Source organism: Onychostruthus taczanowskii, unplaced genomic scaffold, assembly GCF_017590055.1.
Source record: "Onychostruthus taczanowskii isolate IOZ18803 unplaced genomic scaffold, ASM1759005v1 scaffold50, whole genome shotgun sequence".
Taxonomy (NCBI): Eukaryota; Metazoa; Chordata; class Aves; order Passeriformes; family Passeridae; genus Onychostruthus; species Onychostruthus taczanowskii.
In genome coordinates, this window is record NW_024502569.1 from 1239556 (window position 1) to 1311644 (window position 72089).

At 40.0% G+C, this 72089-nt stretch overlaps 2 protein-coding genes across 4 annotated transcripts in view; one reads left to right on the top strand and one right to left on the bottom strand.

Moving 5' to 3' along the window:
• Nucleotides 1–14225: 14225 nt before the first annotated feature.
• On the bottom strand, nucleotides 14226–22411 carry RFC3 (replication factor C subunit 3). 2 transcript variants are annotated; one of them, XM_041416095.1, is made up of 10 exons: nucleotides 22287–22409; nucleotides 20981–21118; nucleotides 20376–20443; nucleotides 18631–18728; nucleotides 18188–18369; nucleotides 17789–17925; nucleotides 17563–17661; nucleotides 16465–16534; nucleotides 16023–16089; nucleotides 15156–15217 (listed from the first exon to the last, which is right to left on the bottom strand). In XM_041416095.1, exons 1-9 carry the CDS (start codon nucleotides 22371–22373, stop codon nucleotides 16069–16071), a joined length of 900 nt encoding a protein of 299 aa, XP_041272029.1. In that variant the 5' UTR covers nucleotides 22374–22409; the 3' UTR covers nucleotides 15156–15217; nucleotides 16023–16068. The 2 variants fall into 2 exon arrangements, with proteins under 2 accessions (XP_041272028.1, XP_041272029.1); XM_041416094.1 differs by lacking the exon at nucleotides 16023–16089 and having other exon boundaries at nucleotides 14226–15217; nucleotides 22287–22411.
• Nucleotides 22412–59778: 37367 nt separating this feature from the next.
• Nucleotides 59779–72089, top strand: part of STARD13 (StAR related lipid transfer domain containing 13) — a 286278-nt gene continuing 273967 nt past the window's right edge. Inside the window, exon 1 of one of the 2 annotated variants that reach the window (XM_041416096.1) lies at nucleotides 59779–60160. The gene's annotated coding sequence lies outside the window, so the exon portion shown is untranslated. The remainder of the gene's footprint in view (nucleotides 60161–72089) is intronic. The other variant, XM_041416099.1, reaches the window with a different exon arrangement.

Genomic DNA, 72089 nt, shown 5'->3' on the forward strand with positions numbered 1-72089 from the left:
ACAAATTTTCCATCCTAAATAATTGAGTTCTGTTTTCAAAAGGAAAAAGTTTTTCATGGAAACACTGTTTGAAGTTTATTCAATAATGCTTTTAAATAATTCCTTGGTATATTTGCATTTTTCCTCCCTTTTTTATTTTTGATATCACCATAATGGAGGGACTAAAATAACATTTAGCTTAGAACCATGTCTTTTTATATGTTCCAATTGTTCCCATTATTACAGCTGACAGAGATAAAGTGGCATCTGAAGGGTATATATAGTATATACAAAAGAGTCTCTGAGATAAATGTTCTGTGATCCTTAAATACTTTTCAAATGTCTCCAAAGGGATTTAACTTCAATAGAGAAATTTAACAGAGAAAAGCAATTTCTGATTACACAGATCTCCTTTTTTTTGCCATTTAACAGGGTTTAAATTGAATCACTGACCAAAAATATTAATTTTGAAAGTGACTTGTAAAAAAATTCAGAAAAGTTGTTTATGCTTTCAGTTTTGTTCTGTGAAGACAGCTGAATGGCACAAAAATGTATCTAGCATTGCCTGCTTGTTCTAAATAATCTCTTTTAGTAGGATTAGTCACAGTATTCAATTAAGAGAAGGAGCAATTAATTATATCTTTGTGAAATGAAGAAGAGAAGAATCTTTGAAATGTTCTTTCCTCCTCACCTTCTCCATTTAAAATATAAAATGGCATTATGTATTTTTCAGCTATGGAAAAACTTTCAGTCTTCGCTTTGAACAAAAGCAGTAGGAATGAGCAGTATATGACACAAAATTAATTTGGATTGATTTTTTAGTAGGGTAGAAGAATGCCAAAATTAAAAGGATGCTTGATTTAAAACAACCAATAATCCATGAAGGAAGGCTTTGCTGCTACAGAGCTGTCAGCAGTTTTGGTAAAGCATTTGTGGTCAACCCAAGCAAAAAAAATTTTTAATGGTTTGTTTGGATGTTTGAAACATTGATAGTGGCCCTCCTTGTCCTCATCACCCTGGCATGATTTTGCTTAGTATGATAATGAAATAATGTTTGTTAAAGTCTCTAAGGGGTTTTTCTACCTTTTGTTAGGTTTGCATAACAGCTAAAAAAAATACAAGATCTAAATATTTGTCCGTGGAAAAAATAGCAGGAGGATAAATTTCTGGAAGAAAGAATAAGGAGGTAGAAAGCTACAAAGGAGAGCAGTGTAATAATAAGGATGCATTGCCAACTCCTTGATAAACTTAGAGAAAATGACCAGAGATTATTGAAAAAGACTACAGGGCCAGTGGGGGCAGAAAACACAATATTGAGAAACCACAATTTTCCATATGTAGGTTGTGTAAATGGTACAACAGGGGCACAAAGACTCTTGAAAAGATAAATCTGAGAACCCCCAAAAGGGGAAAAAAAGACTCATATTAGTCTGGAACTGTGCATCAGGCCCACATCAATAAGTAATTGTGCAAGAACCACATCCTCTCACTAAATTTAATGGGACTGTAATCAAACTACCTGCTAGAAAATGCTTTAAAATGTTCACTGCATAAAAGTTTACTACCAGAAAAGAAGAAAGTCTAAGGAAGGGTAAAATGCTGGTAGAGAAGTGTGAAAGTGGTGAATGCTCAGAATATGTGTACAGCTCCTATATAGATGCTGCTCTTCAAAAGATATCAATTTATAGGCCAGTGATAAAGCTTGCTGGTGACACAGGGTTATTCAGGATTACCAGCTGCAAGGATTTGCAAGAAAAATTCTCACATGAAACAAATGACTGGGTGCAAAGTCTCAGAAAAGTTTTTGTGGATAACTACAAGGTTATGTGCATTTAAAAAAATAAATAAGGGTACAGGCACAGAGGTACCCTCTGTTCTTGTTCAGGAAAGCTATTGAAATCATCATAAGACACATTTTCTTTACCTTGAAAAGTATCAGATGAGTGTTCAAACCCGGTCAAAACAGTAGTCAAATATTAAGAACAAAAAATAAAATGCAGAAGAATGGTAGAAGATAAATACTTGATGCACCCATATCTTGAATACGTCATGAAATTCAGGTTTTCTCCATCTCTGGAAGGATATGGGTGAACAAGTAAAGGTCTTTATAATGATCAAAGGTGCAAACTGATTATGTATGAGGACATAATACAGCTCTTCACCTAATTAAATAGAGTGTCATCACAAAAGTGTCTAAAAGGAAGTGTGTAATTCATACTGCTTCTGAGGGAGATACCATCCTGGAATTCACAAACTATATTATATTAGTGAATAAGGAGAAAATTTCTGTGCTTTATTGCAACAGGAGAACCACGGGGAAAGATTTAAAACAGAAAAAAAAAATATATTTAATTAAATTGCAGATTAGTTTGACATGTGAGCTGGTGTAATCAGAAGTACAAGTGAGTCCAAGAAAGTATCCATGGAGGGCAGATCCATCCCTGGCTATCAGATACAGCTTTTACGCTGCAGAACACAGGAGGAAAGGGGACAGAACATCACTTTTCTTCCCTTCTTTTTCTCTTGTACCTCTGGTGCTAGCTGCTGCCACAGCTTCATGCTGGAGTGACATTTTCTCTGACCCAGAGTAAGTCTCCTCTGTCCTGATATTGTTTTCACCACCTGCAAGTTTCTGTATTTATTGCAATCTAGGACAAAACTACTTTTGATTTAAAGTACCATTCACTATAATAAATGCACCCTTGTTTTATAGTGCTTGGACGGTGGAAAATCACCTTAAAATATGCTGAACTGATGGTGAGAGATTGCTAGGGGTAGCACTGAAGGACCAGAAAGACTTTATTGTAGTCTTTCAACAATTAATGGGGGCTTGCTAGAAAGATGGAGAGGAACTTTCTAAATTTATTTATATTAGATAAGAGGAACTGTCATTGCAGGCCTTAAGCTGGGTAATAATTAGCATTGACTGCATGATTCCAGAAGGCTGATCAATCACTTTATTATACTACACTTGTTAAGAAACACATCACCCTTAATGACAGTCACGATCCAGGTGGACCCAATTGGTCCTTCAATATAAACACCATCATAATAGGCCAATTAAGAAACCACCCTTTGGTAAACAAATCTCCACACACATTCCACATGTTCACAACAACAGGCGCAGCAAGTGAAGATAAGAATTGTTTATCATTCTTTTCTCTGATCTCCTCACAACCTTCCCCAGGACAATACCTGGGAAAGTTGTGCGTTGCTCTCTGTGGCCGGGGAGCTGCTGCCACAAGGAACAAATGTTTTATGATGAGGGTGGTGATCATATGTCATAAAACATATGTTTTTTATCATAAAACAAATGTTTTATGATGATGAGACACTGGAACAGGTTGTCCAGAAAAGGTCTGGATGTCCTCTCCTTGGAAGTGTTCAAGGCCAGGTCACCCGGGGCTCTGAGCAAACTGGTCTAGTGGAAGGTGTCCCTGTCCACGGTGTGGGAATTGGAAGCAGGTGATCTTCAGGTTCCTTCCAACCCAAACTATCCTATGATTCTAGGAAATATTCTCTCCAATGTCATTGACTCATCAGTATGGAAGGAGTTGCAGGAGAGGCAGATCTGAACTGATTCCACTGGAGGGGAGGGAAGCAGGCTCATGTCACTGCTGGGCTGCAGTCAGGCCTTGGTGTTTGTGCCTCGCTGCCAGCTCAGCTCCAGCTCTGAAGCAGCACCTATACTGCACAGTGCAACTTGTTCAGTTTAAGCAATTTCTATAGACAATGACTTTGATGTCAAGGAAAAGAAAAATAAAATTTGACCTGCTTTCTTTAAGGGAATGTGATTCCATGGTGGTCTTGGAGTATCACAGGCTTGGCTATGATTAAAAATAGTCATGTGCATTATGATGATGATGATAATCTGTGATTTCTGGATAGTGTGATGTTGTCCCATGCAAATGGAGCAACAAAAAAACCTTAGATTTAGGCATTTTTTTAAAATGAAATACATCACCCACAGCTTTTAAAGTTATCTGACATATTTATCTTGACAACACTAAAATTTTGTTCAGTGTGAGATTGTATTAATAAGCTGTAATTTCCTTAATGATACTTGATACATTTTTAATTACAAAGGCCATAATATTTCAGTATCAACATCTCAACTACTGCTAGAAGACCTAAGCCTTTGGAATTGATTTCTGTAGATCTCAGAAAAGGGAAACCTACAGGCAGAGCAGTCAAATAACTGAATGTTAAAATACCTTATTTTTTCAAAGCTTGCCTTTTGATCCTCACATTGCCACTGAGACTCTGAATGCATCATTTATTGCAGTGTTTTCCTATGACAGCTGGTCTGCATGCTGTTATTCTTTTAATTGTAAAGTGTCTCTTTTTCTGAGGCAAAATGGATCTGATGGTGAATGGCTACGCTGACAGGCACTTAGAGGCTACACATACAGAGCTTCAGCTAGCATTTTCTGTACTTATGTTTCTAAAAAGAATCAATCCTTTATTTATTTTTCCTTGAAAGACACACTGTTTCTCTGTGGAAGCTATAATTTCTGCTCAATCTAGCACAGGGCATTTTCTTTGAGGGAAATATAAGGTTGGATAATTGTCATTAATTCTATTGCTTTTTGTTTTCTGTGTCTTTAATATGTGCCCTTTTCCTTGCAGCACTATTACAGGATTAAACATTCCCTTGATATAGCAGAACCTTTGCCAGAATCCCTGCTGTGCACCAAGACCTAATCAACCTCGATGTTTGTTGTGAATTGCTCCGAAGCTGCTCAGCCTGAGAGCAGTACCTAACCTTCAGCACTGTCATTCTGCAAACTCCTGACAAAGTCTGAGACCGATTGCCCTTTCTGATGCAAAATTTTTTATTGAAATGAGAGTGAAATTTAAACTGGGTTCTGGCTCAAGAGAAAGTTCATTGCTTGAGTTTCACCATCCTGCTGATGAGGTGTTCACATCTTGCCTATTTGTCTGCTGGGAGGTGGGTATCACACAGGAGTGAGATCGTTTTAATTGTATGAATTTGTTACTGGGAAGAAGTAGACAAATGCTAGTTGACCAAGTGTCTTTCACCAGCATTTTGATTCAACATTCCAGGTTGCTTTGCAACTGGCCAAATAGCCATTCACTGAGAAAATATCATTTTGTTGATTATTGCCAGTCTGACAGATGTCAGTTGTTTCAACATTTCTAAATTCTGCCGTGTTTTTAAAATACAACAGTGTGGTAGGGACTCTTTAAAGTTAAAGTTAGCAGCATGTCAGAGATGATAAAGGTACTACAACCACACGTAGCACAACAGAAGATAATTGATGTATTCCTGCGGTGCAAACCATCAGCTTCCAGTGTGTCAGAGCCAGTCCCTGTCCCTACACTCTGTATTCATTAGCGCCTCAAGGGATACTTATTCACCTTATCTGTTCTCTTCTAGTGATACACCATTTTTCAACTGGAAGAGAGGCACATGCAAGTGATAAAAGAGATGGCTCACATCTTGAGAGTAGGAGGCCAGATAATGATATATGTGTGGGCAATGGAGCAAAAATGGGGAAGATTTGAAAAGCAAGACTACTTTGTTCCTTAGAAACCTTCACCTCCTTCCTGCCCCTCAGGTGAGCCTTGCTCACATGGAGTACAAAAATCAATTCTTCACAGGGACAAAGAACTGGCTTTGAAACAGCCCTGTCATAAGCTGGATGGGACTTCAGAGCTTTGCAGGACAGCACAGAGCTCATCCTGCAGAGGGGAGAAAAAAGCACTGTGCACAGTGTCAGAGAAATCTCTGAGATCGTCTCTGTTCTCAAGATCACTTGACTCAGTATTAGATTTGGGCGATCAATGGCACCAAGAAGGGCTCGTTAGTTATGGCAATTACAGTGTTGAGATGAATGAATGAAAAAGGGGAGAAAAAGTTGAAAAAAACCCAAAGCGCATGGCTTTCCGAAATGTACTTCTCACTTTTTCTACGTTGCAAACTGAGTTTTTAAAATACAACAACTTTTGAAGCGACTGTTAAACTTCTGCTGCCCATGTTACCATGCTGCCCAAAGGCTTTCAGAAGCTGCTATGGAGAATTAGGACAAGCAACTGTACAGCTCCCTAATGGCAGCAGGTAGTCATCGTGGCTGCAGCAGAGTGTATTTACCTGACCTGATGTCACGTCAGAATGAATTAGCTGTCAGACAACAATTTAAAATAGACCATCACCTGTTGGGACCCAGGACATTCCTCTGTCTGTCCTGGGTGATTCAAGACCCTGGCAAGGGCCTCACAGACCTTGGTATGGAGTCAAAAACACCTGTGCCTTTGATTTTAGTCCATGGAAAAAATTATCAACTTTTTGTGAAGATTTACAAGCCACAAGAGTTTGAGTAGAATGATAGTTAATCTGTCACAGGGTGAAAAAGTAGAATTTTAGGGTTTTAGAATGGGGGTTCAAGAGGCAAGATAGAGGAATCTGGACATGTCCTGTCATTCTTCTCCTTCTTCTTGTCCTCCATCTTCTGCTGTGATGGTGACACTTCTTGATTGGTTTAGAGTAGACATAGACTGTCTAACATAAGTGCTATATATTGGAAAATTATTGTAAATAAATTACATGTAGTTCTTAGTATAAAAAGTTAACACCACCCAAGGGCAGGCACTGTGCCACAACCTGATCTGCTGGACAGATCTCAGCAGGTCAGGGAAAGAATGTAATAGATAAGAAAAAATAACCTTGAAAAGCAGAACCGAAGAATCTCAACTTCTTCTTCGGTCGCAGGGCTGGGGAAAAAAAAATAAAAAAGACTTTCTAATACCTCGGGCATCATCTCAACCACAGAAACCCGAGAATCACCCAAAACAAGGAGCTTTCTTGCTATCCTCAGAGCAGAAGCAGAGTAGGTGCTTCTATGCAGAAAAAAGTCAGTGAGTGCCCTGACTAAGCACAGCTGACAGCAGACAGGTCCTGTTGGGGCCTGACTGAGGTACTGCTACTTTTTTAATGACAAGAAACTGGCCAAGCTGACAGAGCACCATATTCCTGAGCTATGCATTACTCATTTGTACTTTGACCACACCAACTGGTGCATGATCACAGAAAACACTAAAGTGTGTAAGTTCTAGGGAAAATTCCCTTATTGAAGTGCGCAGGGAATACTTAGAGGTTTTCTTTCTTTTGAAAGCTCAGCACCTTTGAAAACAGTTCCTGAAATTTTTATAGCCTTGGGTTTGTTTTGGTGAGAAGGGCATGTATAAGGAAGAAGCTGCTTTTAAACTCTCAGGTTCTGTGACTGTGTTTTCTTTGATTTTGTTCTTAAAACACATCGTTATTGAAATTTTTTCCTAGAGTTATTATTTCAGGCTGAGCACATTTTAGCACACTGATCCCTTTTCATAAACAGCTGCCAGCTGTGTTTTGTCGCTTGAAAATAGATAAAAAACAGTTGGAAGGTGATTGCTGGATTATTTTTATGTGTGCATTGAAAGTCTTTGTTGTTCATTTATTACTACATAATCATTCATGTCAACTTTTTATTTTAAAATTTATTGTACTCTGCCACTTGATGTAACATAACATGGAAAGTAAGTGAAAGATACACCATTTTATTACAGTTCCACTTTGTCAGCCCATATGATATTTCCAGTCATATGAGACAGACTGGCTTTTATGAGAATTACTGGGTGTACAGAGCCCTCATGGCAGAGGCAGTAATTCATGACACTGTCACATTCCAGAGATATTTTCACAGCCTTGGAGCAGCCACAGCCAAGGAAGCAACGAGATACTTGCCTTCCTGTATGCCACTACATGACTCCTCAAAAACACAGTTTTAAAAGGGGGTTCATGTTTTAAGGATTGCTCTTGCCCTGCCAATAAAATTAGAAGTCAGAAGGATTCAGTAACTCTTTTAAATCTCTACAGTGAATGAGCACAGCAGAGAAAACTGTTCCAGTGATTGCTAGTCAACTGAGAAAATATTTATTAACATAATGTTTTTATCTGCAGATTCACCTTTTGCACAGAAAGTCAGATTCATTACCTGATTTTTATAGATAAAGAAACTGTAACAATTTACTGTTAGACTTTGCAATGTAAAGTAAATATTTGGAAACAACACAGCTACTTTGCTGATATTTATTTATTAATGTCTGTCCATAATTTTGCTTCCTGCTTTTGTTTCCATGGATTTGTGAAGCAGCAAGTCAGAGATCAAACAGATCAAACTTGTTTTCTGAGAAATAAGCCCCTGCATGTTCTTTACATGCCTGTCAGTAGCAGATGTATATCATGTTCTCAGACCTAGCATGAAAAAGTGCAGCAGTCTCTGGTTTTTAATGCAGCTTTAATTCAATTTGGATATAATATCTCTAATAACATTTCCTTTACTTCCTTCCATGGTACCGTCATTGTACATCTTGTATTCTCAGGTAGAAGAGCTAGATAGGCTAATCAGTGTCCTCCATCTGTAATGATTGCCTCTGCAGTGCTTCTTTTTTCCCCCTAAATGTTAGCATCATTGTGCAAATGGAGAAAATAACTTTCAGCCACAAAATGTTGCTGCCATTCAGCATTGTTGACACCATTCCCTTTATTTCATACAAGGATAACCCAGTCCAGCTCTTAAATTAGTGGCCTATACGGGGATGGAACAAGCTCAGCATTATTTACACGGTTCTCTAACAGCACCTCTGCATTTTTTAGTGCATCTTCAGGTTGCCCAAAGCACCTCTGAGCCCCTCCATCATATTTGCTCCCCTGGTTCAACAGGCTGTTTACCCACACAGTACGCAAGAAAAATGCCTCTGATGGTAGCTACCAGTCCTTGCCCTCAAGCACACCTGATACTCAGCTTTTTCCTGGAAAAACACAGGTATTTTAACTGAACCTGACTATTCCTGTTGGAAGGATTTAGCCTGTTCCAGCATTCCCTTAGAGCTCATCTCCATTTCCTCCCTCAAGTGCAATGAGTCACCACTCGATTTCTCCTAATGCTGATATCCCTGTCTACCTGACCCACGCCAGCTGTTTCAAACAAGATCCATGTCACAGGGACTATACTAGCTTAGCTGGAAGGATTTTTAATCTCTGGACCACGGTTAGCATCTCTAAAAGCAACTCTCACCTCAACCAGGAGTTAATGTCTTTGTTTTGAATGAAATGAACAGCAAAAGGCCACTTCTTCTGCAGGGAAGTTCTGCCTGAGGGATGGGTCAGACCTGCTTCCACTTGGGATGCCTTGCATTCACAAGGGATCAGACTTAATTCAGACTCTTGCAAGAGAAATTGCTCTCAGACACAGCCTTCAAAATGGAAAGAAAGTAAAAATACATCTTTGTTTGAAATGATAATGTATTAATAAATCCTCACATTTATGCATGTCAGAAATGTAATAAAGCCATAAGCTCTATTCTAAATTCTTGATTTGATTAGGATGCTAGTAGCAAAACCAGGACTGAGTGCATTCCTTAATTTCTTCAACACAGTCTGTATGTAAGTCTAGTTTTGTACTTCTTTATTGCCTATGGAGTTAATGGCAGGAATAGTTCCTTTAGGGGATAAACAACAGAATACACCTTGAAGACTTGTTTGGACTAGTTCAGCACCTGCTCACATCTTTCCATTGCTTGTGGAAGGAGAATGGAGAGGAGCTCAGCCTTAAACACTCAGACAGATTCATCATCCCCTCCACCTTTTCACCAGGCAGTGCTGATGACACATCCCTGTTTTCTAGAAAGGTTGCTGCTTTTTGTCTTATCTCTGCTTTACTTTAAAGCATCCACTACTCTGAATTTATGGGCATTTGAGGCCTCACCTGTCCAAGGGACACTTTCACAAAAGTTTCCAGTGTCTGACACTACCTCTGATCTATCAATGATAATCTCCTTTACACTATACAATAATGTATTTTAATATAAATAAAACTAATGTCTTCTCATTTTTTCTGACTTGCAGGTCCCAAAAATTTCCCCAGTGTTGGAGATTTCTGTTTTCTCTACAGATGGTTGCTGTGCTGTTCCTAATTTCTTTTGTGGAGCTCTGGGAAATTGTCCTCAGCTACCCCAGGACCAGAAGTGCAGGGCGGGGTCCTCTGTTTTGTGCTTGCCACATGAAGCACTGTCACACTGAGTCCCACCCAGCCCATGCAAAGGTGGCACAGGAGCAGCAGCCAGTGCTGCTCACATCACTGAGACCCTGTGAGCACAGCAATGTTTATCCTCCTTCAGCATAAACAGGTTTGATGAGGGTGAGTCTATCATAAAAGATGTTTGCCCGCTGGGTAAATGTCTTTCTTCTAATTGTTTGCTAATTAGCAAGCAGCTAACCCCACTTGTTATCAAAATTCTTTCTCTGGAAAAATGCTGCCAAGTTTCATAAATCCTTTTCCCTCATCCTTTTTAATTTTAAAAATTGTTCCAAGTATCATTTGGTAGCTATCACCTAAGAGGCCTTCCGTTTGAGTTAATCAGCTCCTGCAAGGTTATCTGTGATCTATCTGAAAGTGCTTTAGCCAGCATTGCTTTCTGTCTTAATTAGCAATTACTGGCCTAAAATTGTCACTTCCATAGGCATTTGTACTGACCTCTCAAATTAAGATCATCCACAAAATTAAAACTGGAAGAAGCCTATTTGGTCACTTACTCTATCTTCAAAAGTGCATTTATTATTCATGGTGTGTGACAGGGAATATAAGTGTTGGGTATGATTGAGAACACCGCAGGTGACTAGTCTTTGAAATGTAAATACAATTAATGAGTGTACCTGTCTTCCCTCAGGATCTGTCCTTGCCTGCTTTGTCATTCTGATTATTTTTCTTCTCTTTGAAGGGGCTCCTGATTTTCTTTCCTTCCTTCTCACTCAAGACTGAAATAACATTTTGCAGAAGGATTCTGAGGGGTAGAAAGCACAGGAAATATTCCATGGATTTCTCAAAACACGTGCTTTACTAGCATGCCTTTCATATCTCATTGTGACCAGGAGTGAGCTAAGTGTTGCCTTTATACTTTGGCACAAAAATCATTTGACATGAACATACTATCACAAGTTTAAAAAAAGAACACCAGCTTGCTTGCAGTGAAAGCCCACACTGGCAACACTGAGCTATAGTGAAATTGTGCCATTCACTAGCTGTCACAGACTGCCAACTAGAAGCATCACATTTCATACAGCAAAGTAGGTTGTCCCAGGGAAAACCAAGAAAAATTATTTGGGAACACATGAGGTCTGCCAAGAGAGAGAGCAGCACAGTAGGTCCCCAGCGCTGTCTTCAACTTTCCCATGCCCAAACTTTATTTTCTATAATTGTATACAGTGGCTTGCAAAGAGGTTAAAACATGTAAGAAAGACCAACACCTACTCCTTGTCTTGGGATAGAACAGGAGATAGCTCTAAGAAGGTGCCAGGACAGAGGTGGTGCCTGCTAGGAGAAACACAGATGGACCAGTGGTGTCAGTGGTGAAACTACGTGCTTGTAATAGCTAATGCCTCACTCTTATTTAGGAGGTGCCAAACCCACCTCTACTGAAATATCACCTAAGGCTCAAATCATTGGGACACAATTCACTAATGCCAGGATTGCTGAAACAGAGCATTCCATTTCTTCCAGAAATTCAGCAACAGTACGCAACTGTAGAAGACAGACAACTTGTTAAAGGAATGTTTGACTGTTACTGGGGTCAACTCACAAACAAGCAAAGCATCCACGGCTTTAAAAAGGAAAAAAAAAAAAAAACCAAAAAACCAAAAAAAACCACTGGAGTAGGAGCCAGGGGTCCTGGTTAATTTGGACAGAAAATAATTTCAATTTTGATGACAGAGAGAATTCTGAGTCAATTTCTCAAAGTGTTGAAGTTAATGATGAATTATTTTAATCTTAGTCATTTTGTGAAAGGTAACTAATTCCTGACATGCACCTTGACTAACGTACTATTGATTAGCCTTCAGGGTACATTTAACAATAGAGGTCAAATTCTTTAAATAACATTCCTCACAGGAGTTAGCACTTGGGCTTCAGAGATGGGGAATAAAATATGAATGTACCATTCACCCTTTCAACAGCTGATCTCTGCAGAGCACAGAAAGTTTCAACAGAAGTACTTGCTGCCTGTAGTTTCTTGATCCTTTTTTTCAAACCAGTTTCACCTCTGGCTTTCTGTGCTACCATGAAGCTGACTCCTCTGCAACCCCTCAGACACCTTCAGTGCTTAAGTCCCACGTGGGAGGGAGCAGCTTGGAGTTTTCATTTCCAGCTAGCAGGAGGTGTCGCTGGATAAAAGTGAGGCTAATCCTCTCAGCATGCAATTCAACAGCAATTCTAAGCAGGTCTCAAAAGATGAAATCAGCTGAAGAAATGAATCATCTAGAGGTTGTCCCTGTGCGAGTCAGTGTTCAGGAGTCTATCTGCAGTGCCTCTTCCACTTAATCTGCAAGGCAGGTGCCCAGTGAAGGTTCAGCACAGCACTGTTGCTGGGCCAAAATATGTGTGCAGGCTCAGCTGGACTCGATCTCAGAGGTCTTTTCCAGCCTAAATGATTCTGTGATTCTATTCCAGGCTGGAGAGGCAGCGGTGCCCACCCAGAAGACACTCCTTGCCAGGGTAACATTCTGTATTTTCAGTAAAAGGATTTGCACGGGAGCCCCATGAAAGGAAAAAAAAAGGCAAAAAACTCCTTTTTATTTCTGACAGCCACCCGCATGAGCTCAAGGGTCCCTGCTCCCTGCAGCAGAGCCCAGCACCTCAGTTCTGCACCACACTGCCGTTAAGCAAGAGCTGCAACTACCCCTAAGGGAGGGGAAGCAGCATGAAAGGTAGTGAACCTCTAAGCACAACACTTACTGATGATCATCACACCATCTCTCAAGGTGGAAGTCACTCCACCTTGATCATCAAGTCCAACTCTGCTCCTCACAGGACGAACTAAAACTAAACCACATGACAGAGCAACATCCAGAACATCCTTGAACTCTGACAGGCTTGGTGGGATGACCACTTGCTCTGAAGCCTCTTCAGGGCATACTAAGTCAAAATTTTCCTGAAAAATTACTAGCAAGGAAAGACATGTGCAGAGACTTATAAGATACTTGTGCCCAAGTGTGTTTAAATTTGTGTTCTAGACTGTGGAAGACAAGTCAGGATCAGCAGGGGGAAATGCTGGCTCTCAGGATGAATGATAGCCATTTTCTCTCACAGAAATCCTGTCACTGTACCATTTTTCCATCCTTGGCTACTCTTGATTAATCCCAGGTAATAAAGGATAAAAATGAAACTTCAACAACACAGAGATTCATACTGGTGTTTCTGACTCCTAGACAAAGCGGCTGAGGCCTTTTGAAAGAGCAAGTTGCTCCTCTGCCCTAACAAATCTCCAATACAGCTCCTGCCTCTCCACCCTCCATAGCAACACTGCCCCTATGCATTTCACAACCTCCTACATGCATTCCTCTTCTCCCACATTAGCTTTTCGGGCTGTTTTTTTTGGGAGGGGGAAGTGTTTTGTCATCCTTTGAACTCACTTTTACATTATCACACACTATACTTTAGTAGTAGGGAAATCATAAAAACTGTTCAGCTTTTAAAAATAAGTAGATAAGGCTTGGGACAGAGCAGGGCAGTTTTTATGTGCAGTGATTCTGCCCCCTCTATTACAAAGTTGTGCCCTATTTGTAATGAATTTAAGTACTCCTTTCCACTATCACTAACTAATGTAATGTTTCTCCAGGATCTTTTGACAGTGAAGACATTCACAATATGACAAGTTACCAGTGCTGTGGATTTGGGTGACAAGCATATGGAAGGAAAAAAACTCTCATCATCTATTTCTTCAGGAGCCCCGTTGAGCAGGAAACAGGGCAGCACCATCTTACTGAGAATGAATCTGAATGCAAGCTGTGCATTAACACCCCACATGGAACCCTTAAGTCCTTGAGAACAGCAGCACTATTTAATTAACTTAAGCTTTAAATACTGTCTAGTAATAGCCTAAATTAGCATGGTGAAGTAATAAAGAGCATGAATTCAGTAATTTTTGTAGTACCATGGCACCTAGACACAACACATAAAAGACTTGCAGCACAGATATTGTTGGTTTTCTATTATCATTATTCTTATATTGGGAGGTTGTTTTTTCACTTTTTCTTATTACTTGCATTTATTTGGATTTTTTTAAGCTTCAGTGGCTCCCTTCAGTCTTACAGCACATGTGGGATATCCCACTTTCCGAAAAATGGCTACATCAAAGCAGATTAATGCACCTAGGCTATCAGTGTAAAAAAACCAATTCAGCATTTTTATTCGTATTTGCTACAATTTATTTTGCTATTTTAAAAATATCACATATCAGTTTAAGAGGCAAAAGATACTTGTTGAAAGCTGAAACTTTTCCTTTTATTAAAAAAATAGTCCAAGTAATATCCTTTACTTAAACAGCATTATGTAGGCTGAGGCAAACCCAAGAGTGTCAGACAGCAAGTGAACTTGCTTTATGAAGGTATAATCCTTCTAAACAAGGTGTTACATGTGATTTACAAGCAACACCAAATTATTGCTCGTCCTCGCTTTCTTTTTTCTTTGTAAGCAGTTGCACTGAAAGAAAATATTTGGTGTAAGCACACCACAGCTAAAAAACACTCAAGCTAAAAAAAAGAAGCCAGACAAACACTAAGATGTATAGATCAGAAGGCAGAACATATATGTTCAAGGTGGAACTTGGCAGAACATGGAAAAAACATCTTTTTCCTTCAGCCTTGCCCATCTGTGATTAACAAACAAATACCAAGCATGCAGCACCTGTGTTCTCTCTTCTTAATATTAGCTTACAAATACTGCAAAGCAGCTCTGGTCTTACACATCTTCCAAGGCAACGTGTTGTCTTCCTGAAAGGCCAATGTATTTTGTATGGATCTAAAGATGGATTTGTGGCTGTCAAAGAATCCATCTGGTTTCTAAAGCTGAACAAACATTGCTTTATTAAATAGCAAAACAAAAATATTTGACTTAGAAGTAGACCCACATGTAATCAAGCACTGACAACTAGACATTTGCAACACCGTTGGTATCTCAGCACAACATTCTGTGTATGACTTTGGGCATCAGAGTTAGAACATTATGTCATCCAGCCCATCCTCCATGAACTTCTTGTAAATTGCCATAAACTTTGCAACAAATGCTTCCAGATGATAAATGGCTTTGCTGCCCAGTTGCAAGCGGTGTTCATAGAAGGCTGCCATCTGTGCGACTTCTCCTTTCAGTTGTCCATCACAATTATTTAGAAGTTCTGACAGGAGACCCTAAAATGGGAAAAAACAGGGCATTATTTGAAAAATTTGGTCTTTTTTGTTAAGAGGATAACCTTCGTTCTCCAAAAATAGCCAAGCATTAACCAATAGTTCACTCATTAATCCAACAGAAAATATATTCATTTACTGGGATAATTTATGCCTTGATAAAAAAAAATTAATCAACCTCATCTCCAAATACTATAACCTCTACTGCAAGTAGGAACATGACCTGAGGAGAATTCCTACCAAGACAGCAAGTGTATTAAAACCACTTAATTCTATCTTGACAGCATCAAGCACAAAGAGAAACAACATTAATAAAAACCAATGAAAGGTTATTTAGAATTTAAGTGTCTCTGTCTGTATTTATGAATGTATTTATGTGCAGACATACAAGACAACCTGACTTCAATACTTTAGTCATTACAAAACCCCAAAATGCATTATTTTAGAGACAGCAATAAAATCATCGCAAATCCATCTCAATTAAAACAGCCAGGATTAAGTGAGAAGTATCTCTAGACCATTTCAAGCTTATGAAGAGGGAGTGAGTAGAGAACATGCACCTTTTTCCTCTCAAAGACAGCAATGAAGGATCTAAAACCTACTGTAAGAAAGGAAAGTTAAAGAAGCATCTAAGTACCAAAACCATAAGAAAGCAGAAATTTGTTAATGTGAAAAGAAATTACGTTTGACAGCAAAGCAAATAGTACTAGGTTAAGATGCAGACATTATTTTTGATTTTCGTTCTACTGTAGGTGTCTTCAGCATCCTTTCATCCTCCTTGAAATAAAAACATGCACATCCCACTTGCTTTTTATCTCCCAAGGTGACATCTGTCTTTGAATAGTCCTGCTGGTCTAGAATCCTTCAGCACACCTCTCCACAAAGATACAGCAAATAATTAACTTATAACAAGAAAACTTTTATAAAGGAAAACCAATCATATCAAGATTAGCCCACAGAATTACATAAATCATTAAGGTTGTGAAAGACCACCAAGATCCTCAACTATGATGTAATACAGTAAGTGGCCTCAGAATTGGACCAAGAATGTCCTCCTGTATTTTTACTCAGCTATGATGTTGTTTTTCTTTGACCACTGAAGAGGTTTTACTCTGTTTGGAAAGGACACAGCTTTTCATCAATATCTGGATAATTTATGATGTTTTGGTGTATTTTAAAAAAAAGGCTTTAGTTGAGACAGTCACAGTATTAAAATTTATAGCACATTAAGAGCTAGATAGTTGAATTACCTTCATTATAATCTCAGGAGGGATGCAGTGAGTCAGGAGTTCATAAAGCCGTCCACGGACTTCTAAAAGCCTGTTGGAAAGACACCGCAAAACATGAGAAGTATGACCCCAAAGCATACTAATGTCTTTTCAAAACTAGTAAAATACAGTGCAGGAAAAGAGGGAATCCAAGCAATGTTTCTTTTCTGCTTTTAGTTTTTGGGTGTTATTTTAAAACCAAAAGCATTGCATGAATCAATTTCAATTCAAAGGCTGCATATCACCTTTTACTCAAGATAAATGACACATACTCTAGTTACAATAGTCTCAGTTAATCTAGAAGCTACAAGGCTCTTTCAGTTTGTCTCAGGATTGTCTCCCTTTAATTTTTCTTCATATCTAAGTTATTCATGCTTAAGATTAGTGACTAATTTACTACAGCCAGAGAGTTCCTTTATGCTGTTTTTCTGTCTTCATTGTTTATAAGGGGTAAGACAATTAGGTGGCAGAGCTGACACAATTAGCCAAACCTCAGCTTTTGAAAACAGAAGGGCAGATGCTACATGCATTTAAATTAAGTGACATTTCATGCAAGTAATACATGGAACAGGCTAAAAGGATCAGGCTTTGGGTATGACAGTGAGATGGACACAGGAGTTTGGGTATGACAGTGAGATGGACACAGGAGTTATCTCCTAATGTGCTCAAAAAAAGCAACGAATTCTCACTTCCAGATCTTTTACAAAGGTGCTTTATGCTAAAGATGGTCAAAGAGAAACTTTACGTAAAACAAACCAGAACGACCATACACAACCAACACCCCACACCAAAAAAAAACCACCAAAGTGGAAACTACAACATGCAACTCAGCCTATGGTCACTTTAGATTATTAAGCTTTTACAGGGAAAAACAACAGTTCTTCAGTTCCTGATACTCATTCAGCCTTCTCTGGCAATTTTAAAGCTCAACTCCTCCGGCTGCAAAGTACCAGCTCCAGTAGAAACATGGATAATTACACATAACTGGAGACAACACATTTTTGAATACAACTTTTTTTTTCAGATTCCAGAGTACATGCAAAACATCATTAACAGCTATTAACAAGTGCATTCACCTACCTTTGTGGTGTCTGTTGACCAACAATAGCATTTGCAGTTTCTCTCAAATAAACTTCCCAGTCCATCTCAGGAATGTCTTGATCAGCAGTAAAAGGATACCTAAAAAATAATATCTTTTTAGAGATTATAATTTAAGCAAATTGTTGCCTATTTTAACAAGTCCTTAGAAGCAAGGTCATTTATGTGTCTGACAGTAGAACTTACATTAATTTTTGCAGTGACTTACTGTTGTACTCTGCAGGACTCACACATAAGTAGTGCTTTCCGAAGATTCCTGCCAGATTTCTCTGCAATCCTTTGAGCCAGTTCCTGAGGAAGAGTCAGGCCTTCTTTCTTACACACACTGGACAAGACATGGCAGATCTAGACAGAAAACAGATAGCAGGGAGTAAAACATTTACCAAACTTCAGGTTTGCTAAAAACTGTAAGTTCAGCACCTACAGATGTTCTGCTAGAAAGATTTCTGGACCAGAGCTGGACCAGTCTTTCATAAGCCATGCTTGAAAAATCATCCAGCACAAAGGAAAACTAAGTCATTATGTGAAAATAAAATGTAAGTCCACAGCAAGAACTTATTAGATAAGAATTTTATAGTAACTTATTTTTGCCTCTGTTTCAACATACATCTTCAATGCTGGGAGCAGGCACTCGTACAGCCAGGCATCTGCTTTGAATGGGTCCTATAATTTTTGACATTGAATTGCAGCAGAGGATCAACCTGCAGGTTGCCATGTACTTCTCCATTGTTCTTCGCAAAGCATGCTGAGCGTCTTTAGTAAGTTTGTCAACTTCTGTTAACAGCACCACTGTAAAAAGGATTAAACATAGTGGGGTTCTGTATTATTATCAAATCTTTCTAAGAAAAAAACACTTTTGACATACAAGCAATAATACCTAAATAAGTGATAACACACAGAAAAACACAGCACGGTTCCACAGGCAGGAAAATAAAAATTAAGATTACTTGCAGGCCTTTTTGACTGTACAATCTTCATGCAATATACAGGTACAAACAAAACAGTGAATGTTCAAAAAGCATTTTGACTGGTTTTAACTGTTTAACTCACCTTTAAAATCTCGCTGAGTACTTGTCTCAAGCTGCTGGGACTGTGCCACTGTCTTCAAGAGCTCCTGAATTACCACACGGTCATTGTTTCCCGCATCACTGTACCAGGAATTTGAATAAATCTTGTTTTAAAACTTTATATTGCATATAAAATACATCCTCCAAAAGTCATCTAAATGAGCAAGAATGCCAAAAGAATTCAGAAGCTGTTGAGTTAGAATTAAACTAATACCCATATACTTTGTTGAAAGTTACCTCCTCTATAATAAGAACAACCCAAAGTTTATGCAGGCACAACTGGGTTAGTAGCACTTTATTCAAATGTAGTAAAACCATTGTTAAATATTTTATTAATTCATTAAAATAGAGCTTATTTTCTTCAGATGAGAAACCTAAACTTTTTTTACCTAGTTTGAACAAGGACACACAATGTGAACCATTTTACTCATTATGGGAAGAACAATTAAGCCTAACCCTGTAATAGGATGCCTGACTCAAAGGACTGATGTAAATGCAGGGTTTTATTCTGCAGAGCCCTTCCCAGAAATTCACTTCCTCTCCCTGTTGGCCATTCACCCCATTCCATGTTACTCAAGATGCACATGACTTCACCATTGTTATAATTCAGTCAAACTTCATAGGCCATTGCACAGCACAGAGGTTTACTGTCTGGTCAGACAAACATGACAATTGCTCAGTCATTGAAAGCCTACAAATCAGGATATTAATCTTTAATCAAAACTCAGCACTTTTGTATTCAAATTGAAATATAATTATTTTATGTTTCAAGCTCTAAGTACTCTATACAGAGTAACAGGAAAAGTGCTAGTAGTATCAGATTATCACAACTTGATTGAATGGTCACACATTTGATATCACCAAAATGCCATATTCAAGACAGGGATAACCAATAAGCCTCAGCTTTTATTGGTAATTAGCTGATAATTATTTGTGTCTGTATTAGAATACTAGCAGATACTCACTAATCAATAAACAGATTAGCTGAAGAATGAGTTTTTAGAGAAGACCTGGCAATGCAGAATAACTTCTATACCACAAGGCAGCATGAGCTATGGTTTAGCAGTGACCAACACCACCCAGTGCACAAGGACATTCATTCACTGTGATTTAAAGCAACATTATGTGGTTTCAGGTAAATACAAGTATTTGCTTTGGGTCTCCAAACTATCACCAGCAATTTCATAACTGCCAAAGAAGATGAAGATAGCTCCCACTAGAGCTTCTGTTGTTTAAATCAGTATCTGACCTCACCCAAGACAGGATCCACAGTATTTTATGGTGGTCTTTCCCGTGCTCTAAACACTTTATTTGGAGAGTTACAGGGTAAGCCTTTCTTTATTTCAAATTCCTTAATTTTTGTATTTGTGAGGGAACTAACAATATGGAGGTCTTAGTTCCAGTAGAAGTTCTTCATTTCAATGAAATGGTGAGATCTGTCAATCCAGAATTGTCTCAGCTGCCCATTCCTCAATATCAGCACGCTTATGTAGCCAGATAAACAGAACATTTCTGCCTTAAGTATACACCAATCCAAATTTTTGTTTATTCAGAGTTCAATTAAAAATGCTCTCCCTGCTCTCATTTGCAGACCAAACCCATAGAGCATTACCTAACTTGCTCAGACAACAAATCAGGCAATCAGTCCTTCATACACCCAGGCTGAAGGGACTCACAACACAGCCAGTGGCTTACCTTTGAAGTGAGGCATTTTCACTGCACACTTACCTTGGGTTAACTTCAAGGTGATAATTACTTGCAATGGTGCTTATTTCAATCTTCTTCTTAGAAGGTGCCTGCGTAGAAAATAAGCACATTAAGTTTCAGAAAGTGTTTTAAAAATCTCTTAGAGCTTACACCTGGCTAAATCACAGGCAAAACAAGAGTCTCAGAGACCAAAGAACTCTGGAGACACAGACTTGCTTATCTCCTACGGTCCCAGCCCCACCTCCAAAGAAAAAAAGGAACACTGACACATCATCCAGCCTGTAAAATAGCAATAGTAGAGATGCTATTGTCCAAAATGAACTGTAAACAATAAATAAAAAAAACCTACTCTGAACAAAGAAACCTACACCACAAGAACAGCCAACCAGGCACAGAAAACAAGACAGAACCCCACACCTTAAAGGCCTGATGAACACCTGGAAAATAATTTGTTTGTATAACCAAACTGGTATGATTAATTACATAATGTTGAATATACTGTAGAGTGCAAAATAATAATTAAAAAAAAAAAATTTAAAACTCAAATAACTACAAAGGTCTCACAACAGAAATATGTCAGTATTCCCACATTACCTTACAGGAGATGGGAAAGTAATTTTTTTTACCGTTATACTCTGATGCTCAATCCTCAGTTTCTCCACTCCTGCACCATATAATTCCCTTAACAAACACATTATTCTTGTCTTTTTTCCAGCTCCTGATGGTCCATACACCAACAGATGAGGAAAGTCACCACACTGAACCTGAACAAAAAGAAACAAGATCAGTTAGCTACCACAGTATTTTCCTTATCCTAATCCTTCCATTTTCACCCAAGTTTACATTAAATGTCTTTTCCAGCTCCATCACAACATAGCACCTAGAACTAAAACTGCTGAAATCCTTTCCTGCAGCAACATTTCCTATAGAACATCATGATTTTCTGACAGCCACATGAAACTGGTTTAACTTCAAACACCTCACTGCTCGAAAAACACCCCAAGCAAACCAACAACAAAACAAACTCCAAAAACCCCACTCCAACATTTACATGCTTCCCACAGTTACTAGAGTGACAGCTGTGAGAAACACATAGAAAAAAAGGGTTGAAAGAAAGCTTAAAGCAGATACTTATATATATAGCTATGACATACATATACATATATATTTATATGTATGCATACACACACGTTTAGGAGTTTGCTGGAAAGCTAAAATGCATTACTTGGAGCACATCTGATCACACCCCACGGAAGGCACGTTCATGAGTTAGGTATCCCTCATCCCTGAGGAAGTGCTTGCGCCAGTCGGCACATCTGGCAGGGGGAGTAGTCCTGACTTTCATTCCCAGCTGCTCGCCTCAAAAATGTCTGCAAATCTTAGGCAAACAAGCCAAGCCCTGCTCTCGGGGACACGGAAACCAGCAGGAAGAACGTGTGCACACCGCTTCTCCGAGCCGAGCCAGATTCCCCGCAGCCTTTCCCTCGGCACCAAGGTCTCCCTCCCAAGCAGGGCGCGATGCCGGGGCACTTCCCGCGGCACGGAAAGGCAGGGCCTGCACGGAGGGAAAGCTGCCGACCCCGGCCCCACAGGGGCAGCGCTACGGGCCCGGAAGGAATCCCGGTTACAGCATGGGCCAGGTTGGAATGGACAACAGCGGTCCAACCTCCCAGAGCACCGGGTACAGGATTGCATCCAGAGGGTTCCCGACTATCTCCAGTGACGGGGACTTCACAGCCACTCTGAGCAATCCGTTCCAGCGCTCGGTCACCCGCACAGTACAGTTTTCCCCCTTATTCAGGCGCAATGCCGACTCCGGGGGGATTCTCGCTGCGGGGAGGAGAGGACCGAGAGGACCGGGAGGCCGCCGGGGCCCCGGGCAGAGTCCGGCGGGGAGGGCGCGGGGCAGGGCAGAGCCCGTGCCTCACTGACCAGGTTGCGGAGCCGCGCCGCCTGCTCGCGGTGGAAGTCGAGGCGGCCGAGGGCGCAGGGCCGGTGCTTGTCCGCCCACAGGCTCATGGCGCTCCCAAAGCGCGCGGGCCGACAGCGCGAGGCGCGCTCCGTACGGCGGCCGCCAAGGGACAAACCCCGGCGGCGGCCCCGCCCCCGCGGCGCCTCAGGAGAGCGCGGCGACCGCGCCCCAGCCCGGCCCGGGCGGGGTTCGCAGTGGCGGCCGCTCGGGACTCGCCGGAGCTGCGGGGCTCTCCCTTCTGGAGGGACTGAGCCTCCTGAGGCTTGGCAGCGGCAGGCGCTGTGCTCCCTGAAGGCTCTGACAAAAGAGCCCCTTACCAAGCGCTGCGCAGCCCAAACCAGCGCGCCGCCTCCCCGTCGGGGGAACGAGCCCTCCCAGCCCCGTGTGAAATCGTTCCTCTCGTGGCTCATTTGGAAGAATCACAGGATCAGTTAGGTTGGAAAAGACCTCTGAGATCCAGCGTATGACCCAACACCATCAACTCAACCAGACCTTGGCACTAAGTGCCACATCCAGTCTTCCCTTAAACACCAGGACTGACTCCACCACTTCCCTGGGCAGCCCATGCCGATGTTAAATCACCCCTCCTGTGAGGAAATTCCTCCTCATGTCCAACCTAAACTTCCCCTGGAGCAACTTAAGACTATAAAGACTTGGTCGAGGGAGTTTACAATGATAATTTGGAATGTGCAATCTCCAAAAGCCCATAACACCTAAAAAGGCTTTATTGATATTATTTACAATATTAATATTTTAATTTAATATTATTTTTAATTTATTATATTATTATCTTATTATTCTTTGTATTTGTTGTTATTTGGTGGAGTCATCACTGTTATCTTATTGACAATGTCCACTATGATGTGATTATGTTCATCTTGCCATTTTATCCATAAAACTATATCTCTCTATTCTTTTACTTTACTTTGTTTTATGGCAAAAAAAAAAAAAAAAAAAAAAAAAAAAAAAAAAAAAAACCCCCATTTTTCAGAAGGATTTGGGTTATTTTCTTCCCTTTCGCAAAAACTTTTTCCGCAGCCTCACTACAAATTAATGAGTTGCCCATAATATACGTGTCATACAGTGAATTTTCAAGTTCCATCTGTGTGTGTGGCTTTGTGTATATATGGAATATGTATGCAATATATAGTACACAAAAAATAATAGACAGTCTCATTTGGCTCTTTGTCTTGTAGCCCTAATAAATGAAGCATATGCACAAGTGAAATTATTTGGAAGTAGAATTCCTTGAAGTAATGAAACATGGACATCTATATACACATGAATAGTCTGAAATGTGTCAGCCTTTTTTTTTTTTTTTCCTTAAATGATTTCTGTGGAAAAAAAGTATGGGGAAAAAATGTTCATGTGACTGTTCATATTTTATCAGGTCTGTGTGTACCTTTATTCACACAGAAAGTATATTGCAGGTAATGGCTGCTCTAACCTAGACATTCAAGTTACTCACGATATTCACGAAAACCTGCTGGGGGCACGAGGTAGCAGAGCACTTTTCATCAATACCATGTTACCTGTTTGTCTGAAATAGTTCCATTACTTGCTGTCTTATGGACATTTGTTAATCAGTTTCATTTGCAGATTGCCATGAATTAGCAAATCCTACAACTACCTGACAGGAGCGTGTAGCCAAGTGGGAGTCGGCCTCTTCTCCCAGGCATCCCGCAGCAGGACAAGGGGAAACAGTTTAAGCTGCAGCAGAGGAGATATAAATTGGACATTATAAATTGGACAATAAATTCTCCACAGAAGGGGTGATTAGATACTGAAATGGACTACCCAGAGAGGTCACTGGAGTCACTGTCCCTGGAGGTGCGTAGGGAAAGGCTGGGCGTGGCACTCACTGCCCTGGTCTGATGGGCAAGGAGGTCTTGGGTCATAGGTTGGACTTGATGGTCTCAGAGTCTTTTCCAATCTAGTTGAATCTGTGATTCTCTTGGTACTTCTTTGTCAGCACTGCCCTGGTGCATGACTGAGTCTGAGAAAGCTGCAGCAGCAGTATCTTACCCAGTGCCTATCTTCTACCCAGCACCACAGGATGTCCTGCTCCTCTGCCCTTTGCTACATTTACATTTTGGGGTCTACAGTGTTTCTCATGTGTGGCTGTTCTCTCTGCTCCACACCAGCCGCTCTTCAGAGTAATCTCTGAATTTGACCAGTAATTTATTTGGTATTCTCTTTGGTTAGCTGTATTTATTACTTGCCTTTTTTTGTTTTTCCAGATCCATGGCTCATTTGCCTGACTTTTTAATCATTTCTGAATGATGTGCTGCTCTTCTTGTGTCTATCAATGTCACTTCATTGCAACTTCTTGATAACTCCTTATAACCTACACAGTCTTTCCAGCCCCCAGAGAGCTTTTGCTAACTCATACCAGCTTGCAGCAATTGCTTTGACAGGTATTCCATGCTTTTAAAGTACCAGTGGAAGCAAATCCTTTTTGCATGAGGTCAGACATAAGCAGATAGGACTGAATCCAGTCTTTTAGATTCTTTCAGCTGCTGAAGAGATCAAGGAGTGAAGACATAGCATGTCTGAAAAGCCCTAGGCTCTTTTTTTTATTAGCTCTATTCATTATTAAAATTCCATAAGATTTCTTCTTATCCTGCAAAGAAAATCTTGGAAATTGTGCCCTACCTCAGCAATGCATTTAAGCATGTGCTTATACCTAAATGTTCAGGTATTTTGTGCTATAGCAAGTAATTAGGCCATTGAATGAAATTAATTTGTTAAGTAAAATCTTATCATTGCAGTTGTGGTACTTCATATCTGATTAAAATGCTCTACAACACTTTGATTTTCTGCTTCATTAATTTTTTAACTTCACTATAAATCTAAACAAAATGAAATAACTATCTAAAATGGAATGGTTTGGCCAACTGTATTACAAATAAGTTAATGTGAATAATACAGGAGACTCTGGCAATTTCAGCTACAGTCACAATTCACTCAAACACAAAGACTTTTAGAATATGTCTTCACTCATTTTCTTCAGTCCAGCAGAAAGGTCAAAAGGTAAAATGACTTTTCTGCATGAGTAAACTAGACAATATATCTGAAAATAGAGATTTTAACTACAAATAGCATTTTGAGCCTCTTACTACCAGCAGCCACATTATCAGAAAGTGACACAATGTCAGGTACTGTAAGAGAAGCTCTATCTTATACCCAAATTGAAGCAATACTGTAAGACCTGTGTCTAAATGTATATATGTGTGTATATATATATATATATATGTATAATTTTTTAACATCTTTAAACCAATTATTAGAGCATTAGAACAAACACTGACCTCCTAAATAAATTTACAGCATGATTGGTGCTAGCAATCCAAGTGAAAAGTACTAGTACCATTTTGCTGTACAATGACTTGTATTTTTCAAACAGAAGACTTTTTGGTATCCTTTGATCCTTCAGGCTGCTCATCTGACTGAGATAGATTTTTCTTTTCAAATATTTCAGCAGATCACTGCCACTCTGTTGGCTGTCACTCTAGGTTATGTCCCCATCAGAGCACCTATATTGCTGCAAGTAAATTGTAGTATGTCAAGGAAGACTGGATTACTAATTAAAAAAGAGACCATAATAAAGTGACATCTATTCTACTGGTGACATGCTGATGTCATGCAGATTGAATTTGACAGTGGGAAAAACAACTAATGGTGACAGCCAAATAAAAATCTAAAATAAGATTATCTCATGTAGATTGACAGCACCAAAGAAGCTGCTTCATCATAACAGAAGTAAAACCAAGAAATCCTTTTTCTTCAGGACTCTGATGGTTTATCTTACAATCCTTTATTTAATCTGGAAAATTAAAGTAATAAAAACCTTATAGAAGTTTTCCATGCAGGGATGAGGCTAAAAAGGTGCAAGATACTTCTTTATAACCATTAAAACTGTATTCTGGAAAAGACCATGGAGTTAATGTTTAATTAGAGGATACATCCTGTGAATTAGTCATTACCGTAAAGTCTTTTGTACATTTGTCCATCTGGAAAAGATTTAAAAAAGCCCTTTCATAAAGATGTTGAAAGGTGAAAATAATTAGGTGTGTTAAAAAGAAAAAAAAAAAAAAAAACACCCAGGACACTTGTTCTGATGTAATTGGTACTTCTTCATGTTCCAAATCTTGCTGCTTAGAACCAGATCCTGCTCAGCTTCCCTAGTCTTTAATGTACCTGGAGGAGCCAAGGAAAAAAAGTGAGGTATGTCTTGCTGTTCTTATGTCCCTTGTGGCCTCAATTGTGCATAGCTGTGCAAACCTAAGACCCTTTTCTTTTCCAGCAGTAAGAATTGTCCAGCTACATGTTTACAGCAAGATTTACAGCATAGTTAATCATATTAGAAAAACATAAGGAAGCTGTTGACATTGTTGAAATAGCCTGAATATAAATTCAAACATGCATCTGGGGACATGTGGGGTTACAGATCCATTCTTCAGATGAACTTCAGCTATGTTGAATACATGCCCATTTTTCTACTGAGAGTGTTGTTAAAAACCATTGGCTGTTTTCATATGTATTTTGGGCCTTTCCCCTAAGGATTTATAAGGTCACTGACTAAAATACACACTTATATTCTTCAATTTCCACCAGCCTGCATTTTGCAAAACAGAACTGGAACAGAAGGGAAGTTCTTGTCACTAACGATTGCAGATTTGAACTTAAGTCTCCCGAAAGTGTTCTAAACATGACTCAGTAAGTTAAGAAATATTTGTCATTCTTTTCAGAATGCATTCTACATAAGACACAAAAGTACCTTATGAAAACTAGTCCATAAGATCTTTAAAGAGTGACACGCTGCAAGATATTTAAATATATAAATAAATGTGATGCTTGTCCTGTAATTAGAAATCAGTTTTGTGAAGGTGTTGACGTATGATATTTATTGTCTTTTTCTAGATAAGGGTAAATGTCACTGACAGTGGGCTGAGAATTATTTTTAAATGTAGGTGTTTTACTTCCATTCTCATCAGGACTTGACCTAGAATTTTTTTTTTATTGACCTGAGTTACTTTTACAATGAAAAAAATAATGACAAATAATGCACTTTTGCAAAAAAATTAGATGAGTGTAGAGGAAAGAAGTTGCATCCTACATATCTTTGCCTGTTATATCCTAATTTGGTGAGGATAATAAGTGTTTTTTAGATTTATAACTTTTTGATAACTTTTTTTTTAATTTAAGTTTTTCTCTTAATGATAAATGTGTCAGCTCCTTTGAATTCATAGAATGCTGATAAATTAATTTCAGACACCTCCGACCACATATTGGTGTATTTCCAAAGATGACAATAAATATAGCATGTAAAAATCAGATTTCTGTTGAATTCCTATAAAGTAAGTTACTAGAAAACAATGTTATCCAAACTTGTGTCTATCCTGTGCCACTGGAAGACCACATTGTTTGTCCTAATCATGGTTTTCATACATTCTATGTATAAAACATTCTATGTTTTATGAACACAGTAATATTTCACATCTTGGCTATCATAATTTCATCTCCTATAAAATCAACAACTTAGACTTGTAAAATCTCTTTTATTCACGCTACAGCAGTCTTGCTCATGTCTCCTAATTTGTCTTTTCCCTTGTAGAGTAAATACATTTTTGTTGAATCAATGGGCATACCAAAGCTTTTGAATTTTTATTTTTCTCCAGAGACTCTGTTTTCAGAAGAGCTTTCATCTTATGTTTAATGTCAGTTCCCATAAATTTTGCTAATCTTTCAAGTTTTGTTTTGATGTCAGTCAGTTATCAGAGGTTTACTCAGACTTACTAGCTAATTCTGAGGCCAGCCCTGTTCATGTGTCAGTAGGCAGAATCTTAAAAGCAGTGTATTCTCACATCCTCACTGTAAATGTGTTTCTATTATAAACACATATATAACAACATAACAAGCTACACATGCTACACTTCCTAGTTTTATACATTAAAATGTCCAATACACAATGACAAAGGAACTCTGGAGTAGAAATGTAGTTTGAAAAACATTTACCACAGATTTATCCGTCTTTGGTAACAGGAGACTTGTGCACATAACCCTGTTACCTAGCTGAGGTCTTGGAAAATTACCACAGAGCAATACACACTATGAAAAGCTATTAGTATTGATAGATCTTCATACAGCTCTATTGCTATTGATGTGAATGGGAATGAAGCACAGTCCCAGAGCTCCTGGTGCTGGCAGGTTTTACCAGCGGAGATTAAGTGATTGACTTTCTGTTCTTCAGCATTACAACACTCACTACAGTGACAAAACTGCTGCTTTTCTTTTTGTCAAACAAAAACAAGGACAGCATCATCAGGTCTTCTGATCGTTCCTCTGGTTCTTACATTTCTTACACAAGGACACTTTAAAATTAGTGGGGTTTTTTTAAGTTGGCAATGCAGAACCCAGGTCTAAATGCTAAGCATACCTTGAGAAACAGACTATTATGCTGTTGAATTTAAGGAAAACAAGACATAGTAGATTAAATATTTTGTTTTTGTTCTCTTCATCTACTTTGTCCTTCCACTTCTTCAGGTATCAGTCTTAATTTACACTTCCATACAGTGAAGAGATCTCATTTTCAACTGTGTGAAGAGCCTCTTTTCAAGCTTTAGTGCAAGTAGAATTGAGCTTATATGAATGATTTGCTGTATTCATGACAAAGCTGTTCTCTTATTTTGTTTTGACTCAAATGTCTCTCATCTGGAAGAGCCAGCTTAAACCAGCAATGTATGCAGGTCTTGAAGAACAATTAAGTCCATCCTTCAGAGATGCAGTAGTTAAAATTTATGGATTATTTTCTAGCTGTACAAATGTGACAGCACTGTTCGTGATGGAGAAATAAGGGAAATAGGCTAACAATTCATATATTTTTTAAATTGTACAATGAGAGACCTCCCAATTTATAAACAGTTCTTTAGGTCAGTCCTTTATAAGGATACTGTGGATGTGAGTAGCATTGAAAGCACACATTGTCACTTTTCCTGCCTCCTACAAATTTTTCCTTTCTGGAACCTGCTTGTTTTTGTTTTGTTTTTTTTCTAGCATGTCCTCTGCACTTAGGTGTCATTCCTTTTATCAGTCCATAATATCCTTGTGTGATGGCTAATTAGACATCTGTATTAGATGTCAAAACTGTGAGAAATTCTTTGTCCCTTTAAGATAAATTAATAAGCTTGATAGGAAAGAAGTGAAGAGCAAGATCAGTGTATCTTACCTCTTTGGCTGCCACTACATCTTTTAGGACCTGGCCAATGGGTTCCACTGGAGTGCTCTAGACGTACTACCTGCAGATCATGTCTGGAAGGCTACATATACTTGTGCAGTTCTACTTGTGCAAGTGGCTTTTTCTTGGTAATAACGAAAACCTGTAGTAGTAAATGAAAGCAGAGAATGTCCACTCTCAGTAAATTGGATGAGCTGTCATGAAAGATTATGGAGGAAGACACCAAAATGTTTGCTCTCATCTATGGGACATGATGAATTGTGGGCTGAGTTGCATCCCACCAGAGTAATGTTTTCATAGAACGAGGTGAACATATGGATATCCTGGTGTGTGACTTATGTGCATATGGCTTGTTTAGGGGCATGAAGGACCTGCCAGGGCAGTGCTGAAGGAGGGGGTAGTGTGAAGGAAGTTGGAAATGGTTCAGTCTTTCTACGCAGCCTGTTAGAAACAGCACATGCTGTCCTCCAGAGTGTGCTTTGGCATTGGCTTAGGAAGTATTAGAATGGGCCAAAATTATGCCAAGGAACATGCTTAGCCTTGGAGAGTATGAATGAGCAGGGGTGTAGTGCTGACACACTTTCTTTGGCCTTTAACACTTACCCATGTAAAGGAACGTGAGTCTTGTGTGACTTGCTGGTCCTAGCAGTCAGCAGTACTCACTGGCCAGCCTGGTGATGGCCTCCTGGAAAACCTTCAGCACTGCAAGCAGACTGCTTATGTTGCTTCTGGCAGCTAAGGGCACAAAGGTTTTTAAAGGGCACACTTTCAAAGGTTCAAAACAAGAAGAATGTGGTTCTTCACACAGGTCATAGTTACACTTAAGAAGTCCTTGACACAGGATATGGGGGAGGCTAAAACTTTACAGAAGTTTAGGGCCACGTAAACTCACAGAAGAAGATGATGCAGTGTTTATTGGCTTTGTGGAAGCTACATCTGGCACAGAGACTCCCTAAAACAGCATTGTTGAAGTTTGGGAGAATGTTCAGGGAAATTATCACTCTATATTTGCCCCACTTATATAATCTGTCCTGTGTACCTCCTGTGGCTGCTGTCAGAGACAGGATGCTGAGCTGGAGTTGTCTGGTCCAGCTGCAGTGCTCTCCCATATTTATCTTCGGTCTCATCTCCATCACTGTGTATGCCTCCAGTGAACTCAAGACATACAGAGCCTGCTGCTCGGACTGCTCATTATTTTTCTGTTGATTTCTGTGGGGATTTAGTCCAGACAGGATCTAGTCATGTATTTTTTCAGCACCTGTAGAGCTAGGGCATTTTGTCACCATAAGCTTTCTGCTTAGCTTAGTAGGCTCTTCTTAAATTTTCTATCATTCTCCCACTCAAGCAGAGCAGACTATTTCTTCTAGGAAGCAGAAATTTGGCTTTTTAGCCCATTAGTGCCTCTCTGCTTGTAAATTAGCTTGCCTCCAGAAAAAAAGCTGCTGTAATTCTTTAACACTGCCAGGCAATAAACCCTTCCTTTCTCTTGTAACTTTTCCTGTCAGCACTTTGTTTATCTATTCCAGAAAATCTGCCTCTCTAAAGCTTTGTTAGTAGCCAGTGGAAGAAGTCTAGGGCCTATTTGCATTCTGCATCAGTGTGCAGTGTCTGAGCAGCAGCATGAAGTGTCTGCACTTAGCGTGTCAGATATGTCACAGCTTTTCAATTTCAGCTCTGCTACCACTTTTTACCTGCAAATCCTTCAATAGGCCCATATTCTAGAAAATAGAGCTGTAATTTACTATGACATGACTTCTCCTATTAAAAATGAGTACATCTGTTCACTCAGCTATGGGTTCCTCAACACCCTCCAGTAGCAGCATAATTAGAGCTCTGATTGCAACCTGCTAATGATTCCTCCCCCAAATATCTCCCAATCTAATTTTAAATGCGACATAACAAATGGTGCTAATAAACAACAAGGAGAGAACATGATAAGGGTAAATGAGTTAGAGCAGTATCACAGAGGAAAATTTATTTGCACAGATACAACAGTGAACTCACAAGCTTATATAGGCACTAGATGTTTAAGACTGTGTAAAACGACATAGACATGAGATACATTCAGGACCATATCACTGGCTTTATCTTGCATGCTGTGCCTTATCTAAATCTTGTTAATGATGAATATACAAACAAAATGTGCTTCTGTTTCTAATAGAAATTTTCATGTATTTTTAGTAGACATCTATAGTCTTCATCTTGTTCTACGAAGTATACCATTATTTCAGGAAAATTGTTTTTATCTAATTGGTGATTGTCAAAACAATTCTGAGATCTTCCACTGACTTCAGAAGGCAGTTGATCAGCTTCACTGATCATGTGAAGTCCATCCTCTATCTGTAGTCAGAGAATCCCTGAGAAACGTCAGATATGCAAATTTAAATTATAATACCATTACAGCTTCTGGTACTATTACATGTTTTAATTTTTAAATCAATATAAAAATGGGAGGGATTTTTATCACAGTGAAGGAAATAGTTATTTTTTTCTTGATTTCCATAGGTTCAGGATTTTATCTATAATGTACAAAGAAACTTTAATTTACTAGATTTAAAATCTTACTAACTTTGTAATATGTTTAGTAATATAGTGGAATATTCATTCTTGGGCAATCCAGCTGTTCTGCTAAATGTTACAGAAGCACCCTCAGGTAAAGTGTCATTGCTTTCTTCTCCCTTTTGGTTTTGCATCTTGTGTTTGTCATTGAATGCCATATGGTGCAGGTTCTTGACATCATTCATCAATATAGCATCATGCACTCTGTTCCCCGTTGTACATGCTGGTGTCAGCCATCCTGGCGTCAGAATAAAGGGATTGTCCAAAGGTTTTTTGATTCCAACAATCAAACACTGTTGATTAATTATTTATGTAAGCTTAATTATTTCCCATTACATTTATTAAAAAGGTAAAAAAATAAAGCTATTTATATCTTATACATCAAAGAGTAAGCAGATTGCCCAAAAAGATAAGAATCATTCTTCCCAAGCAGTAATTGATAAATAGGTGGGTGGTTAAGAACAGAGCTTTTTCTGCATCTTGCAATATCAGATACCGATCAGAGATTGAAACAAGATTTTATCTGTTGATCTGCTGTGTTTCTAATGTAGAATCTTATGTTTTTTAAGCCTTGGAATTATATTGTAGGTAATTAAGAAACACACAGGCATGCCAGAATAAGTTATTCTGCAATACAGTCATCTTTATTAGGATTGCCAAGGAGGAGAGGAGATAAAATTAGCAAAATTTACACTTTGTCAACATTGTAGAAGTTACAAGATTCTATAGAAATATTTTGAAGGTATTCAGTAGGATATAAGAGTTAAGAAAGTAATAACATTTTTTTCTCATTATTTAAATTAATGTAGATCTACTCTTAGGACTGATTATATGATATTTGATTATGTCGTCTTTTATTTTTATATGTAATGAGGAAATCCTGGATTTTAAAATCACTTCTATTACGTAGTGGTTCATTTGGTTTTTGTGGCATCATGGTCATCACATTTGCCTATCATGAAAGGTGCTTTGAAACTGGATGGAAACACTGTGTTTTGAGGGAGCAAAATCATTCTGACTGTAAGAGAAGATCACGTTCATGACCACCTGAGGATTGTAAGTGTGTAGGACCTGCTGAGTTGCATCCCAGAATCCTGAGGGAACTGGCTGATGTAATTGCCAAGCCACTCCCCATCATATTTGAGAAATCATGGCAGTCAGATGAAGTTCCCAGTGACTGGAAAACTGGAAACATTTTACCCATCTTTAAAAAGGTTAGAAAGGAGGACCTTGTGAACCAGCAACCTGTCAGCCTCCTCTCTGTGCCTGGGAAGGCCATGGAACAGATCCTTCTGCAAGCTGTGCTAAGGCACATGGAGGACAGGGAGGTGATTTGAGACAGCTATCACGGCTTCACAAGGCCAAGTTTACCAACCTAGTGGCCTTCTCCAATGGAGTGACTACATCAGTGGACAAGGACAGAGCTATTATCTGTCTGAACTCTTAAGCTTCTGACACTGTCACCCACAACATCCTTCTCTCTAAATTGGAGAGTGAAAGATTTAGTAGGTGGACTATTGAGTGGATAAGGAATTGGTTGAAAGATCACATCCAGAAGACAGCGGTCAATGGCTCAGAGTCCTGATGGATATCAGTGTTGTCCCTCAGGGTTCTGTACTGGGACCAGTGTGATTTAATGTTTTTGTTAATGACATAGAATTATGGAATCATAGAATCATCGAGACTACAAGATCATCCAGTCTACACAGCAGTATCACTGTAACCCCCAAACCACTAAACCAAACCACCCAGTGCCAGATCCAATGCCATTCTAACCCATCCAGGGATGGTGACTCCACCACATCCATTGGCAAACTATTCCAATACCTGAGCACCCTAAGAGTAAACATTTTTTCTACTGTCTGAATCTCCCCAGTCTCAGTTTAAGGACATCTCCTCTAGTTCTCTCACTGCAGGCATGGTACAAGAGACCAGACCCCACCTCACTACAACCTCCTTTCAGGGCAATGAGGTCCCTCCTGAGCCTCCTCTTCCCAAGACTTAAACAAACCCAGCTCTCTCAGCTGGGGATTCTTTATTATATTAAAATAAAATGCAAAGATGCAATCTAATTCAAACCTATGTAAATTCAAATTTTCCCACTGATTAGAATGGAGGATGTTTCAAGCAGTCTTCATGCCACTGCAAGTAGGGTAAAAATCCCACAGATTTTGCAGAGAACAGGAGATGGTTTTCAAAAAATTGGATTAGACAAGACAGCAAAGAAATACAGGCGAGAGATTTTTTTCTTCCCTTTCTTCAACTAGTTTCCATCCCTGTTCTCTTCCCCTCTGTCCCAGAATATAATATTCTCTTGTACCTAACTCTAACGTGATGTGCAGAGGAAGGTTTTTAGCCCCTCGCTGCTTCTCCAGTCTAGCAAGGTTCCGTAATTACTCTTGAATCCCAAATACCAAGTTCCTTTGCCTGTGAGCTTGGCAATCACACTGATTTTGGTGTCTGGGAAACCTTGGTACAACAAGAAACTAAGCAGAATTTTAGGCCAAATGAAATATCAGTTTATAATGTAATTTTGAAAATCTGCTGATATATGCAGTCTCAGGGCAAATTAAAACCTCAGCAGGAGTAATACCATGCTGTGCAAAAATATTGCAATTGATGCTTCTATTTTTTACTGTAATTGTCTGAGACCCTCAGGAGAATACATACCAGACTCCAAAGGAAAGTGCATTCGTAAGCTCTATAAACTTGTGTTTTGAACAGCACAGGGATGTGAAAAAGAAAAATGACACTTCATGAGGTTCTGGATGAGAAAAACAAATTAGATCCTTCTGTTATAGCTGCTGCTAGTCATATACTCATAGGTTTGTTTTTGTTTAAAACTAATCTAAAGTGCTCTTTTATTGTAAAAATAAATTATTGCTCATAAAAAAATTTCAGGAGGTGGATGTTTTATTGTCATGGCTGACACAAGAATAATGTGCAGCATGAGAAGCTTCCTACTGTGACAGAATTCAAACGTTAACAAAAATTTAAGTACTCATCTATAGTATAGAACAGCAGATTTTATTGCACTGCCCTGAGTGATCAGGTCATTTCCCCACAGGTAAAGTGATACAAATCTGGCTGCAGCTGTGTATGTTCCTCTGGTCCTGTCTTTACCTCCTGCAAGCATTGCCTCACGTCCCCAAGCCAAACAGAATCAACCCTCTCTACAATCAGAGAAGGCAGCAAGTTGTGAGCCCTTTGAGGCCTTTTTCTTTATTTCTCTGCTGTCCTCTCTCTGGACTAAGGTATTGTATGATTCAGAGACAGTTCTGTGATGTAAATTCTTGTCAACAACCAAGGGAAGCAGTCAATCAAATTCTTTTTAAAACCACCACAGAGGTGTTGAATTTCAGCAATGTTGATCTAAGTTGCTCCTGGTTCTAACCAACCTGAAAAAATGCAAATAATCTGCCTTGCTGTGCTTCTGCTTCCAAGATTAAAATAATCCCATTAAAATATAAATGTTATGATGGTGCATACTAGCCATGTTTTAAAAGATCCAGTGACACCTCATATTTTCTGGAGCAGCCAGTCCTTCTGAAGTGAGAAAGGTGGGAGTCGCACAACTGCTGACAGAATGCAAAGATAGAACTAGAGTCCATTGCCTGCTATTTCCATGCATCTGGGGAACCACCAGGTCCCTTGTTTAAATCTCTATGACTACAAATACAATGTGTAGTGATTATTAAAAATATAACTGTCCTATACATAATAAATGCTCTGCAAGTGGTGCTAGGAAAGAAAAATGCTTTCTTCAGGATTTCTTTTTTCTTCACTTGAAATCAAATTGTAAGGTTTTGTCAGCTCCTACAGGAGATCTTTATTAGAGACTTGTTCTTGCTGCAATTGGTTAATGGTAAACAATTATCTGTATTCCCTATCCAAGCTACCTACATGACTTTTTCATCCTCAAAACTATCTCATCAATCATACCATAAAATGAACATTATAAAAAAATGTGAATAACTGTCATGTAAACTCTCCACAGTTAACAAGAAAATCTGGATTACCTCAGGAATTCGTATGACTATTTTATTTTAAAAAGCACTTCTCATTGAAAAATATTTAGTAGAAACCTAGAGTTTCCGACTTTTATATCATCACAGAAGTATGGCTAGTTTCTAGCCCCCAACAAGGAAGTATGATTTATCAGTAAGTGAAGTAGAATCACATCCTCCTTATCTACTGCTACCCTTTAACTTTTTATGTGCCTTCAACACTAAAGCAGCTATAATAGCTGCTTCACCTAGTGAAGAAGCGTGTTTCCCACAACAACCTAGAATCTCTGATGCTTCAGTATATTTAATTTATCATAAAATATATAATAGATAAATGTCATTCCAAGTATATCACTTAACATCTGTTGAAATACACTTTTTTCCCCCTTGTTTTTTAACTCTATTATGGGGACGTCCAGTAATTCAGGAAAAATTGTCTATGTTCTTGGTCAATCAAGAAAAAAAATTGAGCAATATATTTTGTACACATCTCCTTTAGCTCCTTGTTTCCATTAGCCATTTGTCAAGTGCTCAAAACTCAGACATTTATCTTATAAGAATTTGTTACAATTCCGAAAAGCACCCGATATTTGAAGTTCTCAACATACTTTGGAAATGACCCCTAAATGATCAAAGCTGTATGGATATATCTGAGAATTTTCACCCATCTAATTATTTTTTTAGTTTTGTCACAGAGAAATGACAAAGGAACCACTTCCTTTGAGAACTGAGCATGTTTGTGTAGGCAATAATAGTCAAACTCTGTAGTAAAAAAATTAGTCCCTGGAAACATTGCATTTTCACGGACATTCTCCTCCTCCTTATTACTCATGGCTTTTCAGTTTAAATAGTTAAACTAAATATTAAAAATCTGTTTGTTCCTCTAGTGGTAGGTTACCTGTTGGTGGGTCAATATGGCTAAAATAGCATATATGTGAGTGTGACAGCTATATTTATATCACCAGATAAGATTGTTGTTTAGGTAACACTGAAACCCCTGTACAACAAGGGGTCTCCCCATACTTCTCCAGTCCTTCCCATTTGGTGCTGCCAGCCAGGAAGGTCACAATTAGGATCTCAAGTCGTAGGCCGAAGCTTCTGTGCTCCTTGAGTACAGCTGTTGATTAAGGAACATGCTCCAACAGGGGGCCACTAAAAGTATTTGCTTATTCTGTCTTGATTTTATTGCTTCCTGAAAATGCAAGAAAAGTCAGAGCAGCACAATATTTCTGAAAAGGAACATCTAATAAATAATATTCTCTGCTGGAAAATACCAAACATGTATTTTCAGCTCTTTAGTGATTATTCTTTTAATCACTAAAGATTAAAAAAGTTTTGTGGGTTCATCCAAACTATTTTTCCAGCTCTTTATTTCACAAGAGAGAATTGATTTTCATTGTTTGTTTGGAACTTGATCCAGGTTTCTGTTTAGGTCAGCAAACTGAAAAAAAAAAACCCCAGTGATTTGTATGGTTCTATGACCTTCTGTGAGAAAAAAATAAAAAACATATACAAAAGAGGCATATCTGGGTCACAAAGCTGGATTAGGACTGCCCCTAGCTCTGCCTGCCAGGGTGCAGCCTGTGGTGCTTTGGGGTCTGTATGGATTCCTGTGAGTCAGGGTGCCAGGGCCTGTGCCTGGGGCACAGCAGCAGGGACATGGCACTTGCATAGATCCAGTAATACTGGCACTGAGTGTCTGCACTGTATCTAATGCTGCTTTAAAAGGATTGAAATCCGGGAGTTATGGTTGGAAAAATCAGCTAGACCAATATACCTTGCTGTCCTGTTGACATAATTTCCTTTTCAGCGAGAGACTGATTTTAATAATTATGATTCAAACCCCTGATGTTATTGAAATTCTTTCTACAATTTATTTTAGATCCTGGGTCGTTTGAGTTTTTTTACGGACCCACCTCTCCCTATATGACTGTGCTCTCCTGCCCCCAGCTCTGGGTGCTACCCTGTAAGAGGGCTGCAGCCCACGAGGTGGCAGAGCTCGCCTTGGAGAGCAGCCTTTGGTGAAAAAAAACCCTATTTTTCTTTTCTTTTTTTTTCTTTTTTTTTTTGGCTAGCAAAGCTCCCTCCCCTGCTTTCTTCCATTTGCTCATTAATTGCAAATGTAGTTTCCTTTTTGCACATAAATCGTAATTTCCTTAGACAAATAAAGGAAAATATTCAGCCAAATGTAGATGTGGGGATCAGTTTTTATATTGATTTTGATTCAAAGGTTCTTCTGTCAACAAATATAGGATTTTTTTGTCTAAATTCATTTACATCAAGAGTTCTAAACTAGTTGAACAAGTGGCAATTTGTTTAACCTCACTAAAATTTAACTCAGTTTCAGTGTTTGTCTGAAAAATTTAGAAATGGCAAAATCAAGTGAAAAATATTCAACCCTTCAGCTTTTAGAATAGCAAATAATTAAAAAAAAAAAGCTTTGAAAATCATTCCCCCACAGGAAATGTCTGTCACTGTTTAGAAATTATTAAATTTTCATCTGTTTATCACAGATATTTGACATGAGTCTGCTGAATATAACTTGACCAGGAAAGAAGTTCCAGCATGTGACTCCATTTGATTTTGTTCCCTTTTCCAACTTCCTGACATGATAGGGAGAGCAGAAATGATTAACCTAATTCTAAATCAGAGTCAGCAATGTTATTGCAGGAGTTAGTAGCAGTGCAATATTCATACTAAGTGTGCCAATCCCTATAACAAAGCTGAACAGGAGAGTTATTTAGAGAGATTAAATGATGCAGAATAAAGCTTCCAAAAGCTGTAATTGAAAGTGACAGAAACATTAGCTTTGAAACAAGTAACATTTAATCACACAGATTATACAGAAACATAATTTTTGTATGTTGTTTTCTTCAATAGAATTTAATTTTAATCTGTTGAGACAGCTCATAATTTTCAGCTGCCTACTGCCAGAAGCCTGTCAGAGTATGTAAATGTACAGCTACTGTGAGGAGTGGGACCTGTTCTCTCCAACACTGGCCTCAGTTTATGCATGCCTAAAATTTCAGGTGCTCCTACCTGCACCTGCAGGTTGCACCACTTCTTGCCTTTGTATGTACCATTTGAAATGTTGAACTTCTGAACTTCTGGACAAGCAGTGTAGTCCCAGTGAAAGCATCATATTTGTGCAGTCACAAGTAGAACATTATTAAAGGGCAAAGGCACGAAGGAAAAAAGCATGAAAAAAACCTTTGCACAAACACACAGCGTCCAAGAGAAGGGTTCAAGCCTTCTCATAAATAACATTTGATTTTATTCTCCTTCAGGTATACAGGAAGTCCAAATGGGATCACAGCAGCTGAAAGCAGAAAAGAATTTGTGCACAGTTTGATTAGTCAGGACACAGAGAGAGGGAATTGAGGGAATCTCAATATAATGCTGAAGTAATATCAGCTCCCCTGATGTTGCAGAACACATGGATTTACCATCGCCCTCTCCCTGCCTGTTATGAGACCGAGCTCTGTATTTGCAGAACGTGTGAGCAGGAGCAAATGTGACCTTCAGGAAGACTGATATGAAGTACCTTTGCCTCCTGGGAACTCAGAAGGGCAACAGACAGGAGGAACTCACATTGACACTAAGCTGCTGTTTATAGCAGCCAAAAGTACATGTGAAAGCATGTCAAAAACTCCAAGCACTTTGGATAGGTTACCATCAAATTTTTTGAGTTTATTTGCTCTTGTTTTAAAACATGTTTGAAAGTGAAGCCAGCTGTCTAAAACAAGCATTTGAACGACAAGGTGGTAGGGAGGTTTACTTCATTTTTCTCTAAAAATGCCTTTCTTTCTTAATATGGAAGTCTAAAAAAATAGCATTCACCTGTGTTTCCCTCTCAGCTCCTTACAAAGTCTGAATTATTTAGAGATACATTTTGTTTTAGAAAGGTCATATCAACAGTTTAGCATGGCCAGATTTTGAGAAAACAAGAATTTTGTGTCTAGAGCAGTTCCTTTTGGCTGATGGTGAGAATATTAAAACTGAAGCAGTTTCAGTGTGAATTGCAATCAGGGCTCAGATCCTGACCAGGGCTGGGACTTGTTCTGCTCCCATGACACAGGTCTGGCACTGATGACTGAGCACCAAGGCAGGTAAAGTTTTGATAAAGGAGCCAAAAGTTCAGAATAAATGATTAATTTATCTATATCCAAAGTAAATGATGCTATCTTCAGGGTAGGGACTGTCTTACCAGGTTTGTTTGCAAATGTTTGAGTTTTTCACCCTTTGTCAGTAATAAATGATAACATCGCAAGGAAAGAAAATGGACTTCAGAAAAGACTGCCGGCTTAAAAAGAGCAGCCAGGGAGATTAGGCCTACAGGCGTAGCTTTAATGGTGATACTGTCACCGAGAGAGACACAGCTCTTGCCAAAGGGCTATTATAACACTGTGTTTATTACAGTGTTCAGTACAGGACATGCAGTCACCCTAGCACAGAGCAACACTTGCTATATTGTGCTCAGAATGAGTAACAAATATCATGTGAGTACGGAATGTATCAGATCTTTCCAAAACTGTGTCTGGGCAGGCAAGGGGGTTTGCTTCCTCACTCAGCAGGACACTCAAGCTACTTTTGTCCTGCTTTGATGGCACATTGCTGGTAGGAGGCTTTCATGACTGGCTGCTTAGGAATGCTGCTTGTGTCCTCACAAAAGCCCCTGATGGACAGGAAATCCATCCAAGCATGGCTTGGTCCCAGTGTCCCAGTGTCACACCCAGTCTTGATTGTCTCTGAGTCAAGAATCTGCAGGGGTTTTGACAAGCTACTCTTGCCCCTTGTGCATCACATTTTTAACTGAGGGTTGTTGGCTGCAACTATGATCACAAGGTCATAATTTCTGATTGCTTCCCAGCTATTTATGACACCAATAGAGGGATTTTGCTAGATTACATAATATTCATTTTAATTCAGAAGCAAAATTATTTCTGTGTGGTACTCTCTGCTTCCCTTGTTGATGTGGTCCAGGTGATGTCTGTGGATCCCTCTAGACATGACTGGGTGATCAACACCAGAAACCACAGTGCAAAGAATGGAGAATGGGAGCTTACTGTCTCATGGACTGATGGGTCTGTGCCTCCCTCCTGTCCACTTGTAGCCCCATTATGGGGAAATCAGCAAACCTGGAGCATTTCTGAATGCCAGTTGACTGCCACTTCATTAATGAATCAGAGTGCTGAAGACCTGTTGGTACCTAGAGCAATAAATCTAAATTGGTTTCCTACTGGTATCTCTTACAAGGTCTCTTATAACTAAAATCTGTGATTTTGGTGTTGCAAAGACCTGGGCAGCTCTTGCAAGATGAGCTGGTGACACTGATCAATTACATACATCTCCCAAAGTTACTTTTAGGGTGTGACGTAGACAAGAAGTATCTGCAGATTTTGAGGAAGAGAAGTGAATTTAGAGGATAAAGGAAATTTATGACATTTTATTTATCTGTGTGTGGAGAGAACAGCCATTATGTCCAACTTTGGATAAACATCTACTAAAGCTTCTGAACAACAAACTAGACAAGGGGGAGTTGTCATAAAAATAGAGTGTATTTCTATAAAGAGTCTTATTTATCTGAGGTGATAAAAGAAAAGCTGATTAGAAAAGCTTAATACAGAAAAAGCTATATCAGTTTTATTGCAGAGTAGCTGCCCATAAATTCAATGGAATTTCACTAGCATTAAAAACACAATGGAAAAGAAAAGACATTCTGAATTCAAAGAGAAAACAAGATGAAGGATTAGTTTGCTTATTTTTGATAATAAATGCTGTGAGGACATGGAACATATTATTAGGTTAGAAAAATTAGCAATGCTATTTATACAGAAATGTAATTGATGATAAATTCACTGCTCTGTAAACTTTTCAAAGGCTAAGAAAGTGATAATTTTAACTGTTGGTTCTTCATGTTAACAAACACTGTGCTGTAGAATCTGCTATAAATGTCATCCATACAATAAAACCAATACTTTGCTATGAAAGGACACCTGCTTTTCTGAAGTAGCATACTTCTACTGAGTTCTATTTGCCTTTTAGTTTAAAATATTTTTTGTTAACTGTTTTAAAATATATTGACAAACTTTTCATTCCACATAAAAATCTGAATTTCCTTAGTAAAAAAAAATACCCCACAAAAAAATTATTCCTTTCCTTTTTTTTTTTTTCTGTAAAATCACTTTATAAACACTTTCAAAAGCTGCCAATCTAGCAATTTCCCCAGATGTCTTGTTATAGCTTAGTAATTAAATTGTAGTCTCTGAGCTGTCTTTTTAATAGATAAGTTTACAGAAAATGCATCTTCATCCTTGCCTAGCACAGTATAAAACTGTTCTTTTGGGAATACAGTTGTATTTATTGATTTTTCCAAATTTGTAATTCTTTTCAAAAGAAATTTTGTTGGCTCTTTTGAGCTTTCATGAACTGATGAAGGCAGAAAACAATAATGGTTTGAAAAGATACTTCTAGGGAATTTTATGATCTTATAAGATTTGACACAGGATCTGCATTAGAAATGTGTTCTCCTTGGTACCCACCTACTCTTTTCAATATCTAGTTACAAATAATGGAATTGCTGCATTCTTTGTTTAATAACATGTGTCTGACTACAAGATCTCACAAATAAAGTGCTGTGTTTAAAGTAATGTGTATATCACAGGTGCTAATGTGAAGTATCTTTGCAATTCCACATGAAAAAGCCAGAGCAGCAGAGAAGATAATCACCAGAACTGATCTCTTGGGAAGTAAGAGAACTAATTCCAGAATTCTGCAAGCCTGGCACTGTTCTCCCGTGTCCTTGCAACCATACCTTCCTAAGGACTCAGTGCCAAGGCTTTGTCCACAGCAGAGATGCCAAGGCAGCCTCAGGTCCTGGCAGAGCAGTGAAAGGGGCAGAGTAGCCCACGGGCCACACCCTGCTCTCCTCTGCCCCTGTGGCAGCCAGGGTTGGCCTTAGGCACCTGCAGCCCTACCTTTGCAGGGCAATCCAAGGGCAGGGCAATCCTGTCTTGCAGGGCAATCCTCATGGGATAGGAATTGCTCATATCACCTCAGCTGGGCTGAATTTATCCGAAGGTTTCAGGACTTGTTTTCCAGGAGATTGACATATAGCTCGTGTTGGATGTGGGGGCCAAGTTAAAGCTTCCCGTACCCTGGACTAGTAACTCTGCCAACTGAATGTGGCAAGAGGGAAGGAGAAAGTAGTCTTCCTCTCCTGATGACATCTTTTCACATGGAAACATTACTGAGAACCCAAGGCAGCAGATTTCCAAGAGGACACCCAACCCACTAGATTAGAGATGCATGCTGACACTTCATGCTCGTGTTTCTATGTCTGTTCAGACGTGTCATAAAAAAATCAACCAAGTACCACAAGAAGGACAAAAGCAGTTTCCACTTAAGGATAATATAGGGGCTTGTAACTAAGTTAGACTACCAACAAATTTAAAACTTTGGTATAATTCTCTTGGAAATCTTATTTACTCAAGTGAATTTGTGCTGGGATTACCCAATAAAATTTTCTCCAATCTGGAGTACATCATGGTTTCTATGGGTATGTGCCAAACCTTCCTGTTGGTGATGCTTGAGGTGTCTATGTAGCCAAATTAAATGGAAATCAAGAGTCTCAATGCTTTTTTACCAAATATATAATGTCTTCCGACCCAAATAAAAACATGTTTCTGCAGCAGTGACCTCCTGAGTCATTTGGCTGAATATTCTTCATTTATGCAGCTGCGTCCTTCCCCAAACGCCTCTTAATCATGCAAAAAAATTCAGTGTCTGCTTTGCATTAAAAAACTACATCCGTGGCAGGTCTTAAACTGCTGTACCTTATGTGCATTGCTCTTCGCTGTTGCAGTGATTGCAGCACTTTTTCCAGATTTGCTAGTGAAATCAGGAGGCCAAACTTTGTATCAGTATTGGCTGGGACTTGTTTTCGTCCAACTATTTACTTTTGAACATGCAAGTTTCTCAGATGTAAAGATACATGCTTTTCCAGCATCACTGAGAATCTGACATGGATTGCAACACAATTTGCAACAAGATCTCCGTTTACTGCTTTTTGTTGTTGCTGCAGACCATCTTAAATTATTGTGAGATTATTCAGAATGTTGAGACTTTTCAAAGTTGATTATCTCTTAAAACATTGCAGCAATTTTATTCCATGCTTCTTGTTTTCCATTTGATAATTCAAGGACTTGGATGGAATGAATTAATTATGAGTCATGTACATTATGAACTATTCCATGTATTGGGACCACAGCTGTTTACTGCCATTAATTATTGAGATCATTTTGGGATGAACGTTGTTATAACCTCGAAATGAGCAAGCTGATGGAGAATATGAACCAATGTAAAGTTTTTCCATAGCTCTGGAATATCTTTCTCTAGGAAAAGCTGCAGAAGTATTTTAAAAACAACTTTAAGTTCAAAATTATCTGAAGAATAAATCAGAAAATATTTTCCATCTATGGCAAGAGCTAAACTGGGTTCATCTGTATTTCAAAAACCAGAATTCCAAATTGTTTCTTGTCCTGTTTGTCAGAAAAAAGAGATGGTCTGAATAGCCTATTGTTAGTAACAAGCTTTGCTTCATCAAGTCAATAAATGGTTGAGTTGTTATATCATGTACTTTCAGTTCATGAATTGTGCATCTGTTCAAGTCTCAACAGACTGAGAGTGCCTGTTTACAGGCTGCAAACTTTTCCTAGCTCACATTTTCACTTTTTAGAAAAGAAATTAAATGTAGCACCAATTGCTAAAGAAGAGAAATCCACATAAGAGTTAGGCTAATTAGGGATATTTAGAAGTCAAGTTTATCTCAGACCTGTGAATGGCAACAAACCCTGCTAGCAAAACTTCCCAAACTCACTGTTCTTTAATATAATAACTACCAAAGCTAACTCTTACCAGTGTATTAATTTGAATGGCACAACCAAGCACATTTCAGGGGATTATCAGGACCTTTGATCTCTTGATCCCACATGCAAACCTCTTTGATGTCAGGTGGAAACCCAGCATGAATAAAAGACAGCTTATTTTCTGAGCAACCGAGGCTGATTTGGAAAAGGTCAGGCAGCAAAAATGGATACATACATAAGCCAGAATCATACTAAAAAAAAAAATCCCATCTTTCTCTAACTGGCTAAATGAACTCTTCCGAGGCTATTTGCTTTGCTTTGTTATGCTTTACTGAAAGTGAAATACAATGCATAGAGAATTGTGGGTGTAGCATTTCACTTCCTGGCTTTGACATTTCTGGTGGGTTATTACTGCTAAATATTTGTGAGCGTTCGTGACCTTCAGAGCTCAAAGAGCTGCCACCGGGAGGTAGATACACACAGACCGACAATTAGTGCATTTCAAGTACCTGTGGAAGCTCTGTTAGCTGTAACTTTAATTTCAGCCTCTGTCCCTGGGCCAGTGACAGTCCCTTCTCAGGAGGGTGGTGCCTGATTGTCCTGAGCAGCAACTGGTCAGGACTGTGGGTTTTGTGACAAGGTGGAATAGGCTCCTGGAGGTCTGCCACTGTGGTGGTTTTGATAGTACTGGAGTGGCCCATAGTAGGGTAATATCCCAACACAAACGGAAAAAATTGTGAAGAGGTAACAGCACCATTAGAATAGATACCTAAAGAAATAATGACCTTCATCTTACTGTGTCTCTCTTCTTGCCCTAAACAAAGGAACATTTTCCATGGCTTATGTTTTAGGCACAATAATTTTCAAGTGTCTTCATGTAAAGAAAAAATTCTGCCAATTCACCTGAACATATTTATTCACAGCATTAAGAGCTGTTTGTTATGGATATGCTATTTTTAATCACATTTCGGATTATGTCTGTTATGGATGTGCTATTTTTAATCACATTTCTTGTCACATTCTTCTAGAAGCTGTTATCTTAATTCTGAAAGGGAAAGAAACCATCAGTCCTAACATGGTCAGATGACAGAGGCAAACTAGCCATTCTTTCCCTCCTTCAGCTGCTTATAACACTCACTGGGTCTGCAGAGTTACAAGTTCCTTTGGTCCTTCCCAGCCGCAGTGCTGAGATACTGACATACGAGGTTTGGCCCTCACCATTACAGTTCCTGTATGGCTGCTCTATAATTATAATATTTCTCATTTACAGAGAGTACTGTCATGCTGTCTAGTGTCTAAAAACATCCCAGTAATGATTTCAGACTCATGAGGGCATTTTGCAGTACAGCAGAAGGAATACTTGGTAAGATTGCTGTGATCTAGGGTGCTCCATTTAGGGTCTTTTAGTCTTAAAAGGGGTATCCTTAAAAAGCAATTCCTTCTTTTTTAATTTTTTAAATAGTAATAACTCAAAGTTTCAGAATATTCCTTTGGTCATGAAATGCCAGATATATACTGATACTAAGTATACATACTAAGGCCTCCAGAACTATCTCAGGGAATGAATGGCAGTACAAGGACAGTCTTGTCTTTACTTAGCATTTCTGGAAAAGTGGATGCCAGACCCTGCATTTGTACTCACATGTGTTAGGATGAAAGGTCACCAAAGCCCAGACACACAGGGACCCCAGTGTGATGACACCCAACCTGACTTTCCAGTGCCACCTCAGAGGCAGAAATCTGCAGTTCTGAGTTATACACCTTAGTTATCTTATACAGCTGAGGAAAAGAGTTAGGCACCATTCTGTGGGATGTACAACAGCCAGGGCACCAAGCGAAGGGGTGCAGAGAAAATGCTGAAACAAGAGATGAGTCTGAAGTTCCCTCTCCCTGTCCCAGGGCTTCTGACAGCCGAGTGAGAGGGGTTTATAGCTTTGAAAACCTGCAGCCACTTCAGTTGCTGCTCATGTATGAATAACAGTGTTAAAAGAAGATGCCTACAGCAATGGAACTGCTCTCGCCTTACACACAGAGCAGATGATGGACACCATTTCACAGGGGAGTTCATCTGGATGACTTTGTAATAGCAGCAGGCACATGAACTCCCTGCTTTGTGCTAGGCTCAGTGGTGTTGGAACGGGCTGGGTGTTGTGTAACCATCCCTAATAAACAAAGGATTCTAGGCAGCCCACCAAATAGTTAGAGAATGCCTAAACACACCGTGAAACAAAATATCTGCTGAGACACTCCTCTCTCCAAGATAAGAAGGCCTCTGGGAATACACATTAGAAGTACTTTAGGTGCCTACATGCCTTTACTGATGACAGCTTAGGTGCCTTTCAGGTATGCCTGCCACAGGCAGAATTGTTGTGACTCACTCCCTTGAATGCAGGCATCTAAATTTTGCTTGAGCTATGCCACAGGCACCTAAAGGCTTTTGGAATCTTTTCCTAACTATTTGAATTTATAAAAATATCTTGTTTCAATAATATGGCAAGGATTCAAATGGTTTCCAATTTTTCAGTGTAAATGAGTAGGAGGTGATGTTTTGGATTTTTTAGATTCCTTCACTTTCCTAACATAATTACCAGAATAGGACTTAAATTAATCCAGCACTTCCAAAGTGCTTTTCTTTGATTTGACCACAGCTGTATGTCAAAAAAATTAAAATTTCTGGACAGTATTTCAGGACTTTTTAAGTTGCTTTGCCAACTTTTCTTTTGCAAATATGATTCTGATGCCAGATTTTTGTTGTTGCAGAATATTGTTTTAGATAACATCTAGGTACTATTTTGCATTTTATATATGATCTTTACACCTTATTTGCCAGACAAGCATCCTCAGCTTGTACAAACTTTTTTTAAATTCCCCACAGCAATGGAAATTTAGCTATAACATGAAAGGCATCTCTGAGTGTGTGTGCTGATTTCTAAAAATTGGAAAATAGCTATATTTTTGTCTTAAGCAGAGTCTTTTCATTAAGAGCTGGAACTGTAACTCAGGGCTGGACATTTTAATGGTGCTACTGAAGACAGAGCAAAAGACAAAGGCTGATCATCTATGCAGAGCAAGACTGTGCCGTCTGACCAGTGTTAGCACCCAGAAAAATAAATCTGTTGCCATAGCCTAGGATTTTGCCTGGTTTACAGCAGTCCAGTTTAATAAATCTTGCATCCTGTTGTGCTGTATGGGCATTTGGTTGGTGGCTGCAGCTGCAGCCAGGTGATTTATTACTGCTACTGACACATCCTTTTGGGTGGATATATAACACTGCTTGCACTGGAAGTTGTTCTTCTCCCAGACATGCACACCAGGAAATGTTAGCAGGACCACATCTTCCCCCAGATCAAAAATCAGTGGTAAGTTGTCCTACGTTTGTCTCTGTGCTCTTTCACATGGCTAAGGCAGTAAGCAATGCAGCAGCAGTGCATCCAGGTTTGCATGGTGATGGCTGTTCCAGGGACAGAGGAGTTTTGGGGGTGGCAGGAGCCCACTGCTGCCATCCTCCTCCTCCAGATGGCCTACTGGCTTTCAGGGATCACAAGGTGGTGCTCTTGTACTTATGGCAAATTATTTGGTGGCCAACACTTGAGGTGCCTGAGGCTGTCTCAACCTTCTGCTACAAAGGACAAGCTGAGCTAAGCAGCACTGCTGGTGGTTGCACGTCTGCTTATACCAGAAGAGATTCCTGGTGAGAACAGCATCTCCAGGGATGTGCTTCCCTGTGTAAGAAAAGGTTAAATGCTGCACACTCACAGGATTGGAATGTGTTGCGACACAGTGAGATCTCTTCTTGGTGCCTCATCAAAAGGCATTCTCTTGAGTAAATGTCATAAAATCTGGGCTGAATGCTCCCTTCAATGCTTCCAGTGGGAAAAGAAGTAGACCCAGAAGATGTTTTCTACAGACTAAGTATTTAGCTATCTCTTTCCATCCTGTTTTAAAGCTGAGCTCACCACTCCTTGCCTAAACTAAATACTTCGGCCTTGTCACATACTGGTGTGATACATCCCATTTAAAACAGAATATGCATCTATACAGGCTGGACTCTGTATTTTCCTTCATGCATTTTTCACTTATCCATTTTCATTTCTCCAAGGACTTCTTGGCTATAAGGATGTCACATTAAAGAATTTGTGATATTTCAAAGGTCCTTTACTACTGTATATACAGACCTAGTACCAGGGCTCTAGAAATCATGGCAAGGTAATATCTCAGAGAGCAAGAGAGGGATTAAACATGGACATGGCTCCGGACTGTGTTTCAAGATGATGGAATATCTCCTTTTTCTACAAATCTAGCAGATGGGTCATATTATAATGAGTTGGTAGGAGGCTGTTTCAGGAGACTGGAGGATGCAGCAATCTTGTAGCTAACAAGAGCAATTGGATTACAGAGCAGGCTGCTGTGATTGCTGCTCATTGTGTGAGAACTGAACATGTCTCACTCCACATTTCTCTGAGCACCCCATCTTTGTACATCCTCCTCACTATAAGTAATAGGCTGTGTCTGACAGGTATTATTCTGTACAAGAGAAAACACATTGCTGAGAGCACCAAACTGTACTCTAATGAGGGCTTCCGTTTCAAGCTACATACTGGAATATAGAAACCCCATGCTTGTTACTTCTGGTTTTCTTTGAAAATTTTCTCTCCTCTTCATGTTGAGTGATCCTCTTAGTGCTCTGTATTTTATGACAAATCCTGTGTGCCAAACTTTTAGATATTTCTTGAGTATTTTGGTATCACTTTGTTGAAGTGAGGCACATGTTGAAATGCTGTTGTCACCACCGCATACACCAGTAATTCATATGCATGGAAAATAGAAATAGTACTGACTTGTACAAGTTTGGTACAAGGTCTTCTACAGTTAAAATTTTCTGCAGAAGCCATTACTGACTGCAAAGAAATACAGAGAGAGTTTGAGCTTGTTGCAGCATTCTGGAAAATAGAAAGGGATATATTAAGAACAAGGCAGCTTTTCTCTCTCTCACCCAATAGAATTTCTTATTATTTTGACCATCACGGTCTGATTTTTACACCAATGTCACAGCATTTGCCATCTTCTTTTGAAATATTCTCTCTAGCTAAAGGAAAAATTACTTGTATTCTCTGTGATCTTATGTGAGGACACTGGAAAGAGCTGTGAACAATATGTTCCCTACTTGCTAGGAGAGACAATGTTAATGACAAGGTCAATTCTATTTTACAATCTATTGGATTCCATAAATGCTACTATACTGACTAAAGCAGCCTGCAGTAATAATATTGAAAATAGAGTTGAAAAAAATTTGAGTACATCTTGGCAATGAAGGGGTTCAATGTGATTGTAAAGTTCAAATAATATATCAGGACTTTTAATGCATCCTGCCACACTTCAGGATAGGCTTATAATTAATTTTTTTAAAAGGCTAAGCATATAAATAAAATAAGCATATAAATAAAAAAAGGCATTTAGCATATAAATGACCTGAGTGTACCTTCAGCAGATTTGCAGATGGTACCAAGCTGAGCAGTGTAGTTGAGACACATGAGGGATGGGATGCCATCCAGAGGGACCTGGATAAGCTGGCGAAGTGGCCTGTGGGAACCTCGTGAGGCTCAAGAAGACCAAGCGCAAGGTGCTGCACCTGGGTTGGGGCAATCCCTGGTACCAACACAGGCTGGGGGATGAACAGATGCAGAGCAGCACTGCCAAGAAGAACTTGGGGGTTCTGGGGGGTGAGGGGTTGGATGTGAGCCAGCAAAGTGTGTGATTGCATCCCAGAATGCCTATTTTGTCCTAGGCTGCACCAAAAGAAGCGTGGCCAGCAGAGTGAGGGAGGGGATTCTGCCCCTCTACTCCACTTTTCTGTGCTGCATCCAGCTCTGGGGGTCCCAGTTCAGGAAGAATTTACCTGTTGGAGCAAGTCCAGAGGAGGCCATCAAGATAATTAGGGGAGTGGAGCACCCCTCCTATGAGGAAAGGCTGAGAGAACTGGGATACTGTTTTCAGCCTGGAAAACAGAAGGCTTTGGAGTGACTTAATTGTGGTCTTCCAGCATCTGAAGGGAACTTACAAGAAAGATGGAGAGAAATTTCTTACAGGATGATGTGGAATGGCTTCAAACTGAAAAAGAGTAGGTTTAGATTAGATGGTAGGAAGAAATTCTTCATTATGAGGGTGGTGAGGCACTGGAACAGGTTGCCCAGAGAAGTTGTGGGTGGAGTGTTCAAGGCCATACTGGATGGGGCTTTGAGCAACCTGGTCTAGTGACTGCCTATGGCAGGGATGGTGGAACTAGATGATCTTTAAGGCCCTTTCCAGCACAAGCCATTCTATGATTCTATGATTCTATGATCCTATCATTCTACAACTCTATGACCTTGACTGTCCCTGAATGTGTAATACCAACAAAACCTACCTCATGTACTTTCTTCTCTATGTACTTTCTTCTGTTTCTCTTCTTGAATGCAAATCCTTCGGATTCCTGGAAATATTCAAGGCCAGGATAGATCAAGCTCTGAGCAACCTGATCTAGTTGAAGGTGTCCCTGCTCATTGCAGGGTGGTTGGACTAGATGACCTTTAAAGGTCCCTTCCAACCTGAACTATGCTATGTTTCTAAGATTAAATATCTCAGTTTTGCCACTTTTACAGAGGCATGAAGCCTCCATAATTCTAGTTGTAGTCTCTGGTTAGCACTACACGTTAAATACTGAAAATTGTCTCTTAAATTACTAACTGAAAACTTCACAATACACTAGTTGGAGATGAAGTAAAAAAGCTGGTATTCAACTCCTGTGCTTCAGTTCAACATGATCTTGAGAACCTTGAGAGCCTTGAGAGGTCATTCCACGTTCCCTTCAGCAAGGAAAAGGGCAAAGCCCTGTGTGTGTGGCAGAATAAGTCCTGTACCAAAACAGAGTGGAAACTGACTGAGTCAAGCTGGCCCCACTGAAAAGAACTTAAGGACCCAGCTGCCAGGTTAAATATGATTCAGCCTGAGCTTCCATCCCAGAGGAAGAAGACTGCTTCCTCAGCTCCATTGCTGGGACCAAAGCCAGTGTAGCAAGGACTGTTACTATCCCCACTGCTTGGCACTGGCCTATCTGGAACAGTCTCCAGCTTTGGGCCTAAATTAGGTGAAGGAGATGCTGAGGTGTCTAGGGTGAAAAGGACACCAGGAGGTAATGAAATAGCAGCCCACAGCTATGCCAATGGGTATTACAAATACTACAGAATCAAGGATTTCTTGGAAGTGGATGATGCCCAGTTGCAGAAGAGACAATGGCCTCTGACTGTTCTGAGAGGTTCAGGACAGAGTTTGGAAAGCAGTTTGAAAGCCTAATGAGAGTGGTGGTGGAATCTTTATCCTTGGAACTGGTCCTGAAAACTCAATTAGAAAAAGCATGGCTGACCTGCCAAGCACTGGAAATAGAGCTACAGGGTGAACCCCAGAGGTCCCTTGCAATGAACATTTCTGTGAACTTATGATATGTTCCTGAGAATGTCCTCTGAAAAAAAAAAATTAGGATTATTATTCCTACTGGAGTCATGTAGGGTGTTGGACAGTACATTTTCCATGCACGTTGCAAGCACACACAAGCCTGAAATGTGCCATTGCCAAGATGCATCCACTTGCCAAATGGAGAAAAGCATGCCACAGTTTTGTGCCAAAAGCAGAAAGCCATACAATCTTGGCAAGCATAATGCATGAACCTATGGCTGGCATGCTCCTAAGGCATCCACTTTCCCTTCTATTGCTTGGATCAAAGGCAAAAGTAGTTCAGCTCTGCCCAGAGCATGGCAAGGACACATGTTTCTCACAATATGCACACTGGTGGTGAAACTGAGCCTGATCTGGCACATTCAGTGTTTTTATTATACTCATAGAACAAGGAGATCTTAATGTTACAGACAGATTCGAGAATTCTGAATTATGTTTGATTCTGACAGCATTAGAAGCTCAGCTCTAAGAACAAAGATACATGGTTGGGGGCTCTGCTTCTCAGGGAGCACACAGGCTGTGGCCCAGGACTCAGAGATGAAACTCCAGACCACAGTTCTACTCTTGCTCTGTAAGTTCAAGAAACCTGAGCACCAAGCCAAAAGTCTATCCCTGGGAAAGTTTAGGTGGGAGATTGAAGGGTCAGAGCTGTTCTGTTGTGCCGGAACTGGTGTGGAAGCTTGACAGGGAACTGTCTCACTTGCTGTGAATCATTTGCTTTAAGACAGAGATGATCAAGGAGGAGATGAATGGAAACACAACTTCATAAACCAAATTGGTTCATGTGATTTCTTTAAATACAATTCATTTCCAGAATGTATATGCTAGACAAATAAGCTGGTGCTCTAAGAAACAGGAACACTACATTAAATGGGATAATGAATAATAGTATATCATAGCATATAAATAATAATGGTATGAGCTCTTCAGAGGTGCTGAAATATGTACCCCACACAGGTTGGGGCCCTGTTTTGGTAGATCTCATGCCAGTCACTTTCTCTCACTTCTGCTTTCAGTGTAACTATTTTGATAAGACTGGGAAAAAACAGGGTATCTTTCTCTTCTGAATCTTCTCCCACTTCCATTTCTGAGAGATTTACCCCATGCAAAAATTATCTGAGAATGAAATGGTTGTCCTTCTTGTTCATAGTTGCACATGATGACCTCTTAGACATTGTATGAATTCTTACTGCTATAGCCACCAGTCACAAATAAGCCAGAATGTAGATAGCTGCCTTCGTGAATCAGAAAGGCACAACCATCAAAAACAGTGCAGGAAATAAACACAAGAGTGTTGCTGCCTGCAGTTTTATAATTACTGAAAGATCTTATCACCAGCAATGGAGTGTTGGTCACAATTGGAGGGAAGTTGTTTCAATTTTGTATTGCTTTGCAGGGTTTGTTGAGAGTTTTCAATACTTAAGTATTCCTTTCTAAAACTATTGCCAGTGCTTTGCAAGATTGGTCAAAGCTGATGGTGCCAGCCTCTGAGGGCCAACATTTCTGTATGGGCAGTGTGGAAGGCTTTTAGGCATGTCTGTGCAGTACCTTGTGAAGCTGGTGTTCAGAAACAGGATCGTGCTGTAGCCAGCTGACATTGTGGGGGTGGAGGAACAGGGACATTTATATGGTAGAGTTTTCTGCTTGCATTTAGAAGGCAACACTTGGTCTTTGAGGGGCACAGTTACCCCAGAGAGGGACATAGGTGGTTTCCCTCCTCTGGGAGTTTGTATCCCTTGTTCTGAAACTGTGCCCAGGGAAACGCTGAATAGTTTTTTTCTAATGTTCACTTGAGAAAAGGAAATATGCATCATTTGGTAGGATTTTATTTTTATACTCTACATATTGATTTGTTCCTGTTTACCTCTTGCATATCTGCTCCTTTGGGCCCACACACTGTAATACATCTTCATCTCCAGCTCCCCATGGGATATTCGAGTCACGTTCAGTCCCTCCATCACCTCCACAGTTCCTTCCCTCCCACTATAACCTCTGGAGTGCAGCCAGTTAGAGTTCACACTCTATAATTGACTGGAGGCAGCTTCAGTGAAAGGGGTTAGATAATAATTGGTTTATTTCTGAGAAATGGAAACTGAAAAATGTATGGGTAATAGAGCAGAAGTGTGTTCTGACAAGTACATTTCATTAGACTAATTAATACATCTTATAAGCATTCAAACCCTTTCTGACCAAAATGCCCTTAACTTCTGTGTCAGGACAATAAACCTCAGCAGTCTGAGTTATCTGAGTTTTATAGAACTTGAATTCCAACTGTGCAGTGTTTGCCAATGCAGTAATAATGCCCCAAAGCTTCCTCTTGTTAAGTCTCTCATGCTTTGTCATTGAGTGAGCTGCATCGGGGGACTTCCAGGCCTTCTTGTGTGACCTAATCAGTGTCCAGCCTGAGTGATGGGATGATGGCAGGAGCCAGCATTCCTGTGATATGAGGTGATGTTGTCACCAAGTGGAAATCTCAAACTGAATTGCTATGAAGCAAAGTATTTTATGTCACTGCAGCAAATTCAGAAGAAAACTTTTTTTGTATTTTGGGCATGTTAGAACATTATATTTCAATATAATTTAGTAAGAAACTTAATGCAGACATCTTCCCTAAGAATATTTTTTAAAAAATAAAGATTGGTGTCTTTTGACATGAATAATGAAAATTTCACGTCCTGTAATTCTGACTTGCAATGAGAACAAACAGTATCATGTCAAAATATCCCACTGAATAATTTTTTTTTCATTCTCAGCTGTACTTTTGGGAACTTGGGTAGGATGACATGTTTCTATGCTGATTTTTTGTAATATCTGTTCACCCTGAGACTATGGGTGTAAATTTACAACAGACTTTTCTGTCCCAAAGTAAAACTGGCACGCAGACTTTTGATTCAGTTACCAGATGGTGTATTATATTTATGAGAACAGTTGTTAAATGCTTTATAGTGTGACTCACCACACTGATAGCTGCATATTAATGAAAAGTGGACAGTGCTATCACCGTTACGAGTGCTCTGTTGTTGAGGGGAGCTGGTTGAGCTGATTCACAGAAACAGTTTTCCTCAGAAGTTCAGTCTAGAATATTTGGATTCATCCTCAAAGTGCTGATTTTATGAAGCTTAGAACTGCTAACTTTACTGGAGAAAAAAGTCTTTTAAACCAGACTTTTGACCTTACTTTCTGAGAGGGAAATGCAGTTCAGCAGTTAATTATATTTATTTTTTTAAATTAATTTCTGACCTGGGTGATACTTCTAGGTACTAACTAAAATTATCTAGGGAAAATAAAACATATTTGTGATGCTGATATCATTATATGACATATTAGCTGTTAATCAGACCAGCTGGAAGGCCTTCTTTTCTTTTCTTTTCTTGGTGTAAGTTAAGAAGAATTTTAGAAAGGAATTTGTTTTTCCCCATTTTCACACTCTTAAGAAATCATTCTAGGGCAACATGATAGGATTGAATTCAATTCAGGTATTATTTAAAAATCCTTGCTATGAGATTTGTGATAAAACATTGCTTATCAGTTATTTCAAGAGCTGAAAAAAATACTGACAGCATGCCACGCATTTCATGAAATTAAAAGGACCATAAACAGGCCTAAACCACAAGACCATGAAAACTATTGCAAAGACAAGTAGATATCATTGTTAAACACTTATTTAGTTGCCTTTATCTTGTTGTTTTTTACGTTGCTTTTGTTTGCTTTTGAGTAGTAAAACAGCCTTAATGGAAACCCTGCAGCTGAAGTGCCATCTGTAGCCTTGCTGTAGCTTGTGTGAGTAAAAATAAACCCAAATATATCTGAACTAAAATTACAGACCTTGTTCTCTCTGGTTGCTGCATTGCAGACAGAGTCTACAGGGAACAGCCCCTGGTGGAGAGAATTATACAAAAGGTGCATGATTTAACTTTTTTTCCAGGATTTGTAAGGAGTCAAAATTCCTTGAAGTACTCAAAATACACCAGATGGAGGGCAACCCTGAATTGTCCTCTGATTCCTCATCATCTATGCAGAATTTCATTAATCTAAAGTTACAGTCTGGATTTAAGAGCATCCAAAAACAGAGAGTGGTTGGAAAACAGCAGTCTGGTGCAATGCCAGAGGCTCACAACAAATCCTGAAGAATTTTACCATTCCCCTGCTGCTCCTATGAATAATCAAACCTTACTTAAACTCCCTAGAGATTATTTTTTTTCTCCTTCAGCTCCCACTATGTCTTAGTAAGCATAATGAGATTCCAGTGGGATCCTTAGCAGAGTAAAGTACAATTTGTGCCAAAGGCAACCACGCAGCATCTGGTGGCAAAGGTTGGAGAGACTTGTACTCACACAGCTGTGTTGCAACAGATTTCTCTTTACTCAGATGCCTGTTTGCACTTTGGCCTTGGGGTAATGCAGGGGAGATAGAGAGACAGAGACAGGTACCAGTGTGACCTTCTCAGTGACCACTGACCCAGCAGCCACCTGTGAGTGGTATTCCAGGCAGGGCAGAAGCTCCTCCTGGGTTCGGCATTTTGGCTGCAGAAAACCCCACCTTTCTGTCAATGGTGCGGGTTGGATTCCTAGGTTCCACTGAAGGTCTTATCCAGAGACTGCAATCACACAGCTGTTTGCCCACACAGGTACCTGCCTGTCCAGGGGGCTTCATGCAAATTCAAGGAATTCACCCAGGACAGTGAATTTTGTATTTGTGTGTTTTACAAAAGGGATGTGAAGGTTTGCAGCATAAAATGCTGTGATCCAAACAAATGTGGAAAATAAGAGGGCACAGGTATGAAGTTTAGAACTGGCCATCTCAAATACAAGTTTGCCTGAAACGCTCCTTAGTACGTGTTTAATTTCATCCAGCTATTGCCCTTCTTTAAAGAAAAGAGAATTAAACTTTCCTCCACTCTCTTTTAAAACAAAACAAAGTCTGCAAACTCTACAGAAAAGAGCAGTAAAAAAAAAAAAAAAAAAAAAAAAAAAAAAAAAAAAAGGGGGTCTGGAGGAACTGATTCATGAGGAAAATATACATAGACCTTGGTGAACTGGTGTCTCAGAGGCAGTGTAATAAACCAATGAATATTTGCAAGCTGTAAATACCAAAGATAGAAATTTGGTAGGACACAGTCAGACATAATCAGGACTAAAAGGAGAGGAAAAAAATACATGCTGGAAGTAAAGGAAAAGGACAGTTCAGTGAGATGCAATATATCTGGGAATTAATAGATGGCACACCTATCCTGCTGGGAAGAAAATATAAGTAAATAGGCTGAGAGATGTCAGGACTGTCTATCTCTCACTGCTGTGGTAAGGTGGCTTGTTAAATCTTAGCCATTTATGTGTGTACACGCTTAGCTTTCAAAACCTGGCTTGGCTGCACGTTAAACATCAAGCTGAGTTTGCCAGGTCCAATACAAATTTGGGCCACTTGTGCCACCCCCTCTGCAGCCACAGCAGATACCCGCAGACAGAGGGCTCAGGCAGCTCTCCCATGTGCCAGACAGATTCACTGTCCCACTTGCCACATGGGCATGGGTCTGGATGTGGCAAAACTCTCTTTGGGAGGTTTGACCTCATGTAGGACCAAAAAAATGAAAAGTGAAGCAAGACCATTTGAAAGCTCATGGGAAGTCAGGCTCTGCCCTGGCTGTACAGGAAGGTTTCTGCTCAGGTTCCCCTCATCACCCCAGCAAGGTCTCAGACACAGTGGAAATACTCGTTTTACAAGGCTTAACATTTTTTCCTCCACCTCCCCCTCCGAAGTGCTGCCAGACAGCGCATCTTCTTCAGCAGCAAAAGAGGGCGAAGGTTTGTCCCAGCCCCAGTCCCAGCCAGGCAGGCTGACCCAACTCTACCCCTCTGCGGAACCACCCCTGGGTGCGGAACCAGGATCAGGATCAGGCAGGAAAATCTCCAGCAGCCTTGCCCCAGCTGCTCCCAGCTCGGAAACCTCTGAACAAAATGTTCCCGCCTGGGAACTGGAAACGAGTTTGCTCCTTGTTGCAGATTTGCAAAAGACCTTCCGCGCACCAAAGACGGTCCCTCCTGGCTCCTCCCCGCCCCACCGGCGGCCGATGAAAGAAAGCACTTCCACCAAGGCTCTTGGCTCTTGCTAACGGAGAGTTATTTCCTGCTTGGGGTGTGCTGGCCTTAGCCTCTGGAAATGGGAAATTCCACCCTGAATCCGGCGGGAACTTATTTCACTGACCGAAGTCTGTGCTGTCTCAGTGACATTCTGTGGGAATTTTTCCTCTGAGAAACCAGTGGCTTCTGAGGGCGGAAAATGGAGCTTTGTCTAGGTTTTTAACCAGCCTGGTTAATCCACCATCGGAAAACATTGTAAAATGACCCTTTAGTGAATTACTAATCTACTAAACTAGAAATTAGAAGCAAAAATAATGTAATTAAATCAGCAAGTTATTCAGACTAGAGACAGCAGTATTTATTTATTACAGCCAGTCCTCTCTAACCAGCACCCTGAATGCAAAAGTCAGGTTATGTGATCAAGTAAAGCTGCTATCTGAGTTAATAAAGCCAGCACTGAGGTTATGAGAGGTGCGAGGGGGGAAGGCCTTCAGGTCTCTTACTCCAGCTGGAAAAGGCACTGTGTGTTTACTGGTTTCCATTCCCAGCATGTTGTGACTTGCCCTTCCAGGAGTGAAAACAGACCTACAGATGTTAGTTCATCACGCTCACCTATGTATGGTCTGACTTTTGGCTTTGAGCGCTGCGTTCCAGCTCCCAGCCCGCCTCAGCAGACACGCACTCCTCTCAGCCCACTTCTGGATGAGGTCTGAGTGCTCAGGGAGCAGGGAAGCAGGGGGTCTGTGTCCCTAAATACCATTTCTAAGCAGTGTGCGTTTAAGTGTCACCACAGATGCAAGAAGAAAATGACCTCTGTGGCTGACAGGCACAGAGCAGAGCTGCCTGTGGGCAGCTTGCACAGCACAGCCGGGCGGCTGTGCCAGAGGCAGGAGGAGCGGGGAGCCTGTGGGCAGACAGCCCTGCGGCATCAGGAAAGAGGAAATCCCAGGTGAGGCTGACCCAAAGGGTTAGGAGCATTGCCAGCCCCCCTGGTATGAGGGGCTTTCAATGCCCAGGATTTTCCACAGGCTTGGTTTTCCAGGGCTAAGGTTTGGAACATAAAACTTTAAATGGGGTTAAATAGCAACGAAGACAAAAAGTGAAGAGGCATTAAATATAATGATAAAGGAGATTACTTTTATTAAAACATGAAAGAATAACGTCGGAAGGGGCAAGGCACAACGCCTGGCCTCAGGCTCAGGTGTCCCCATGGCTGGTGCGGCGGGAGCAGCGGCACTGAGGTGCCCTGAAAGCTTCCCAGGGCTGGGCTGGGGACACCCGGGCACCGCCGGGGCCGTGGCACCTCCAGCGCGGTGTTTCCGTGACACCCGAGCTCATCTGGCAGCCGTGTCCCGCAGAGCAGATGCTGCCGTGGCCGTGACCGGCGTGCAGGCAAGCAGCATTCCACATGTGCTCCCGGGTCTCCCGATTGGTGTGCTCCGCTGAAGGGGCTGGTCCTTGAAGTCAGCTCCTGTGCCTGTCACAGATGATATTTTTATGCAAGGAAACAAAACCAGGATATCTGATGGACTGTGTTATCTTGACAGAGAGCTTGGAGCTACAGATGCATGGCGAGAAGTTTTGTGCTTGAACTTCGAAACTGTGAGTGGATTTTAAAAGCAGTTTTAAATGCCTACTTTTTAATTTTTTTTAAATTTTGTGTGTGCATGTATGTGTATGTGCAACTTTGCATGAAGTATATATATCTGCATAACTTCATTATCAAGTAAGTTGTTGTGAATTCTCCTAAGATGAAATAAACTTTGCAAAGTGTTAACTGCACTTACAGCTGGACTAATATATGTGCACACTGAGGAAGAGAAGGATGTTCTTTTCAAGTGAGTGCAATTAGTCTAGATTGAAATTATTTCGAATCATCTTTTCTACTGGAAAATCAGTTTGAGCAGGACTAGTTGTACTGAGGGAGAATCTCCTGGGAGTTTCCAGCAAATGTCAGGCCAGTCTGTGTGTCTTTGTTACAGGCACATTTGATGTTTGCTTGTGTGTGGAGAGGGATTAGGTAAAAACCTGCTGTTACCATTGTGTGGCACTGCACTTGCTGGATGAAAAATCTGTTGGTACCAGGTGTTAGAAAGCTGGCCAATTAATGATGATTGCAGGAAATTAGTTTAAGAGAATATTGTCCATTATGATGCAGATTTACAGAACTAATTCTAACAGATACATTGCACTAGCACAGGAGGATGATTTCTGTAGCTGAAACATTAATAACCTGCTCTTTCTTGCATAGGAATAATGAAAGGAATTTCTGTGGGAGAGCTCTAGGGGTTGATACCCAGACCATGAGTCCAAACCTGAGCAGGCAGTTTGCCACTCCAGGCTTGTGATATTTTCACTTCCTTACGGGAACTGTCCAGAATGGTCTAACAGGACCCCTGTCATCCTAGGGCATTATTTTATATACAATCCTGTGTGAAAAGAGCCATATGCTATGACTTTTCTTGATTCACTTCATTGTTAGTGCAAGCTGAGATATATGCTCTTAAAAAAAAAAATATTAAAAGTTGTCTTAAATCCTGTCTGTAGATTGTTCCACAGCTCTTTCTAGCTACCCAAAACAATCCAATACCTTTCTCAATTTAACATACATTTTCCTTAGTAAGCAGGCATCTTTCTCTTCTCTTCTCTTCTCTTCTCTTCTCTTCTCTTCTCTTCTCTTCTCTTCTCTTCTCTTCTCTTCTTAATGTTTCTCTTTCTTGGCCAGGGTGTTGCATCACTTTATAAATTTATATTCTGGTCAGTCTGTGTGAAATCCAAAGGTTAAGTGAAAATTGTGCCTAAGTGGCATGTTACTGCTAAGTAGGTATAGCAGAATCCCCATCTCTGGTGGATCCATCACCACTCATTCTCCGTCTGGGTGCCTCCAGATCATGCAGCAACACAAACAGCATCCAGATGAGGTGTGGGCATACAAGTGCATTTCTGCTGCATTAGTCAGAGCACATAGCATGGGATGATACCAACTTAGTATAACAAGCAGTGGGGCAATTCAGTGCCTGCTAAAAAGTAAATGTCAGTATTTCTTTAACAAATAAACTGCTGGAGTAAACCTATAACTTTTTGCTGCTCTTATATCATTGGTTGCAGAGTTTTTGTTACACCACTGGCTTCTCTAAAGTCAGATATAGTGTATCATCAAGTCCTGCCAAGAATTAATCTGAATTTATTGGAAATAGTACAGTGATGATACATTTTCCTTACCTTGATTCCTTTTCTCTATCTTTTGTTGGTCACTACAGCAGGGATAACCTGGGTTTATCCAGCAGAGTAAAACATGGCATTTTTCCCAAAACTGAATTTGGCACCAACAGAAAAGTGAGAGAGAAAATCATGAAACTCAACATATCTTGGCCAGAGAGGCCTTCTTAATTGATGTGGAGGAAATCCTAAAGGGAAGAGTCCTGCTCATAAATGTATAATGAATTAGTGTTCTGTGTTGAACAGACTGCAGCATTTTTATTTCAATAATGTGAAAATCAATACTTTTTCACTTTTTTTCACTTTATAAACAGCAAATGAGGCTTAAAAGAAAATTTAGGCATATATAGAAATGCATTTCAGCCAACTGTCCTTTAAATGCTGATAAAGTCCTTAAACTAAAGGGCCTCCATAATCCTTATAATGTAAAATGTTTCCTCTTCATGTCACATAGTTTGGTTCTTCTTGTTCCCTTAATTTGGCAGTATTTTCTCTCTTGGATATTGCTGCCTAGATAGAATGGGCCAGATTCTCAGCTAGCAAGCATGAATAGAGAATAACTTCATTGAAGTCAATGACATGACCCTGGATTCATTCCAGTGTGACCAGAGTTGGAATGTGGCTCAATACAGGCAGCTGCCACCCCTGCCAGGCTGGCCAAGGAGATGAACGAAGAGTTACTGCAGTTGTGCATGTTGCTAGCAGAAGGATTGTCCTGCCAGCTCCCAGTTGTGCTTTCACCTCCAGCTTCTTCCAAAAGCAAAGATTAAACAGAGCAATCTCACTTTTATTCCACAAACTTCAGCTTTGTGTCTCCAGTCTATGCAATGTTGAAGCTAAATCCAGCTCTGTGCCTCCATGCCTCATCTAACTTTTGACATCCATCTCAAGAAAGCAAATGTGTGTGCCACTTTTTATTTTCTCTCCTCCTACTCAGAAAGATCTTAGGTTTTCCTTGATAATTTTTATGTTTGTGGTGTTCTGTAGCAGTGATGTTGTTTTAGGAAGCTTGGCTTCTCGCTGTGAAAGTGCTGCTCCCTGTGATACTCCGGGAGGCTGCTTCCCCATTCCTGGAGAAAGTTCTGGTTTCCGTCTCTGTTGTGTGATGATAACCACACTGTTCCCATGGCCACCTACCCAGCAAAATAACTCCCAGGTCTTTGTCGTGGAGAGACTAATGTGGTTATTTTGTATTTTAGGTGGGGCTTCCTTGCAACAGTTTTGATTTCCCTGTTCTGCACGCTAGGACAGTCCAGAGCTCCTGCGCTACAGAGAGGAGAGGTTTTGTGTGGTTCTCTGCAGGCTCTGTCCTATCCCCTGAGATTCATCCCAGAGGCATTAGCTGGCCTTGTTTCAAGTGGGAGAGCCAGCTCTGACTGATACTGCTGGTCAGAAATATCCAGTTTATACCTCAATTGCTGCAGCTAAAGAACTGAATTCTGCTATATTTTTACCAATAGCAATTCATCTCGGCTAGTTAGAAATGCCAAAGCTACAAAAAGGTCTGAAGGGGAGAGACACCTCTGGGGTGAGGCTGGTTTCCTAGTTACTCTGAAGGGCAAACAAGAACATGGTATGTTCAGATTTTAAGGAGTTCATTACAAATGCTACCTGCTGTGAGAACTTCCAGGAACACACACGTCTCTAAACATTCAGTATCACCAAGAAATAAACACACCAGTGAAGCCAACAGGCCTGTTCTTCTCTGCTGTTTCCCAAGTTCCTAGAATGAAGTGTGTTCATATCTACCACTGAAGTGGGGATTAGATGAAGCTAAGACTCAGATGAACTGTAGCTAACATAGTTTCTTTTTAAGTACTTTTTATCATTACATATCAGATATTTTTGTGCTATGTGGGCATATTCTCAACAGCATTCTATTAATTAAAAAATCTTACTAAGTTCTGCCTGTATGGGAACAAAGTTTACCTTACAAAATACTCATATGATGTATGCAGCCTAAATACAAAATTTTTATTAATTTTTTTTTAATTATCAAAACTTTCAAGTTTTATAAAACCTTACCTTTTAGAACTGTTTAGTATTCTGTATAATTTCTTTGATGATAATAGGCATGTATCACAGGCTGTTATTTTGGAACAACTAGTTCCACTAGGAAACTAGAAAAATGTGCATTTTTTTTTTAAATTAATATTCTACTTCCACATGTGCTTTTGTTCGATGAGGATATTTACTGTGCAGTTAGTCAACAGGGGTTATGAAAATGATCAAGCAGGTGGAGAGAAACTGAGCACATGCAAAAGAGTCCACAAAATCAAGGAGGTCTGTGGACCTAAAAAATAACCTCTTGGTCACAACACTGCTAATATCTCTGTTTTTTCAGGACTGACAAGTATCACACTATACTCTCATAAAAGGTTTGCAAAACTGGGGCCTTTGAGTCACCTGAGAGAAGCTGTCCAGAAGCAATGTGAGAAAGGAAGGGAGTTAAGGGCAGAGGAAAGTGCTGTAAAAACAGACTGATGCTAATACCACACAAATGCTCCTTGAAGCTGAAAATGAGAAAGCACAAAAGCTGCCAAGGGGAAAGATGAGGGTATGAGTAAGAATCATGTACCTCTGATGTTTTTTGCCCTTTGTGCTATGTGTTTCATGCCTTAGGGTAAATGAATAATACTCTGTTTTGAAGACAAATTAAGTTACTTTAATGAATGCATTATGCATTGTTTTGAAGACAAATTAAATTACCTTAATTAAATTGTTGGTTTTATGTTCTCAGGAAAAAAAAAAAAAGCCAACTGTATTCATATGTCAAAGGTAGGGGCAGCTTTTGGGATCACACATGTAAAAGGAATGTGCAGGGCTGGAGGGAGGTGCACCACTGAACAACCCAGACCACAAGCTCTCTAGGTCTATCCAGAAAAATTAGAGGGATCCCAAACAGTGCTGATCACAAAACCTTTATAGCCACAACTGGCTTTTTCAACATTCAAACCCCAGATGCTTTAGTGCCACTGCATCGTGTCCTGAAATTACAGGAGTCTGAGTGGCATATCTAGACATCATAAAAAACCCTTCCTTTTACAACAGTTTTCGTATCATATAGAACCAGAAATTGATGTGGTTTCTCTCTGTCCCTCTGTGAATAAAAAGCTAAGAGTTGGCATGTTATTGTAGTGACACAAATAGATAAATTATGTATATTTTAAAGAGGGGGCATTTGAAGAAGTGGTTGTGAAAAAACAAATGGGACTGACTCTAATATTTTGGAGTTTAGCCAAAGAAAAATAGAGGAAAGTAATTTTGGATATTGTCTGTCATTTTCTCAAGCTGAAAGTTTGAAAACTGCAATCTGTATCTTTATACCCTGGTATATATCTTTACACTCTTATATCCTTATACTTGTGCTCATGTCCTCATACCTATCCTTATTAACCTGCAGAATTTAGCCCCACTAACTTCTAATTCTTGGCAACAAATGTGAATTTATCTTTTGTGCAAGGTAGGATCATAGCCTTGATATAAACCAAGAACGTGTGTGTCAAAAGAAAATCCAGGCAACTGAAATGAAATATAATTAAAGGCAACAAAACACTCATGATTTTTAAAGACTTTCTAAAGTTTTTATGGATGACTGGAGCAGAGTCTAGTTTTGGGCTGAGCAGTGCTGCAAATTCATTAACCTAATGGGAACAGAAATAACATATGATTAAGGTGCCCTGAAACATTCTGTAAACTCTGCGGAGAACTCCCTCCTGTGTAATTTCTGCCTTTGAAATGTTCTGTGCCAAAGCACAGCAACAGCACCTGCAGGCAGCTCAGGCTGGGGAAGAAAGATAAGGATGCTCTGCCTCTTGTTGTATCAAGAGAGCAGTATCAGGAAGGAGGGCTGTGACTGTATTTGTTGGAATTTGGTAGGGGTTAGGATTGAAGACATTGCAAAACTCTGTGAGAGCTGTGATGCCAATATAGGATTGGGATATCAGTATCAGCACAGTCTGACATGCCTAAACACAAACATCATTGTCGAGGATGCCTGTGCTGTTGCTATTTCATCATTTTAATTGCAATAATACCTAGAGGTGAAGCTGTGCTGTGCCAGCTGCACGCAGTGCATGACAGTACAGCTACACAGTGTGTCTGCACTCCACTTATTCTGCTCCACTTACAAAAAAAATACCTTTGACCTCAACTTTGAGGTGATTTAAGCAACCCTGCCTGGCTGCAGGGAAGAGGTAGGGTATAAAAACCCCACCCACTCTTCATGCTAAATCTGAGGCCTCTCTTGAATGCCCCATTTTCCAAAGGCCTTTCCACTATTTTCATGGAAGAAAGAAAAGATTTGCTGTCTCTGTTGGGTCCTGTTTGCTCTCTCTGTGTGGGTGTTAATCCCTGCAGGCTGGGGAGCGACAGCACCCTGTCGTGCCAGGCCCACAGCCAGCACCCTCACCCCGGAGAGCATCTCACAGGCTGCAGAAAGCACAGCCACACCTCCTGCCCACAACACCCCTGATCTTAGCAAGAAGGATCTCAGGTGATGCTCCAGAACTCATTAATAGAATCATAGAATTAGTGGAAAAGTTTGGAAAAGGTCTGAGGTCATTGAGTCCAGCCTTAATCTAGCAATGTCAAAACCACCACTAAACCACATCCCTAAGTGCCACACCTACGTGTGGAGACACATGAAGGAAAAAGAAGGAGAGAACCTTCCTGAAGCAGTTTTTCAAGAGTAGTGGAAGAACACTGTGTTGTCTCTCAGGCAATGTTGCACACAGTCCTCCATCACCCCTCCAAGGAATTCAGGCATTAAAACTTCAACACCTTAAATTATGCTGCTAGGGTCAGGAGCTGTGGTGCCTCAGGTGGGTATCCAAGCCAGGTGTGCTAAAGCTCACACAGAATTTCCAAGCAAGTAAGTAAAAATAACATTCCTCCTCATGTTTTTGGCTCTTGTCTCCATTCTCCATTCATGGATTAAGCAAACACACAGATAGCAGCAGAAGGAGACGCCAGAGAGAAGGATGTTTTACACAGATAATTGCATGCACAGCTCACGTGTAGTCAGGGCAGTGATTCCAAATGCTGCCAGTTATTTCAGTGGCTACTCAGTACCGAAACAGAGAGGAGCATTCCTCTTGCAGAGAGGAGCACTCCTCTTGCAGGTCCTCAGTACAGGTTTCTGCAGCACTGAGGCTGGCAGTGTGTCAGTGATAGGTCTGCTCTTCATTGCTGCTCTTCACTGGCGTATGACACCTTGGGGTGCATGCACTGTCCTTTTCTTTACCTTTTGAAGGTGACTTCCATTTACCTTTTCCCCCAAACTTTAATTGCCAAATGCTTTTGAGAAACATCTCCATGGAACTGAGATGCTGCTCCAAACCCTTTGCAAGTGCAAATTAACTAATCTTGCAGAAATAATTGACAGAAAAGTAATTTCCCTTTGTTATGACAAAGAGTATTGTAGTATGAGAGTAATGACTACAATTTAAGCAGCTATGAATTGTACATCAGAGAGCTCTAGAACTGAATATTGCTCACAATGAAATTTAAATTGCATTTCTTCTGCATCTAGCTGTTTATAAATAACCCTGCAGTTACAGCCACAATAGTCATTTTTGTCACCAATTTTTTATTGCCACTGTCAATAGAAATAAAAGATCTAGCTAGCTGATGGCCACTGCAATAAATGAAGGTTACAAGATTTTTTATTAGGCTCAGATTTTGCTAGAAATGGGAACAAAACCCTAGATACAAGCACAACATGAAGGGAAAGTGCCTCGAAAATGTAAGCAAACATTTAGCCTGTGAGACTGATCTTCCTGTGCATGAGGGAAAGGTAAAGTCAGTCCTGCTTATGGTTTTGATATTTTTGCAGTTCATCAGCATGATAGAGCCCACCAGCAGTTCTCTTCGATCCTAGCAGGTCTTCCTAGAGGTTAGAGCTCACATCTAGCATCCTGATGTGTGGACATGAAATCTGTGTGGGCATTGCTCAGCAACATCTGAGCAGGTTAAGCTGCCCACACTGCTGTAGTCACTGTCACATCCTTGCTGCATTTTATAGGTGAGCAGGGGCTGTCCTTTTCCCCAGGGATGGTGATGCTGGAGCCACAAGTGGGAGAGGTAGCCACATTCACAATGGGAGCTGACTGGTCTCCAGTGCTCTTCCTCCAGCCCAGGTGCCACACACATGTGCCCAGAAACTCTGCTTCTTGGAAATGCTTTCTTTGAGAAATGCAGCACTACCCAAATAGTAGAAGAAGAATGCAACAATATATTTTCTTTGTATATATTTAAAATATTTTCAATTGTTCTACACTTGAGCCATTGCCATTTCATTTCTCACAGTTTTTACAACAGCAGTGAGTGCTCAAGACAGGGTTTCAAAGAGGAAAATGAAGTGTGTTAAGGCAGGGCATGGGGTTAATAAAGCCTGCAAAGGGGGTGACACAAAGAAATGCAAAGCAAAGCAGACATGGGCAGTGCTGTATGATGTGGGTTGGCTCAACTAAATGGAAATGAGTATCCATTGCATTTTTATCAACTAGGCAAAAATAATCAGAGTTAAACTAGCTTGAGTGTGAGTACAAGCTCTGCTGCATGCTCCTCCCTGATAATGGGATAAGTTACAGATGTAAAGAATTTTTTTCTGCAGCCTGTGAATTAGCTGCCATAGCTGAGTATGCAAGATTTTAAAACATACTCTGGTTTTCTAGTGGCCCTCACAGAGAATGAGTAAAGGATCTGAAAGATCAATGGAAAAAAAAGACAGACTGAAATAGCAACAAAGAAGAAAATTAATAATTTTGTGCATGAAGGACTCTCCTGTGGGTTTTTTGCAAGCATCCCTAGCACTGTTTTTTGCTCCTCTGACCCTTTCTCATCACTTTATAACTTTATAGAGGGACAGATATCCCAAGTAATGCCTAATGCCTGATAAAGAGCAAAGGAAATAAGCATCCCTGTACTGCCAAAATGCATAAGAACATGAGTAATGGGAAAGCTAGTTTTATGTGACAACTGGTGAGGATTTACCTTGAAAAAAGGAATACTCATCTGAAAACTTACACCTTGAAATTGGTTGTAATTGGAAAGCCACTACGGTAGAGCAAATTGGAAACCTTTTAAATAGCGGCTAAAATATTTTTTTCTGTAACTGAGATCTGTGTATTAGCTTCAGTCTGAGAATGAATATTTTGAGTCAAGAAATTTTTGATAGAAATCTATAATTACCTTTGCAATCTTGCTGGTATCCATCTACTTAGCAAAGACTCTGACTTTATTAGCTATTCAATCATCTGAAATACTCTATTACCAAATGCTTAGGGAGAACAATGTCTCTGTCAGATTCTGCAGCTGTTTGGGTTTTGTGTTTAATAAACTTTTATTTCAGACCCTGTAGAAATTAGTCACTGAAGCTTCTCTTCTTTTAATCAATCCCCAGGTTAAAGATATGGTCAAACTAAATCCTTTTTGAAGCTAGCTTCACAGAATTTTTGTCCTCGCCTAAGATTTAAGCTGCCTCAAATTCTCTGTCAGCAATCTGTGTTCCTAAAAAATGTTTGAAAAATTGTTATTTTAAGGTCATGTCCCTGTGTGTGTGACAGTTTAGGGATACTCTGCCCCAACCTCAGCTGGAGCAGGGATGAGGAACTCCTCTTGCTGTGCTTCCTGAGCTGCAGCACCCATCCTTGATCTGGCATGCAATCCTATCTGATGATAAACCTCCAAACTGCCAAGAAAATGGTGGAAATAAGGCCACATCTGCTAGTGAGGATGCAGCCCTGGTGTAAGTGGGAGTGATTAACTCCCAGTCCCTCTCCTCCATTTTCCATGAGGTTGTGTGCTGGAGGTAGCCTCAAGAAATCTTTCTGTGACCTGGGGGAGTATTATTCTCTGTGCTCTGGCCAGCTCCATGTCTTATCTCCGAGACACTATGGGAGCAGAACGACTATGGGAAAGTCCAGAAATTTGTCGGGGCTAGAAAGCATTCAAAAATGTTAGTGACCATGTACCTGGTTCTCCTCGTAGAGCTGCACCCATTTATAAATCCCACATCTTTTCTGCACGTGCGTTGTCTGTGGCTGAGTTAGTTAAGGAGTCCAGCCTTTGCCAGCTACGTTAGTCATCCAACAGCTCCAGGGCTGTCACTGTCTACAACTTGTAAAGCCAAGATAGCCAAGAAAAGAATTCTTTCCTTGGAGGCTTTGAGGACCCCAAGGCTTGTAGGCCATTGCAATAAAGAAAGAGAAACACTGAGATCCACAAAAGGCAGGGCAACTCATCATTTAAAATGAGTAGTCATCATTTAAAATATCAATTTGTACAGCTGAGGAATAAAATTACCTAGTATCTAGTTTGTTCCTCTGACATTCTGTTCTTTGCATTCCTTTGCCATGAGTTCAGTGTGCATCATTTCCCCCACACCATATCATCTCCCTCCATTGCTCATCCCAGATGAAGCCAGCTGAAAGGCAGAGAGCACAAGGGAAACAAACTGCAAACTACGACTGTTTAGTGGGTTTCTCAAGCATTAGGACTCCAGGGACAAGAGACTTGGCTTACAGTTGGTTAGGGAAGGTTCTGCAGCTGCCTGGAGGTGGGAAAACAAAACAGTGTCATTATTTTTACTTTGTTAATGAGACATCAGGGTGGGTCTCTACAGCTGGAAAGACAAAGGGTAAATGAAAGTCAGGCCTATTACACAGATTCAACAGATGTCTCCTAGCCTTCCTGGAGATGATGGTAATGAGAGGAAATAGTTCCTATCCCAGCCCCTAGTGAAGGCTTTCTATGGTAGGAGGACTTTGCAGCACAGTGACCGGACAGACAGGTGGCTTCACTGTCCCCACTTTGCTCCAAACTCACTTGAGAGCTGGGGAGATATGATGACAACCAAAAAAAACCAAACCAAACCAAATCAAACCAAAACCAAAACCAAACCAAAACAACAAGTAGAAGTAGAAATATGAAGTAGAAAGAAGAAAGATGAATAAAAGTGCACATTCATTTAACCACGGTCAGATGAGGAGGAGTTGCAGGGTACTAAAGAAGTTGGTTTTGAAGACGTTGTTTTGAAGATTGTTACTATGTTAGCTATGTTAAAAGTTAAAATTTTAAATATATAAATAATCTAAATATATAAAAGGTTTGTTTAAAGTTCATTGTGTTAACCTTAAATATGAGGAAAAGGAAACCAGAGAGGCAGGTGTTAGTCTGGAATTTGAATCTGCTGCTGTTAACTGGGAAAAGTAAGGAATAGTCAATCTCGTAGCTGTAAGTTTTGATAGAAAAAATGAGCTCAGAGCAGGGAGGAGCACAAGTTTGTGTCCATGAGGAGGATAAGAGAGGATGACAATTTCATCTCCTGAAACTAGGATGTGAAGAGCTGTGTTTTGTATGGATTTAAATGAGGTGCTTCAGAGGGTTCCTGAACAGTACAAAGAGGGCAATTTCATCTCCTGAAACTAGGATGCGAAGAGCTGTGTTTTGTATTTGGATTTAAATGAGGTGCTTCAGAGGGTTCCTGAACAGTACAAAGAGGATGGCCTAACATTGCCAGGATCTGACCTTAACCAGAGCAAGATAAAAGCATTGGCAGCCTAGAGAGAGCATCCTCGTGGTGGTGCTTCATGGGCTGTTGCGTTGTCACAGCAGTAAAATGAAGAACAAGAATGTCCTAACAATGTTTTAGTGGCAGTGCCTCAAATGCTGAGCAAGTCAGTAGCCCATTTACATCATACTGAAGTACAGTCCAAATTACTGTAATTACTTTTTTTTGTGAAGACTAATGTGCTTTTTGCATTCAGGTAGTGTCTAGCTTTCCCAAGTCTGGTTCCTGTACATTCTCAAAGCTTCTGCTTTCTGTCTGGACTTCCAATTTCTTGAACACTTTTCTCCTTTTGCTCTGGATCACTTTCTGTGCTGATCTCTCTTAGTGCCTAATTCATGTGTTATCATACTGACTATGACATATTCTCTGATTTCAAGTTCTTCTTTAAAGCACTTTACTTCTAGGTAGCTCTCCAGGGAAAACTGTCTCATGCACTGTTGTCTGTTTCTTTTATCCCAAAGCATATCCTTGCTCAGGTTCAAGCACATCTGTTTCACATCTCTTTATTTGATGTCACTTCTCAACTCTTCCTGCTTTTCTCCTTCCTGCTTCATTGTTTTAATTCTCTGTGTTCATCTAATTTACCGTGTCATCTGTGCCAAAGCTATTTGGCCCAATTTTCATCCCAATTATGGAAATTTACTCCACCAAGATGGAGGGAGAGCTGTTCTGGTGTTGCAGATACACCAGGACCTGAATCTGGGAGTGATTTCTTTCTTGCAATAATAGCCTGCCTGA

Bases quoted from the DNA above. Each gene is read 5' to 3' on its own strand.
- RFC3 (XM_041416094.1), bottom strand. From the start codon at position 22,373: ATGAGCCTGTGGGCGGACAAGCACCGGCCCTGCGCCCTCGGCCGCCTC. The intron at 17,662-17,788 runs GTAAGTCACTGC...ATTATTTTTTAG, and splicing joins GAGTCCTGCAGAGTACAACA to GTATCCTTTTACTGCTGATC. The intron at 16,535-17,562 runs GTAGGTGAATGC...TCTTTCCAACAG, and splicing joins GGTCAACAGACACCACAAAG to GCTTTTAGAAGTCCGTGGAC.